This window comes from Chondrus crispus, genomic scaffold (assembly GCF_000350225.1).
Source record: "Chondrus crispus Stackhouse genomic scaffold, scaffold_19, whole genome shotgun sequence".
NCBI classification, from domain to species: domain Eukaryota; phylum Rhodophyta; class Florideophyceae; order Gigartinales; family Gigartinaceae; genus Chondrus; species Chondrus crispus.
The window spans coordinates 407,490-476,668 of record NW_005179080.1 but is presented as its reverse complement, the minus strand read 5'-3'; the positions used below and the strand labels follow the sequence as shown (position 1 = coordinate 476,668).

At 52.9% G+C, this 69,179-nt stretch overlaps 10 protein-coding genes; 5 read left to right on the top strand and 5 right to left on the bottom strand.

The window, feature by feature from the left end:
- Positions 1-10,956: 10,956 nt before the first annotated feature.
- On the bottom strand, positions 10,957-15,791 carry CHC_T00003443001 (hypothetical protein). XM_005715153.1 is given in 4 exon segments: positions 10,957-11,045; positions 11,046-11,059; positions 15,729-15,780; positions 15,781-15,791. The coding sequence occupies 2 exon segments, from the start codon at positions 15,778-15,780 to the stop codon at positions 11,046-11,048; spliced, it is 66 nt and encodes a 21-aa protein (XP_005715210.1). The 5' UTR covers positions 15,781-15,791; the 3' UTR covers positions 10,957-11,045.
- An 11,016-nt stretch (positions 15,792-26,807) lies between these two features.
- CHC_T00003442001 (hypothetical protein) lies at positions 26,808-27,464 on the top strand. The gene has a single exon (XM_005715152.1). The coding sequence runs from the start codon at positions 26,808-26,810 to the stop codon at positions 27,462-27,464; it is 657 nt and encodes a 218-aa protein (XP_005715209.1).
- An 879-nt stretch (positions 27,465-28,343) lies between these two features.
- CHC_T00003441001 (hypothetical protein) lies at positions 28,344-32,812 on the top strand. XM_005715151.1 is given in 2 exon segments: positions 28,344-32,741; positions 32,742-32,812. 1 exon segment carries the CDS (start codon positions 28,344-28,346, stop codon positions 32,739-32,741), a length of 4,398 nt encoding a protein of 1,465 aa, XP_005715208.1. The 3' UTR covers positions 32,742-32,812.
- A 20-nt stretch (positions 32,813-32,832) lies between these two features.
- Positions 32,833-35,757, bottom strand: CHC_T00003440001 (hypothetical protein). Its single transcript, XM_005715150.1, has one exon. It carries the CDS (start codon positions 35,755-35,757, stop codon positions 32,833-32,835), a length of 2,925 nt encoding a protein of 974 aa, XP_005715207.1.
- A 2,309-nt stretch (positions 35,758-38,066) lies between these two features.
- Positions 38,067-39,224, top strand: CHC_T00009278001 (N-acetyl-gamma-glutamyl-phosphate reductase). Its single transcript, XM_005715149.1, has one exon. The coding sequence runs from the start codon at positions 38,067-38,069 to the stop codon at positions 39,222-39,224; it is 1,158 nt and encodes a 385-aa protein (XP_005715206.1).
- An 89-nt stretch (positions 39,225-39,313) lies between these two features.
- Positions 39,314-40,199, bottom strand: CHC_T00003439001 (hypothetical protein). Its single transcript, XM_005715148.1, has 3 exons — positions 39,950-40,199; positions 39,629-39,861; positions 39,314-39,520 (listed from the first exon to the last, which is right to left on the bottom strand). Exons 1-3 carry the CDS (start codon positions 40,197-40,199, stop codon positions 39,314-39,316), a joined length of 690 nt encoding a protein of 229 aa, XP_005715205.1.
- A 312-nt stretch (positions 40,200-40,511) lies between these two features.
- Positions 40,512-41,362, top strand: CHC_T00003438001 (hypothetical protein). XM_005715147.1 is given in 4 exon segments: positions 40,512-40,710; positions 40,711-40,716; positions 40,802-41,293; positions 41,294-41,362. 2 exon segments carry the CDS (start codon positions 40,711-40,713, stop codon positions 41,291-41,293), a joined length of 498 nt encoding a protein of 165 aa, XP_005715204.1. The 5' UTR covers positions 40,512-40,710; the 3' UTR covers positions 41,294-41,362.
- Positions 41,363-41,402: 40 nt separating this feature from the next.
- On the bottom strand, positions 41,403-42,483 carry CHC_T00003437001 (hypothetical protein). XM_005715146.1 is given in 2 exon segments: positions 41,403-41,472; positions 41,473-42,483. 1 exon segment carries the CDS (start codon positions 42,481-42,483, stop codon positions 41,473-41,475), a length of 1,011 nt encoding a protein of 336 aa, XP_005715203.1. The 3' UTR covers positions 41,403-41,472.
- Positions 42,484-43,082: 599 nt separating this feature from the next.
- CHC_T00003436001 (hypothetical protein) lies at positions 43,083-44,243 on the top strand. Its single transcript, XM_005715145.1, has one exon. It carries the CDS (start codon positions 43,083-43,085, stop codon positions 44,241-44,243), a length of 1,161 nt encoding a protein of 386 aa, XP_005715202.1.
- A 172-nt stretch (positions 44,244-44,415) lies between these two features.
- On the bottom strand, positions 44,416-47,091 carry CHC_T00003435001 (hypothetical protein). Its single transcript, XM_005715144.1, has one exon. It carries the CDS (start codon positions 47,089-47,091, stop codon positions 44,416-44,418), a length of 2,676 nt encoding a protein of 891 aa, XP_005715201.1.
- Positions 47,092-69,179: the final 22,088 nt, after the last annotated feature.

Below are 69,179 nucleotides of genomic sequence, written 5' to 3'. Positions count from 1 at the left end.
AAAAGGGGTTATTTCCCCCCCCCCCCCCGGGGCCCCGGGGCAGCGGTGGAGCCGCGGTCGGCCATGGCGTTGGGTTTTGTGGCTCAAGAGGGAGGAAGCGGCTCTTAGTGGGTGGTTCGGGTAGTAGATTTGTGTGAGATTTGAGACTGGGGCGGAGAGCTGGCGGAGGGTGCAACGGGGGGTGGACGTACCATGGTGTCTAGATCGCTCTGGGCTTGGTGCTTGAGGTCTTACATCGAGAAGAGATAGATGTTGCCCGCTGCGGTGATGAGGAGGATGCCCATGCGGGCGTTCCGACTGAGCACGGCGGGATGTTTTGTAGGCACCGGTAGGCTGCACACGGCCCTGAAGCGGCTGCTGTCGGTCAGCGGCGGTTGCGGCAGCGGCAGGCGGCCGGCCAGCTGGTCGTGGAGACGGTAGCCGCGACCGCCGCTGCCATGAGGGAGGAGACGGAGACAACGCCGGCGTGTGGTAGTGCGCGTCACTGGGCAACGATGGCAAGGCCAGGATGGAGGAGAGCGAGCAGCTGGTTAGCGCGGGAGACGGGGGGCGAAGCGAAAGAAGACCGTAGGGGCTGGGAAGAGACGAGAACGGCGAGAAGGGAGCTGATCTCAGCTCTTCTCAAGAAGAGAAACTACCAAGGGTAGGTCTTCGGCGGCGGGCTCCTTCTGTCACGCTTCCGCGCGCGTATCAGGTTCGGGTCCCCAAATATTGAACAAATCAACTGGCACGTTTGGAAAATATTCATAAAAATACTCATTTATGGCCGTCTTAGGTGTAATAGAAAGGTTGGCGTAGAGGGAATCCGTTTCCAAATTCTCTATCATCGTTTTGCACCGGACCAGGCTGAACACAGCCTTAGTCCTGGGTCTTTTTACGCCTCCACCGCCAGCTCTAATGGCCACGGGCAACAGAACATTGACACGACTCGCAATAGAAGGAGCGAAACTATGCACAGTGTGAAGAACAACCAGACTCCATCTTTCGCTCCACTGTCCTATCAGCAAGGAGAAAGGAAAGAATCATCAAGTGCTGGCAATCACGTAGTACCTTCAGGAAAGCGGTCTGCGTCAGCGTCTGGAGATCCAGCTGGGAGTGTCAAGGAGGGAGTAGGATATGAGCGGGGGGAAAATGCCAGCCTTGCATCAAGTGGAAACATCTTATCAAACCTACCGGAGGATGGGCAAGCAGGAGCTGAAGAAGCTGGGAGCAAGCGGGCGTTCTACCCGCCATCCACATCAAAACACTTCACGGCAGGAGAGATCACATCAAAACCTGACGCGTACCGCACGCGCATGTCGTGGCATACGTGGAGAAGGGTACGCGCGACGTGTCACGCAGTACCCGCAACCAACGCAGGCCACCCCCGCTACAGAGTGAAAAACTTGAGATGAAAACATTGAAATGAAAACACAGCACAAATACCAATTGCGACATGGCTTTGCACTTTTCGGGGTGAGATTCTGTGTATCGAATGATGTGCTCTACTTTCTTGCCGTGTGGTTACCGACGTCTTTCAGAGATCAAGAACGGGTTTCTCTGCCGCCAGATCCTTGGTGGGTTACACCTCCTCTCCGCTCTATGTAAAGTGGTTAATCTGTCCTGAAACGCGAACTACACTGGATTCAAGACGCATTTCAATCATTTACCATACGCATTCATAGTTCAGTTCAAGTTACCGGAAGCTGATTGACATTTCGATATCTAAGATCAGCACGACAGAGATCTTTCCCTGTACTTCCCAGGCTGAAGATCTATTTCATTCTCGTTTTAAAGTTCCTCGTCACTCTCGACTATTTCCTCACCACTCTCGAACATTCCCTCATCAGAGTCACTTTCCCCCACAAAAGCTATGTTTTTCTCCCTCTGACTCCTGTAGCAGAAGAGAGGACTTCACATATCTGCCTCTTCCGTCAATGCTGTTTGGACGCTGAGTTATCTTTTTTGCTGGAACTGAAGTTCTCGTTATCCGTCCAGTTTTTGGCTTCCTTAATTGCAACGCATTTGTCCTTCTCGCTCCCCTAGTGAAACGTCCCGCAGTAGGTTTGCTTGCACCACAACCGGACCGATTTTCTGCCTCAACGTTGTTCTCATTCTCACACACGGGCGCCTCTTTCGTTCGTATGGCATTCATGACTCTCCGGTTGCTACCAATGTCATTGCTTCTACTGACCACTCGGCGCTTGGTCACTGTCGCTGTTTGAATCTCTGATCCTTGGCGGTTTCTTCCAGATGGTTTCGCTGCTTGCAATATTTTTGTAACGACAGGTCGACCTCCCTTTCAGAACCCTTTCCTGGATCGCCTGTTTGGCAACGCCTCATGTTCCACATCAGAAGTGGTTGACTGCTGATTCAGTGATACCGCTTCGAGCTCTTCTATTTCTCGCCTCCTCCTTATCTCCACTTCTTTCTTTTTGCATTCCCGAGACAGCGTACGATCGCGCGATGCGCAGCCCACAAACCTTCCGTCATTGCCACATGCTCAAAGCTTTTGGCAATATCCTCCATGATATCGAACATCTCCGATTCAAATACATTGCGACGGATAGAGGCTTTGATTTCCTGAAAGCTTTTATCACCAAAGTATCTGCCTAGTTTGGATTTGGATATCCGTCGTCGAGCAGAGGCGATGACATCGCGCGAGTATTTCACCTGGCTACAATTGGGTATTTCGAGCATCTTCCCCTTGTCTGAAACGGACTCATTGTGAACCTCAGTCGCCTCGAATACATCTTCCCCAAGGCTACTGTAACTGCTCGTTGGCGAGGTGCGCCCGGCTCTGGGATCTACCAGGACGATCTTTCCATTCAACAACATCTTGATACTGGTGCTGCTGAGAGGTTTTGGAGGAACTTCTATCCGAAATTTTGCAATTAAGTTCTGCGAACGAAACGAAACGATTCAACTGAACCGCCCCTTTCGCTTGGCAATTGTGTGTCCGGACTTAAATGGACGAAACTCTCCCACATTATACTGATTAGGGAGATAGAAGCGCACTGCTCGATATTTAGCTTTCAAAAAATCTCTTCTGTCTATAATTCGTTATGCCAGGATCGGTTTCTCCCGTTCCCAACTATGAGAACTACATCTTTTCTACCATCGCTTTCCGTCCACGAAGTCGAATCTGATCCCGTTTTCATGGGAATGACTTCATATGGTTTTTATGTCACTCCTCGTACATGTGAAGGTGTTCAAAAGCAAAAATTTTCTCGAGGGCAACGGCGATGAGACATCGAAATAACGCTCGGGATATTGCCAGAATGACGGGGAGGTTGGCTTTCTTTCCAATGCCGAATAGAGTTCCCCTTCGAGACAGGATTCCTGAAATCGGCAGACACGAAACTCGAGCTCCGGATCGGACGCCAGATACGCTGAATGATTCAACGAACGATGATACAAACTTACCTGATCTGGAAATTTCAACAAGTCAAACTTCGACCCTGCAATATTTGTCCTACGAAACTCTTGATTATGATGGCAACATTTCTGCTACAAATTCTCTTTACACATGAGAAGAGGCTACCAATCGAATTTTACCTGTGACTCTGGCGAATGCCGACTACAAGTTCGACCTGTTCATGAAAAAGCACGGGTGGTTGGTGGGCTTCAGCATACGGCACCATGCAACAGAAGGTATGATGAACGATCTGCTTGTAGTGCAATACCCGTCTCGGGTAGGGGGATGAAAGGAAGTGAAAAAGGAAAAAAATTGGATACTGTAGTCCGGGTTTGGGGGACACACGTGTGCGACGAAGCGCACGATTATTTTAATTATTTAATTTATTTACTAATTAGATCTAGAATCTAGAGCCGGGAGCTACTGTACTCGCCCCGGCGGGGCTCTATATAACTTAGCCCATTGACCGAACAAGTCAATAATCCAACCCGAGTTGCCAGAGTCTGATATCGCCTTGGTTGAAGTCCGTCTTTTACAAGACATTTCCTTTAACTACAGATTACTTTATCCTTTGCGCTCGGGGGTCCCCTTTTTCCTTACCAATTTTCCTTTATTTTCCTATCCTAATTTCCCTTAATCTGGAGTTGGTCCCACCTTGTAGGATTGCGATCCGCAACGTGACGTCAATTGCCATCGGGCTTTTGTGTTGGTCCACCAGTGGTGCTTTTCTCAGTGTTGGTTCCATCGGAATCTGGTTGCGACCGATCCGTTGTTGGTACTTTGCCATCGGGCAGTACGACGGTGTAGCGCTGCTACGTTTTCTTCTTTCCCGACGGGCTACGTTGCGACGTCCCCGTCGAAGACCTTATCAAGGGTATAAGGTGTACAAGGCGCTCTTCGAGCATTGGATTTACGACCCATCGGACCAGGTTTACTCTAACACCCCTCCGAACTCGTCGAGCAGCTGCCTTTACAAGTCTCTACCACCATTTACCGATCCCGGGCTGGGCCCTTCTCTTTGCCCCCCTTATCAGGGATCCGAGCTACTGCGGGCCGCAAACCCGCTTCAAGAGGACAGGGAGCTTCGAACACTCCGTAGCGCTGTGCCGTTGGCAGATGTTGTTTTTGTTGCTGTTGTTTGTGTTGGACCGTCGGACGTTGGTCTCTGCCTGACAGGCGCATTGCACTACACTGCTATTGAGAGAGACTTTGGAGGACCCCAGGAACTTGCGATTCACTTCTTGGAAGGGTGCGAAAGAAGCGCTTTTGCGAACGTCATCAATTTCTTGTTCTCTTCACCGATGTTGTCCACACCGTCACGAAGCACTCGAGGTTCGAGCTGATCATACCGTTCTACCTTGCAGTCACCCTCGTTGCCCTTCAGGGCAGCAAGCGGTTTCTTTCGATACATTTGAGTATATCAGTATTGGCCACAAATACATAACCGGCTTCAGAGCCCGATCTTCGGACCCCTCCTCTACCAGTATTACCACGCTGAAATTAGTCGGGAAGCTGAGCTCAACTATGAAAACGAAGAATGTTATCGGGATTTCTTTTCAGGGTCAACATTTAAGAACGTAATGCAATCTCTCGGAGGACTGCATGCTATCAAATATGACGTTTTCTTGTTTCTCTCGACTGATGGAGTTAATTCTTTTAAATCTACTCAGTACGCTTGCTGGCCTGTTATTCTTTTGATTGTAAATTTCCCACCCAGCGAGCGCTACAAAATGGAACACATCATTCCTGTGATGGTCATTCCTGGTCCGAAGTCTCCATCTGATCTCAATTCTTTTCTTGCTCCGTTGCTCAGTGAGCTGAAGGAGTTGAGCATGAATGGTGTTCGCACTAGAAGAACTTGGGACGGAGTAGAACGGCATGTTCGGGTACATCTCATGTTTTCCCTTCTTGATCTAATTGCAATGGCAAAACTGTGCCTTCTCAGTGGGCCCACTGGAACATACCCATGCTGTTTCTGTCTCATCTCAGGAGTTTGGGTGGCGGAATCAAACCACAACTACCTCCCTAACCGTGTCAAAATTGAAGATAAGAACCGTCATGGAAAGTGAAGAACACGGACGGAAACACTTTGGAATCCAGGAGCTCTACCGTTACGCTCTGACGACGCTGTCAGGTATGCATATAATGAAATTTCGTCTTTCGTAGTCCAAGATCAACGGCATGCCGTAGAGAAGGTGCGAGCTGCAAATGGATTCTCCAGATTGCATGCGTCTCCCATCCTCAGTCTACCCACGGTATTTGACTTTGCAAGCTTTCCGGTTGATATAATGCATTTACTTTATGAAAATGTCGCACCTTACATTCTTTCCCTCTGGGTGTCAGGCGAGGAATATTTGGATGACATCTCTGTCCTATCAGGTAGAACAGTGTTCGAACAGGTCGACAAGACTTTGCTATCCACCAGAAAAGGCCTGTCTTGCACAATTTCACGTCTCCCACGCAGTCTGAAGTATCGAAAATCATGGAAGGAAACAGAATGGAAATGTTTTGTTTTGGTAACAAGCACAGTTGCCTTAGATGAATGGATTCCTCGGCGATTTCTGGATGGGTGGAGGACTTTTGTTCAGCTTTGCCAGCTCGTTTCGCAGTGGGAACTGAGGGGAGACCTTGTGGCTCGTGTCGAAGAGTCTTCTCGCGTTTTTTTGAACACTTCTCCACAACATACTACCGCATCGATCCTACCCGTGTCCGCCTTTGCCGATATGTCCTTCATTTAGTTCTTCATCTCGCAGATGAAATTAGGTCTTGGGGACCGTTGTCCCTTCTCGCTCAATAGACAATGGAAACTTTCACTGGTGTAATGAAAGCGAGATGCAACGCTACGTACAAGTTTGCCGAATCTGCGGCGGAGAACATGAAAGCAGAAGCCGCGGCTCGTATGTATTGTGTTTCGAGAGGAATCAAAATCCCATATATTGACCTCAACGAAACGGAGGAGACCTCTCCAAGATTGCGAGTGGCAAGCAATTTTGTCGAGAATAACGGGTATTCCCTCAGACATCCCCGGGAGTCGCATAAACTATTCCAGTTAGATAATTCACAGTTTCGCGGTTTGCGCAAGATGATGGGGAACTACTACGAGAGATATTATGGTATTGGGGCCGGCGATGCGAACAATCTTGTGTTACCAACGGACCCAGATTTCTTTTGGCGGCGTCTGGCAGACGAAAAGGCCGCCAACGGCTGCCCCGTTACATATCGCTCCTTCTTGTTGAACGATGATGAAACAGAGAGAAGCTCGTGCTACTTCTCTGCTGCGTTTTGCAATGATGGAAAGAAACCCTTGGAAGTTAGTTACGGAAGAGCTCTCGGCTTCATCGAGCATCACGTCAAGCGTGATATTCATCTACTCGTTGTAGCTCGTTGGGTCACGACAGGGCTTCATCTCGGAAAGCAGGGACAGGTGCACGCCAAAAGGTAAAGATCAAGTTCCTGTCTTTTCAGCATGGCAACAGTTGAGGGTGTCAGCTCGATTTCCCATCCCATTAGTCTCTTGGAAGCACAGGTCCCAAATCGGACCAGATCACTTAGCACGAGGACTTACTTTGTCGACGACCTTAGGCAAAAGCAGGGGCTACTGAATGGTGATCCCTGGATCCCGGACGATGCACAGATCACGCTTAGAGGCATTACTCGCAACTGAGACTCAACCTTGGGGCGCTCCACTGAGAGCAGTTGAAAAAAGAGAGTTGTTATAGGAAACGGTAGCTACAATTTCCTCGTAAAGAGCAGAGTCATGAAAATGGTTGGTGAAGATTTCGGGAACCAAATCATGGAAATAGACGTAGAGCGGGTGTGTCTGAGAAATAGACACCAATACACTAAAATCACCAACTCCATACTGTTAAGTATTTCTATACAGTACATCAGTTGACAAATATACACGATCTGCATTTTGCATAGGTTGCTCTACTGTAACAGCTCTCCATGATGAGAGGTCCTGAAAACAACGAAAAACCACCGGCTGCAAAATTTGATTTATTGGACAGCATATGGGACCAGTTGAACGTTCTGGATCTCAATGGCTGTCAAATGGCAACCCAGGCCATACTTCGTCCGCCATACAGTGGGACCCCCCTTCCATACATATCACGAACTTCCCACTATTGGGTCGCCAATCAACGGCAGGGTCGCCATTGAGCCGCTAACTGTTCGCCAGAAATCCGCCTTGATTTCTACTAGGGGCGCCGCAGGCACACCCCGCCCACCAGCCCGCAGAACGTCTCCGCCACGCCCGCGTCCGTCTGCCCCGCCACCACCGCCCATCACGCCCGTCATTCGCCATATCTGGCCGCACACCGCGCTCTTCGTCGCGTCCCGTCCGATCATGTTGCGCAGCAGCCCCACGCAGCTTACCGACACGCGCGCGTCGCCCGTCCGCCGCTCCAGAAGCGTCCCCGCTGTGAGATAACTTCTCTCCGCCCTGGGTTGGGTGAGAGGCGGAGGCTTTAGCGAGGGAGCACGCGGCGCGGACGCGACGCGCTAATTGAACCGATTGGACGAGCTCGCGAGAAGGGAGTGGCTCACTGGCCGGTTACGCGCAGTCGCCCCAGGGTGCGTAAACGGGAGCGACCGGTAACGGGTTAGAAGCCAGCGCGCGCGATAGACAACCGAAACGGACGTATGTAGGCGCGAAAGGGACGGGGGCGAGCTTGCCCCAGTTTACTGGTGGGGACGGGTGTCAGGTCTTAACACCTCAGAGGGACGCCTCGGACACCTGTCCCAGGGCACAGTACCTGCCACCTAGTGCGTACCAGGTACTGTACGCAATTAAAAAACTAGCGACTCAATTCCTAATTACCGCGCGGACGCTGCAGCTACACGTGTGTACTGCTGTACACACGAGCTGCTTACAGACTACCGCACGGATGCCACGTATGCTAGCGTAAACGCGTAATACTACCAGACTACCGCTTGGTCGACATGTGCACTACTGCACACGTACGCCAGATTACGACCGCTCGGCACGCGCGCGCGCTCGCTACACGTGGGCACAACCGCCCACGTGTATACCGTACACGGCCGTCCGATGACCTCCGCGCGCTCGCGCCGGTCATTATACTACACCCGCCGCCGCCGGGAACCGCTTTTCGTGACGCTGCATGCACACCTCGTCGGCAATCGCGCCCGCACGCCTGCCCCACCTGCCGCATTCGCCCACCACGGCGTAAAAGCCCGCCTCCGCTGCTACCCGGCACACCACGTCCGTCATTGTCTCGGCGCCACCCGGTTGACGCCCGCTCGCCGTCCTGCTTCCCCGCCCCCGGCACGTGCGCCCGGTTGAAGCCCCCTGTAGTAATCCACGCCGTCCAGCTCCGGCCTGGTCCGCTCCCCGCCCTCCGCTCTCCCCCGTCCACGCGGACGTGTGGTGCTCCTTGCCGCCCAGCTCCTGCCCGCCCCGCCCCGGCGCCCCAACGTATTCGCCACGAGCGCCGCGCGCCCACCCTCCCACACCGTCCCCATCGCCACCCCGGCCCACACCTCCTCCAAGTCGCCGCCGCACACCCAAAAACGCTCTCCGCACACCCAAAACCGCTCTCCGCACACCATTATCTCGCGGCACACCGTGGCCGTCGCCTCCCCGGCCCGCACTTTCTCGTCGCCACGCATCTACATCCGTTCCCCAATGTCGAAGCACCACGCGCTGCGCATCCCCGCCTTGAAGAATTTCGGTCCCCCCACGCACAGCCGCCGGCGCACCACCGCCTCGCCCACGTCGTAGCAAGCCTTCAGAACCTCCGCCAGCCCCGTGTCTCACGCGTCCGCCCCCCGTTGTACGCGTCCATCTACAACGCCGCCGTCACGTGCTCGCAGTGCTCGCCCCAGTTCCACCCACTATGTAGATCCGCGTGGCGCAGTTTAAACGGATCCGGGCTATAATTTGTAGTGTACTGTAGTGCGGCCTACTCCGCAGTCGGCACAGTAATTTTAATTTTAATTTTTGCAGTTGTCGCCACTTGTTAACCGGTACTGTCGTGGGGCCGCGCCCCGCCGTCCGCACAGTAATTTTAATTTTAAAATTTAGACTTGTCGCCTCTTGTCACCCGGGCGGCCTGGCCGCAGGCCAGGCCCCGCCCGTGGCCGCCACTTGTCACAGTAGCGCCAATAGGTACACGCGAAAGAGCGTGCACACACACATACACAAACAGACACACAGACAAGGAAATTAGTATTAGTGCGGGAAAGAATCCGTCACAATTGATTAGAGGGTTTACGCAAAATCAAATCTCGACCAGAATTTCGTAGCCACGTACGAAACGTACTACCCGTTGAACAAGTGGCATAATCGTACGACATATCGTACGAAATTTGGTCACGAAACTTGCTACGATCGCCTTCCTACACGAACTTAATGTCGTACGTTTTGGTGGGAAATGTTACCCAGGACAGAACAAAACACCTCTGCACCAGGACCATCTAGAGTTGTTTCAGGATATTTCAGGAAGCCATCTATCATGGCAACAGTCATCACTGGCTCTCCTAAACCCGATGAAGTCGCTTGTGCCCCAAAAAACACCACCCCTCCCATCATCGAACTTCCTGACCCTGTAGAGCCTCTTTTGTTCGACACTACATACCCGAAATGCTTCGAATCAAAGTGGCGGCCGGTGGGGGCGTAGCCGCAGGGGCGGCAAAGGCGAATTCGTATTTTCCAGGCTGCGGTGGCGTGCGTGGTCATGGAGCTGCCGTGGCACCCCGGGGACTTGGACCTGCTGGTGACGGAGGCGGACGGAGTCAAGATGGCGGCGCGGACGCCGAGTTCGGAGAGGGCCGTCCCAGAGGCTTCCTATGTATTGCTAATACTCACAATACATACGAAACTTGATTGCGAAATCTCAAATATTGTTCACCGTATGGCCATAATTCGTGAAGTACGTTACATACGTGGCCACGAAATTCTGAACGAAATTTGATTTTGCGTAAACCCTCTATTGTCGAACTTTTGTTCTCTTTTGAGCGTCATACGGTACGTTTACAGGAGTGAGGCTTAGCTTTTCTGAGATGCATAATGTGTCAAAAGTCGTGACAAGTAGTATTGCCCTGCACTATTGACGTTTTGCACTACTCACAACTGCACTATTGAGAAGGTACTCTCTGTACTTGTGTAAACTTCGCTAAAGGAAAATGAGTACTGTAAGCAAATCATTTCCTTTGAAGACCTTTATTCATGTGAACGAGTTGGTTTTTGTTAGAATCGACAAACAAGTGCTTTAACTCTACAAGTGATGGCCATTTTGCAGAAAAGCAAAACGAAGGGAAAACTCTTGTGTCGTTGTCTAGAAAAAATAAAAAGTTATTTTATTTTGTCTAGACAACGTTATTATTATTATTATTATTATTCATATCCTATGAGACAAAAGTTATTTGTCTCATAGGATATGAATAATAACTATCCGCTACTGTCTGAGTGACACATGTACTCATGTTAGGACTTTCGTCTCATATGAGGTCACTTTTCAACTTATTTTTTCTCGACTTGTGCTTGCTGGACAAGAGAAAAAAGATATGCTCGCCACCGCAGTTGACTTCTGCATTGCGGAAGAGTGGAGTTTGGTGAGATCTGCACGTCTTTTCGAGGCATTTTTAGAATGTCTAAAAAAGAAGCCTTTTGACAAACCTCAGAACGTTATGTGTTGATATCTGCGTAATGGATACGCTCGGGAAGGGGCCGGCTGCTCACTGATGCCTGATGACACAATTCTTTAATTAGAGTCGAAGGTTGGAGAGTATAACCGTGTAGATACGTAGATATGTAGACACACTCCACTAGTTGCCTTCTAAAACGACACAGAAAGAAGCCGAAAGGGGCTGCGAGCAGCCGGTGAGACGCGGGATGCGGGAGGGAAAGCGAGAAGCAAAATGACTGCCGAACGCAGCACGTCCCCAATGGGAGTTCGGGGGACTGAAATACAGTATTCCCTCAAGCACCGCCGCGGTCGACGGCGGCGGTGGCGTGACTGCGTGATGTGACGGTCACGTTCAGATTCCCCCTTGCCCGAATGAGCGCTGGGGGATTACATGGTGATTCCACAATACCGTTCCTAAGGGATACGCTCGCGAAGGGGCCGGCTGCTCAGTGATGCCACAAAATGCGAGACTGCACCATGATCGTGGGGCAGCCTGGGTCGGAGAAGCACCGGAGGTCAGAAAGCGCCCGAAGAACAAGCGAGAGGAAGATGTGCGGCGGCATTGCGTATCGACGTAATGCCGCAACACCACCTCTTGGCTCGTGTGGTTCGAGAGCCTCATGAGGAGTGGTAGCGGGAGGCCCACCGGGTACGCTGCCGACATGCCCCCGCTTCGTACGGAGCGGGGGGTGAATTCATCTCAAGAGGGGCGAGGGTCCCGGTGGACGCGAGAAGAGCGGCTACAGCGCGGGCTAAAAATTGCGGAGCAGCGGGAGCGGCGCGTCGGGCGGAGTGGGGGAACACGTGGGCGTCCGAGTGGGTCGCCAGGTGCGCGAGCCGGCGAAGTAAGGTAGCGAATGGGTCCGTGGGCCCAGAGAAGGGTATTCCAAGTGCGATGCGGGGCACAACGCCGGTCTCGGCGTCCTTGAAACGCCGTAAATGCAGTTGTCCTTCGGATGGGGTAAGTCGAATGTCACAGCGTTGCAAGGCAGCCACAGTCGAGGGGCGTGCGCATAACAAAAACGTAAGTGCAACGAGGCCGTGTTGGCGGAGTGTGTGGTTGTCACGCGGGGAGTGAATAGGCCAGGGAACTGCAAGGGCTTCGCGAAGAGCGGTCTCGGCGACCGAGGCCGGGAACGGCGCGGATCGCTCTGGGGGCCCGGTGGCTCTGCATGCATCTTGAGCGCGGTAGCCGCGACGCGCCATCTGAACCATTCTATGATCTGTAGGGTCTCCGTAGCCTTTGCGGATGTGTTGGGCAGCCACTGCAGCCAAATACGAACGGAGAGATCCGCCGCGCACGATGCTTCTCTCAAATAAATATTCGAGGTACGATGAAATGGTGCTGGAGGAGACGGATAGAGCGGCCAACGAATGTGCCGTGCAAAACGTCACGAATCTATCCCAGTGTCGTTGGTAATTCCCTTGCGTCGAACGGACGTAGCCAGAACTCATAATGTGTGCGGCCGTGTCAGCCCCTGCAGCGCGCGGCATCAACGCCTGCGCAGCGCCATAGCCCTCGAGAGTCCATCTGCGCGCGGCGACTTGCAGAACGATAGGGCGACGGTCGGCCAGGGCGGCGTGAAATTCTCGACGTTGAGGACTGTGGCGCCGGCGCCAATTGTGGACTGAAACCAAGCCTGACCTGACGAGTGGGGTGCGACGAGCACGCCACGACCTAATTTCTGTAGGTACCGAGCCCATACTGGAAGCAAGGCGGGCCGAGGCAGCACGACTGGGTTGGTGAAGCGTGGGGTATAGCTGAGGAGGTCGTGTCCGTCGACGATGTCGAGGCGCTGAGCGAAGCGACGTCCCAGCAGGCGCGTGACGGTTGGCGGTAGAGACCAAGCGTGACTGTTTCTGCGTCGGGAAAGGCGATCTGCCCAAGTGTTGACCACTGAGGGGATGTGGCGCGTGGAGAGTGTGACGCCGTGTGCCTGGCATAGTGCCCGCAGCTGTCGTAGTCGTGAGAGTAAGCGAGGCGAGCGGGACGTGAGATTGCGCACGATATGTTCTGTTACCTTGCTGTCGGTGACTATCTCGACTTGCCGGGTACGCGCGTGTCGAACGAAGTGGCGCAGGCCGTACAGTGCCGCCAGAAGCCCCAACTCGTTGATGTGGCTGCCCTCGTGGGAGGCGTCGAAGAAGCCTGACACTGAGACCATGCCGTTCCAAGTCGCTCCCCAGCCACCCATGCTGGCGTCTGTGAAAACCAAGGCGTCTGGGGCTGGCCATAAAATGCAACCGAGGTGCGGGTTTGTGCTGAGTCGAGCCCACCACTGTAGGTCCCGCATGTCCGCGTGTGATAGGCGGGCCCGACCGGTTGCGGACCCAGTTAGGGAGTCGAACAACTCACGCAGGCGCAGGCGGGCGTCGATCACGGCTGCGCTGACGCTGTTTCTGAGGCCAGCGAGGCGACGAATGTCGGTAACCCTTACGAAACGACGGTGCTGTGACGCGTATCGCAGTAGTCGGCGAGCCTGCGTCTCGATCTTGGAAAGTTTTGCGGCGCTTAGAAGAAACAGCGCGCGTGAAGTGTCAACCACGATCGCAAAGATTTCCAGCTGGCGGCGCCCGGTAAAGTGGCATTTGTGGAGATGTAGCTGGAGACCTAGCCCTGAGAATAGTTCCATGAATTCCAGCCCCAATGCTTGCATGTCCAACGGGCTTGCTGCCCCAGCGGTAGAACTCCGAGGCGCGCCATAAAAATCGTCCAGATAACGGAATACGCGGTGCCCTCTCCTGCGTAGAAAGGCGACGACGGGCCGCATGGCCTTTGTGAAAAACCATGGCGCCTCGTACAAGCCACAGTTTGGACAGAGAGGGATGTAGATTGTGTCGTCGACCCTGAATGCCAGCCATTTTTCGTCGCGCCGGCGGAGGCGCAGGTGGTAATACGCGTCGCTGATGTCCGCCTTGAAGAGGGAATCGTTCGGATGGAGAACTGCCGCCAGGTCCCGTAGCTGATCCATCCTGAAAGTTCGCTGCTCCAGGGCGTCGTTGACCGCGGAATGGTCCACCACTAGCCGCAGTTTCCTGGCCGACATGATCACGAATGCAGGGGAGACGCGTCCTTCCCCCTGGAGCCCCTGGGTCTCGACGGGCGTCGCCCTCCTCACAAATCCCAGCGTGAGCCACCTCTGAATTTCCTTCGAAGCGAAGTCGGCGCCATCCGGATCGAGGGAATACGCCGATCGGGATTGTAATCTGGGTTCCGATTTCCACGGGAGCTGAATCCCGAACCTGATCTACCGTAAAAGCCACGGGCTGGCTCCGATCCGCTCCCACTCCGCGTAGGATGCTCCGACGCCAACAAATGGGGCTATCATTACTTAGTTCCCTTGCTACCTCCCCGACGGGCGGAGTGGCTGCCCTGTGCGTTCCCTCTTGCCCACCTACGACCTGCTCTCTAGATGTGAGTGCGTCTGCGGCCGCTGCCTGATCCAGTTCCGCCTGCAGCGCGCGTCGAACCGCTGAGATGGTTCTTGATCCCGACTGTTCGCTTCCCGGCGCGAATGGCCGCCGATTTGACAGCCTGTCGCTGTTGCTGCCGGAATGCCTGCCTTCCAGCGATACTGTACCCGGCAGCCGGGGAGATGAAGGTTGAGAGAAGTTCGGGGTCGGCGACTCCAGCTGCTCCTTGTCGTCCACAGAGGACTTCGTAGCGGGAGGCGTTGAGCTCGTACGTGCCGAATACGGCGATTTGGCCGTCTGAGATCGCCTCGAAAACCTCCGGGACCGGTCCTTGGAGGTCCTCCGCTAGAGCCTCCACAACCCCGATTCTCTGGATGAGCTCCGTGGGGCTTTTCACGACGGTGTTGTTGACGGTAGTTGTGTAAGCTGCTGTACAGTAGAGGTTAGCTGCCTCCTCTTCTCTTCCTGTCCTAGCTGATCCTGATCCAAACGTTTGGTAGTGATCGATCGATTAGGGCTTAAAACCAACCGGGCGTAGAGGATGGAAGCGCTGTGGGACGGAGAATCTCGGGGAGATCCGATTGTGGCGATTCTTCTCGTACCAACGCTTTGAAAAGGCGACAAGGGCTCCTTCTCCAAGATACTCCTGGTCTTCGTCGTCTTCTTCGTCGTCCTGATATTCCTTATCTTCGGATTCACCGTCTGTGTTTCCTGCCGGAGACGGTCCAGCCCCTTCCTGACCCCCTTGGCCGCCCGGTGTGGCTGCACCCTCGTTATTTCTCTGGGCGTCTCCGGTAGCGTCTTCCTCCGGCCGGAGGGCACGAGCTCCCTCGCTGGGGGCGGGGTCGAGAGCCTCTGCGCTTGCGGCTGCCGGAGCGCTACTATCCCTAGCGTCTATCGCTGTGGAGACGCCTGCAGCAATTAGGGATTGTAGCGCTTCGATTTGCGCTTGGATGAAAGCTATTGGTTGTTCTGGAGGCGCGTCCTGATTGTCAGCCATTCCTGTAGGCAGGGCCCTCCAGGAGATTGTGTCAGACCTCCGTGAGTTTCTCACAGGGAAGCTCGCTCTCGAAATAAAGCGAGAAGCAAAATGACTGCCGAACGCAGCACGTCCCGAATGGGAGTTCGGGGGACTGAAATACAGTATTCCCTCAAGCACCGCCGCGGTCGACGGCGGCGGTGGCGTGACTGCGTGATGTGACGGGCACGTTCAGATTCCCCCTTGCCCTAATGAGCGCTGGGGGATTACATGGTGATTCCACAATAACGTTCGAAACCAAAACGCTTGTTTAAAAGGTCAACAGAGCATTGATAATTCATTGTATTCTTAATCTTTCTGTGCATTCACAACTGGTATCCCATTGTTTTGCAAGATGTTACTGCCGATGGCATAAACGTTAAAGAAATGGTGTCCAAACTGACTTTATAAAGTTTCGATTTGACCTCATGTGAGGCAAATTGCATGTCACTCAGACACTAGTGTCTAGCCGACAATCAAAAATCCTCAATTGAGCACACGCGTTTTCCTCATTTGAGCCGCATGTGTCTGAATCCCTTTACGGGCGATGAGAAGACCCTTGCACTAAACGCACCACACACTCTTGATCCGTATGGTATCTTAGTTACTACTAGAGCGATAAATGGCATCATCTAGTGCTCTAATTCAACATGTACAGCAAACAGTCCCTGACTGAGCGTTTGCTGCAAAAGTAACGCATTACCTTGTTCCAGGCATACACTACAAACTTTTATTGCGTTGTGCCTCTTGCAAGACCCACATCTTCCTTGTCATGCATATTTGCTGTAGTTGCCATCAATGTTGCGACGCTTTGACGTCCTAACTAGACACGTGCTCCGCGAAGCTGATTTTGTAGAGTTTGATTGTTCCCCGAACGAGGAACCTGGGCTATGATTGCGGACTGTGGCGGCGTTGTCGTATTTGTTGTCGATTAAGGCCTCTGAAAGAGCGTCGTAGAAGCCACCTTGTAAAAACATGCACTGTTCCGCATGCGCTGATTTGTAAAGCTTCCACGCGTCCAAGATACAGAACCCCAGAATTCCAATATTAAATCTCTTGTCCCACTTCTGGACGCGAATCATACGTTCGAGCTCAAAGTCATCCTGGCGGCAGCTGTTGTGCTGATCAATAATTGCACAAGTATCATAGTAGCGTTCCACGACTTTTGGCTGTCGTATGGAAAGCTGAACTCTGCGTGGACCACTGCTGGTCTGACGCCACCGCCATCGATCGCACGGACTTCCATCGGTGCTGTTGCTGGCAGTGGCGATAAAATATCGTCTATTCCGGTCCACCCATGCCCGTGCTATTAACGATTTCCCTATGTCCTGCATATCACATCGTAGAGTAGTATGCTGTCCCCTTCCGTCTATATCCACTTGACTTATAAAATGCATGGGAAAAGCCCGTGTGGCGGTCTTTACCACCCCTATAAATCTCAATCCAAGCTGTAGAAGCTGAACTGCTGACTGCACAGATGCGAAGTAGGAGTCAGCACATATGAAACGGTCTGAGTAGACCGAAGGGCTCACGAGGCGTTTGAGGACAGCTGTCCCGTGGTTACAGCTTCCCTCGAACGGTTTCTCCTTTTCGTCCGTCGCACCAGTAACTATTTCTATTCTTAGCATAATTCTGCTCTCCCCACAGGCCAGATTTTGAACTTCACAGCCACCTTCAAGCTTGAGCTCGATACTCACGAAGTGTGGTAGGCCAATTTCAATCCAATCACCGCCCAAACCGTACCATCGTATCATAGACTCATCCACGCAAAGGTGGTCGGATGTTGTTACGTTTCTGTACCGGTGGTCGTTAAAAGCTGCAACAAAATCGTTGACAAGAGCCCAGCGATGTTGGGCAGAGCGCCATCCAGCCTCTGTTGGTTGAGAGCTAAACGTCAGTGAGCCGAATAGGGCCTCGAAGCGTCTTCGCCCCATTATCTTCGAAAGCGGAGGACGTGTAAAGTACTTGGAGGCCGATCTTGCTTCCCACAATCTCCGACGATCTCCTCTGGCGTATCGTGATATTAAAATTAAAATCCCAAAAAATCGTAGAACCTCACCAGCTGATGTGCCTCTCTGATGCTTTGACAGCAGGTCATTCGATGTCAGCTGCACTATGCGCCCCAGAAAGTGCATTGGAAACATCGAATAGAAATAGTATTCTATTCCTTTCCCTGCTGGTGCTCCTCTGCCGCGTATGTCGGACCCATCAAAACCGACCACCTTCCAATGCTTGACGGGGACAGGGCCGTTGATGTCTGAAAGTACTGAATCCATGCGCCATAGTTTTTCATGGACCTCAACCGTTCCCTCATCAGAGAGACTGTAATTTTTCGCCGTTGGTACTGTACTCGGAGAAGTGTGGGCGACAGTTCGGTGAGGCATTGAGTTGGACGGGACAGGTGTATCTTCAAACTCTGTAATCAAGTTGTGCTGAGTAGCACTGTCATGTGGGAGCTGCTGGACATTTGGTGAACCTACTGGTACAAAACAGCCTGCTTCGCCGTTGGGGGGAGGTGTTTGAGCAGTCTGAATCGGTGATAAAGGTACAGGTTCACGCCCAATAAAATCTGGCTTTCCGTCCGGTTGGATGGGAATTGGGCAGGAACCAATCATAACAAACCGCAGCTGAAGAGCTTTTCTTATTTTCTGTGATCCTACTGCCCATGCTCTTTCAATAAACGTGACACGATTTTTCTTGCCCTGCTCCTGTCGAGTGTTTTCTACAACACCGGCCACTGTCCTTGTTTTCCATAGGGAACCGTATCGACGCTGACACTCAGCGTCGCTGGTGACGTAGCGGGCTTTCGTGCGCACTTCTGCACCAACACTAAGGCGAGAGTCCTTCCCCATTTTCAATGAACGGCGCTGATCCACCGAAATTTTTGATTGGAGTCGTAAGAGTGGAAGGGTCTGGGGAACAGGTGGGTTTTAGTATTCACGAGACTTCTTCAGTGGAATGGTTGCAAAAAAAGGCGGGGCACTGACCTATACGGTCTCTTGGCTATGTGGTGTTTCGGTATTGCTACAGTCTTCGCGCCAAAACTGTGTATTAAATCATGCAGCTTTTCCTCAATTGAGGAAAATTGTTGGCTAGACACCAGACACTGAACACTACACTAGACAGGACACTACACATAGCTACTTCTGGATAAGGCGGCGTGACGTGGAGCGAGTTCACGTTTAGAGCATCCCTATCGGTTTGGCTAAATTTGGTGGCTAAGAGCATCACCGCCGGTAGGTGATCGAACGACCAAGCAACAACACTTGGCACGTTTTTTCTAGAATTCAATTGACTGGTGGGAATTTGGTGGTTTGGTTATTTGGTAATTTGATATCGCAAAAAGAACAGTGCCACCGCTGAGAACCAAATACTGTATAGTACGCTTCGTCCTGGGGGTTTGGAGGGAAGCCCTTTCGTGTGACCAATGAGCCTTGAACAACTGGATTGTCCAGGGTATCAAACTACGAAGAAACGGAACCAAATTCTTGATATTTGGTTCCGATATTTGGCTCGGAACCAAAAATTTGATGATTTGGTCCGACCAGTGGGGATGTCAATCCACATCAAATCATCAAATTTTGGTTATTTGGTTATTTGATTCTACCGGTGGTGATGCTCTAAATGTGTAAAATTTTGCGTTTGCATATCCCTAATGTAAATAATGTACGGTGTACCGTACATAAATGAGAATGCATATTTTTTGGGAAATTGCTTTATGTACGGTGTACCGTACATATAGGCTCATTTTAGACCTTCTTTGAACCATTCAATCTTATAGACAAGTGTAGTGTTCCTATTTTCAAGTGCATAGGCTGGAAGCGTGGGCTGTGGAGAGCATCCCACCTGTTCACTTTTTGTTCAAGTTCCAATCCGACTGAATGAATCTCTTCGTGCTCCTAACACATACCAACCACCCTTCCCCACTCGAAATCTGTCCGACAGACCTTGAAACCTCAGTCAAAACCCCGCCCCAGCAATCTCAGGATGCCATCGTCGCTGCTAGAGCCACTTGACGGAGGTGACGGCCCAATCTTACAAATCCCCTTGCTTCTGCCACTCCCTCCCCTCACAGGCACCGAAGATGGCTCAATCTTTCAAAACTTCCATCCTCTACCACCTACTTCCCCTCTACCACCCACTCCCGCTCTACCACTCACTCCCCACACAGGCACAACGCATCAACCCGTTGGTGACGGTAACACACACGTGCCCACTCCAAGCGTACAACAGAGCTCACAACCAGGCACTGTCATTGAGCATTGTCAAGGCGGACAGGCGTCTACGCGCGGTCGCCCTCGCGGGAGAAGGAGCAGAGAGGGACGTGGAAGTCGAGCATGGGCACAGAGAAGAACACACGACTACACGGAGGGTTGGAGAATTCAAACGGTTCGAGACCAAGCTGTAAAACTCCAACATGACTTTATTACGGACGTGCTTTCCGAAAGAGCTCGGCTATTTACAAGAGCGACCATCGAAAGAATGAAGACAGAACTACAAGTAAGACAGCTATTGCATTCGCGATCGAGCTACATAGTTGTTTTCTGTGATGAACTAGTGCGAAAATGTAACCTCTGGACAAACGAGCGCATTGTAAGTAACAACTGCGGGCTTGGTCAACTTCACCGTGCAGACATGTATTCTTTCTTAGTAATGTTCTTTTTATCGCAGTGCTCTGGGTTCAGCATCTCTAAGACGCTCGAATTGCTTCATTAGATAGACTGTCCTGTACCACCATTATCTCTAGTTCGCTATTTATCTGGAAATATTCTTGCTTTCTCTTCTACAGGACGTGGCGATACTGGTGAGAGTATTTGGTGCTCCCAAAGAGATGAAACTGTCAGACTCTCAGAGTTTGAGATGGCGGCGTACAGTATGCCATGCAAAGTATTTCTTTCTCCGTCGTATACCTTTGCAACACTTGATGATGACCTCTATGGGACTAGGGCAAGTGACAACCAGGTTAAAACTATTTGCATGAGGAAAGCCGACAAAGAGGGGCACTGCGTATATGCCATTGCAGATGCTTTATTTAGAATGACCTTTATGGTTCGCTTTCGACTTCGCGGAGAGTCACAGACAAACAACGTTGAAAAACTCGTCAACGCAGTGGTTCACGCTCGCGGGGAGGCGTCTTTATCTGGGTTTGTGATAACAGCCGACCGCGGGTATGGGAAAATGAGTATGATACCTAGTCTGCCAAGAGAGGCTTTGGCTTTATGTTTATAAGGCCTGAACATCTGTTAAGGTGTCATCTATTCGTTGGAGCCTCGCAATTCGATCCAGCAAAAGATGACGTGGAACAGAGCGAATTTGACAATGATATCGACCAGGCCCGCCCAGCAGAAAATCGCTTTATCTATGATCATGAGAATGCCTTTGCAATTGACGACAGTCCCTAAACGGGAAGTCTTTGCAAGTACGCCCAGAAAACGCTTAAAGATGATGGTTTGAATGTTCGAGTGACGGCTGTAGTAATACGGGAAAGGGGGACGAAGAACTTTTCAAAGACGCTCCGCTTCGTTTACGCTCTGCCAGGAAGTTTGTCCAATTTAATCAATTGTTGGGTGGCTGTTCCTTGGGCCCTATCGCAGGCTGATGTTCTATTTACGAATACAACAAATGAGGGCAAGCTGATGGTACCGCCGACTAGCTCCAATGACAGTCGAGATACCATTGAACTGTACTGCTTAAACAATGCAGTAATTTTAACCGTGGACCAGAGGTGTGCAGAGTGTTTCGTGCTTAGGCAGTTCCGAATAACTGGGACAGTTGCTGGGATTTTGTTAATGAATAATTCCGAGATCCTCACACGACTTGGTGTCGCAGATGTACAATGCAACGAGAGAACAGTGGCAGAGATTTTTAAACGTTTGGCGGCAAGATGGCTTCGCACTTCGCGTTCTACGGAAGCGATGCTGCGTGGTACGGTTACAAAAAATGCTGCTGTTAATGCCTTAAGAGCCAAACATTTCATTAGGGCTGTTTATCACTGTGGCATGTTTGGTGATAAGGAAAAAGAATGGCTAGCCTGCTCGCCAGATGGCATGGCATTCATCGATGTCAACCAAACTGCGTTCAACACCTCAAATAATCCCGAACCGCCGATACATTTGTGTACAGTAGAAATTAAGACGATCGTTGCAGACTCAACTCTTTCAAAGGCTGTTGCTAACGCTTCAGTAGACCTAATCTGCCTTGAAATGGGCACAAAGGCATTTTTAGAACACATACCTCACTGCTACATTGGGCAGCTGCTACAGCAGCTAATCGTGCTTCCCGTCAGTTACGTCTTGTATGTTTCTTGCTCCGAAGCAGCAGTCCTGTCCTATAAGATCAAAGTGTATACACTTTGATCAAGGCACCTCCAGAATTGATCCAAGAAGCAAGGACTGTTTTAGAGGATAATGGAAATAGGTTACTGAATTGGGCATTTGATACGCTAGAACCATTTCCAGCATTTGTGGCATCGGAAACTAAGAGGGTATTGAAGTCCAGACTACATATATGGAGGGCTATCAACACGAGCGTCCAGAATCTGCAACCTTTTGTTCCTTTGAAACTTTTCAGGCACGGTGTACAGAGCTATTATTCGAAGACGAAGGGAGGCGTAGATGGCGGTGCACAAGCGCGTGCCATGTTACGTAGTCCGTCGGCCACATTCAAGTGGGAACAAAAGGTTGTGGGACAAACACTGAAGACTTTGTTTGTGAATTCATTTATAGCGTACAGGATGAATGAAAGACGTGACCTTATCGCAGACCGTTGTCGCTTCCACAGTATCCATGCTTTCCGACAAGCTCTAAATAATGTGGAATCTCTATCCGATTTTTGTCTGGAAGTGTGTACAGAGTTGTTGAGATTTGCTGACAAATTACAGAGGAATCCGTCCATGGTAGAAGAGACAGTTCCTTCTGCTCTGAATGAAGGTGAGATAAACCGAATGGGGGCGCTCGCCCGCAATCGGAAACGAAACCGTTTACTGTTTTTTAGTAGCCCTGACGGCATTCAGTTCCGGCTGAACGTACCAGGACATGGACAAAGGCAAATTCGTTTGGAAAGGTAGTGTGCTTTATGTGAGATGAACGTGAAGGGAAACAGCAAATATAGAGGACATCGTTCGTCCTTTAAGTGTACGCATTGTGAGACACATTTGTGTGTCAGAACTTATCCCGGTACACGGCGCTCTTGCTGGGACATGTGGCATTCGAAGAAGCGACTAGAGCAGCGCGAAACGGAAGCCAGAATAAGTGTATTTCGAGAAAGGTCTGAATGTTCTTGCCAAGCCTCTGATTGTCTGGAGGAAAATTCCGGGTGTCAGCGTCGCGGTGCAGCACGGAAACGAGCTTCCACTGACTCAGAAAGGCAAAGGACGAGGTCTGCAACAAGGCGGTTGTCATTAGAACTATGAATGAGTAGTTAGAATTGCCCTGTATGTACGGTATACCGTACATAACGCAATTTACTGGCATCATCGTGGTCCGGAAGTAGCAATTTTTCGAGCGACGCAAAAGGGGGTTGTAATTGTTCAACTTCGCTGAAACTTGGTACACGCACTCTCCGGGCCGTTGGGTGTCTCTCTATGTGATTGGTTTGGCACGTGCAAATCAGCGGACGTACTTTCGACGCCCCAAAGTTAATGTACGGTGTACCGTACATTAAAACATCACATTAGGCATATAGCATTTATGCGCGCAACACTATTGGTTTAGGAGTAAATTTGAAATTGAAGTGCCCTGATAGGGCATAGTGTACGAGGGGTGCGGGGCATCGAGTATGAGAGGTACTGTATTGACACTGTTCTATGGTCTTTTGGCCAAGTGGCGCCATGTAATTCGCGTCTCTATATGGTCAAATGAATAAATTTGTCGCCATCCGGCTTCCAATATAGAGATAGATATAGCCAAAAAGGCCAAATTTTTGGAGATAACCAGTCCAATAGGGATGAAAGAGGTTTATGTATCTGGATATGCAAAAAATTTACATACAGTGTGCGAAACACAAATAAATACACCCATCGTCGAAAGGGTTTTCAAGCAACACAGGCCGAAAACATAAAAAACACAATGTATGATGTCGCAAAACACACGGCAGAACCGATTCCGGGCTCGGATTGGCTCTACAATAAAAGCATGGACCGCAATCTTAAAACACCTTTGCGAAACGCAAATAAATGCGCGAAACGCCATAGAGTACAGTACCAAAAAGTGCGGGCAATTGGCGCGTACTCTTCTTTTGAAAACACTAAAGGACATAGTTCTGTAGCCCTCGGCCTGAGCATCGTTCTACATCACTGCGAGCGAGCAGTTAGCATTCATAATGCCAAGAGGACCGCCACTCAGCGACATCGAGAAGGGCCAGATCCTGGCCTTGCACCATCAACTAATGTCCTTACGGGATATATCTAAGGAGTTAGGAAGATCTGTAGGAGCCATACAGCGCTTTTTAAAGAATCCGAGTCGTACCTCTCGTGCTCGTGCGCATGTAACTGGTCAAAAGCTCACCGTCCGCCAAGAGAAAGCCATGATCCGAAAGGCATCTACAGGAAACTATTCAGCTCAAGATCTCAAGAGGGACCTCGGACTACCGGTAGGAGTGCGCAGAATTCAGCAAATTTTAAGCGCAACTCCACACCTGAAGTATAAATAAATGACAACCGCATCCATGATGACTGCTCTACACCGCGAAAATAGAGTGAAATGGGTACGTCGCTTTATTGGCAAAGGAGATCATTTTTGGAACAAGGTAATTTTTAGTGACGAAAAGAAGTTCAACCTCGACGGCCCTGACGGCAACGCATGCTATTGGCATGATCTACGGAAAGATGAAAGGTTTTTTCAAACAGACGAAATGGAGGAGCATCAATCATGGTTTGGGGAGGTATTTCCCCGTACGGGGTGTCCCCGTTGGTCTTTTTAAATGTAAATCAAGACTCTCGCAAGTACTGTGCAACCCTCGACCAAGCCCTCGACCAAGCTTTACTTCCCTTCGCAGCGGAGATGTATGGCGAAATGGCCACTTGGGTTTACCCGCAAGATGGTGCCTCTACCCGTAGGTCTACATATACGCGCTCATGGCTAACTCATAAGGGTGTAAGGACTATAGATTGGCCGGCAAAGTCGCCTGATCTCAATATAATACAGAACATTTGGGGCGTCATGGCGCGCCGCGTTTATCTTCGTCAAAGGCAGTTCGATACTGTAGACCAACTTAAGGAGGTCATTGAGGAGGTATGGGCGACAATTAGTGGAGAACTCCTACAGAGCCTTTATCGTAGCATACCTCGCCGTATGCTTGCAGTGCTGGATGGACAAGGGCGTGCGACAAAGTACTAAAATAAAGACTTTTTGGTACTGTACTCTATGGCGTTTCGCGTATTTATTTGCGTTTCGCAAAGGTTTTTAAAGATTGCGGTCCATGCTTTTATGGTAGAGCCAATTCGAGCCCGGAATCGGTCCCGCCGTGTGTTTTGCGATACAGTGCGCGGAACGCAAATAATACACCCTCCGTCCCGCCCGTATTTCCGTATTGCAACCAGATTTTATAAAAGCACCTCTTCACCCGCCTCAAAAACGTGCTGAAACGAACGATTCTGAAATCGGATTGGGTGTAGCTCAAACAACCGCCCTGTTATTCATAAAAAACCGTGCGAAATGCAAATAAATACACGAAACGCCATGTGATACAGTACCAAAAACACATTTATTCTAGTACTTTGTCGCGCGTCCCTTGCTATCCAGTACTGCAAGCATGCGTCTAGGAATGCTACGATACAGCTTCTGTAAAACTTCACAGCCGATAGTCGCCCAAACCTCTTTAATAACCTCCTTGAGTTCCGCAATTGTATCGAACTGTCTCTGCCGTGCGTAGACGCGGCGAGCCATAATGCCCCATATGTTTTCTATAATATTGAGGTCTGAGGAATTCGCAGGCCAATCTATGGTCTTCAAACTCCTTTCAGTAAGCCAGCTGCGCGTGAATGTAGACCTGTGTATGGATGCACCATCCTGTTGAAACACCCAGGTTGCCATTTCCCCATAATCCTCAGAAGCGATCGGGAGAAGAGCATGCTCCAGAGTCTCACAGTACCTTCTCGAATCTTGCTGTAGTTCCAAAAAAACCAACGGAGACAGTCCATACGGCGACATTCCACCCCAAACCATCACGGAAGCGCCCCCATTTTGCCTTTTTGAAAACATCCGCTCCTCTGTGAAAAGGTCATGCTAATAGCCGGATAATCCATCCGACCCATCAAGGTTAAACTTCTTCTCGTCGCTGAAGATAACCTTATTCCGAAATATGTCTCCCTTTCCAATAAAACGACGCACCCATTTGAGTCTGTTTTTGCGGTGACGTACAGTCATCATTGGGGCGTTAAACATCTTTTTATACGTCAGATGAGGCGTGGAACTTAAAATTTGTTACACGCGCCTTACTCTAATCGGCAAATCCATCTTTTTCTTCAAGTCACGAGCTGAATACTCTCCTGAGCAGGCTTTTCTAATTAAAGCCTTTTCTTGACGCACAGTGATCTTCTGTCCTGTGACGTGTGCACGACGGCGGGAATGACGATTGGGGTTCTTTAAAAACCTTTGCACTGCCCCAACGGAGCGTCCTAAAGTTTGGGCGATGTCTCTTAGAGACAGGAGTTGGTGATGGAGAGCCAGGATTTGCTCTTTTTCATTGTCGGTTGAAGGTGGGCCTCTGGGCATGGTTTTTGTTGCAATGGGCGGGACGGGCTAGTGAACAGACGAGGAAGATGATCTCTTCCTAGTAAGGTTTGTTCTGTTTTGAATAATGGTTTATCGTGGATCTGCCCGCCCTTTTTGGGTACTGTATCATATGGCGTGTCGTGTATTTATTTGCATTTCGCACGGTTTTTTATGAATAGCAGGGCGGTGGTTTGAGCTACACCCAATCCGACTTCAGAATCGTTCGTTTCAGCACGTTGTTGAGGCGGGTGAAGAGGTGCTTTTATAAAATCTGGTTGCGATGCGGAAATACGGGCGGGACGGAGGGTGTATTTATTTGCGTTTCGCGCACTGTATCATACAGTGTGCTTTTTTATGTTTTCGGCCTGTGTTGCTGAAAACCCTTTCGACGATGGGTGTATTTATTTGCGTTTCGCACACTGTATACACAGCACCGATAGGGGTGCTCTTAGGAACTTTCGGTTTTGGCGCGACATGCCCATGCGTTTTACCTGTGCCACAACTCCTGACAATTTACGGTCCCTTAGCCATTGACCTTCGTCGAGAAAGAACTGTGAGAGTCGCGATCAGATCAAAGGGTCTGAGAGTCACTTGCAGGGTAAGGGAATATGAATGGTATGTCAGAACGCAGTAATGCCCGAAGGCATAAGTGGTCCCGTACGCAGGCTCCATGCGCGGAGTGGCGAAAACGCCTTCTGCAAAATTGCGTTGCCCGAGTGAAGGCAGAGAGAGAAGAAACAGTATCATCGGCACGGGCGAGGCGGCTTGCGATTCTCGCTGAAGAAGCCTCTCACCTGCGAAATGCTGGTAACAGAGCACTAGAGTTGTCATCTGACGAAATCAACACCCTTGTCGCAGATCTCGAAGAGGCAATCACCAAAGAGCGTCGTGCTGCTGAAGAGGCTGCCATCCGTGAGCACCGGCAGTCCCTGGCAGAGACAGACGCAGATTTAAGGGAATTAGTTGCATTCCATACCCGTTTTGAAGGAGTCTCAACTTCGTCAGCCGTGTTCTGTCCTCTGTGCACAAGAGATGTTTTGCAGGTGAGGCACGGAGTACTGTTTTGCTCTTGCGGCTTGAGATTAGACGGAGGGACGTACGATAACTTGACACTTGACGTAGTCAGGGCTCGACTTGCTCAGGTACTTGACGAACACTCGAAGCGGATCTGTTGTCAGAAGGGTGCCCCGAGCTTTTCATGTCACGAGAGATTCGGGTTTACTTTCATGCATGCGCGGTGTGATTCATGTCGGATGGACAGCATTGTACTCTAGTTCATTTAGTGTTTCATGTGATTCAAGCTCGAGAAAAGTGCATGTTCTCGTGAAAAAAATGTAAACTGCCTGTAGTCTTATTAATGGTATGTGTATAGAACAATGGAGCAGAGCAAAAGGTTGGGGCTGCACTTTTCGTGCATCCGGTTCGCTCACAAGCGGAGAAACACCACTTAGATGCGCATGCACGAGGACTTTGCCACATTCTGCAGTGCACATCAACTCTCGAACTGCGGCACGTGCGAGAAAAACACTTGCAGCATTAAACAAAAGATATTACAATAGGACTGAAGCACATAAATCTTTTAATAGAAATATTGTCGACAAATGGTAGTATCCATCAACGTCGATGGATGTCGCATAGTCTCCATAGTGAGGAGTTTCTCTAGGTTCGTTTACAGCCAAAAGGAAGGCTTAAAAGTCGTGATTACATTAAGGGGTATCTCGACGCGAAGAAGTAAAGGCATAGGCATCATCGTCCTCTTTCCGGCGACAGCGACTCAAGTGCGTTTCGCCTGGCCTCCACAAGCCTTTCGATGATAGGGGTGGCAGCGGGCTCAGCTACATGACATAAAAGGCAGTCGGGCTCTGCCACACCTGAAAAATTAACCGAATTAATCAATAAATTTGGCGGGTACTACTCTGCAATGTCACAGCGCCCTGACCGCACACAACCCCTCACATGCATTGCGGTTCAAACTCGCTGAACGCGGGAAAGCAAACAGTCGCGGCTCTGACATCAATCTAGAATTCGGTCTCCTTCAACCAAACCATTTCGATGCATCTCGTTCTTGTCCACTAAGTTGAGGAGTGCAATAGTCCTGAATTGCTTCCTGTCAAGGTCGGGCTATTTACCTCACCAGGGGTTCAGGGCGCGCAATGAACCCTTTGCAACAGAGCGACGGGGAAGACGGGGATGATATCTCGGCTCCCGAACGAACGAAAGCTATACTTAGCCATGAGGATGACCAGGACGAAGTCTTGGAGCCCGCAGAGGACGACCTGTTCTCAAAGTTAGCTGCTGCTCCGTCTAGCGTTGCTGGTTTGGTGACCGAATGGCTCGCACTTGTGCAAGTGAACGGACCCGCTGCTGTTGCCGATGTCCTCTCTCTCGTTGTTCGCCTCGCGCGCCCCATCGGCTGCCCACCATTGGCGGCTATCACCCCGCAGATGGTTGTTGCCAATGACCCCTCTTCATCCGTACTGAGAATTAGCCATTTATTACGCGAAGATGTTCCCGGTCCAGTGCCGACTGCGGGCAAGGATTCTGTTTCGAAAAAGTTGCGCCGTGCTTACGAAGACTTTTGGCGGAGACTCACTGCTGAATCAAGCAAAGTTGTTCTTTTTGACACAGACTGCTTCGACACTCTCATCTCCTGGCTGGACGCTATGACTACTGCGAAATCTCGTGCGTTGAGGATGGCAGCCTGTTTGGCAGCGTTTCGACTAGTTGACGGGCTCATTGACTTTGGAGGGCGTCTGCGGAAAGAGCTAAGCAGTATGCAGAGGCAGCTTGCGACCGAGAAAAGGAGATGCGGTATGGCTCCAAAACAGCCCCGTGCTGCGGGTCGTAAGAAGAGATCGAAGAAAGGTGTAGACCTGCCAATCGCTCTGTCCAAAAAAGGCAAGGATCTGACTAGAAAGGTGGATGAAATGACAGCCCACAACAGTGAACTCATTGCTTTGTCAAGCAAGGTTTTCGATTCCATTCTTGTCTTGAAATATCGCGATGTTTCAGCAGAGATCCGGCAGATATCGGTGACTGCACTTGGCTGTTGGATTCTGTCATGTCCTGACCACTTTCTGGACGATAAACATACAAAGTATATTGGCTGGTTACTGTCAGACAAGGAACCTGTGGTTCGCCGCTCCACGTTAGAAGTACTGTCGCGAATGCTACGGAAAAAAGATTTTTATTCCAGCTTGGAAATGTTTCTTCAACGGTTTTGTGATCGTATCACGGAAATGGCTCGTGACAAGGACGACACTGTTGCAGTGGCAGCCATTCGCTTGCTAACTACTCTCTCAGGCTTTGACATATTCGATGAGAATGTCAAGGTTTCGATCTGCCACATTGCTCTAAAGGAATCACAGACCGATGTCCGCAGGGCAGCTGGTGAGTTTCTTTCCCGGATGATCACGTCAACCACCTCGGAGAAGTCATCGAGGAAGTGTGCAGATAGTACAAGACGAGACTTATTGAAGAAGAAACTGAAACCAGCATCGGGAGATGTCCAAAACCCTGCGTTGCTCGAAATTCCGGCATTGGACCGTTCCATGGACGATATCCAGCAGTTGATGGCTAAATGCAGTGGAGTTGTTCGGGACATTCGAGCTGTGGATCAGGTAGTCGACGCTGTGTGGGACCACCTTCCTGCCTTGCGATGCTGGGAAGCATACATGAAGCTTTTCAAGACAGATAGAAATATGACCGGAGAGAGAATACTTTCCACAACTACGCCCCATGCCAAAGGAAAGGAAGGTAGTTCAGGCGGCGAGGATCATGCCCTAACTTGCGAGATTCTTCTTGCTTCCGCACGCGAAGCCAGTGGGCATGGAGATCCTCAGCGTTCGAGCGTCGTGCAGCGCGGCGAGCGAGACAGCATTGAAACACCATGTACCAAGTTCTCAGCAGAATTTCTTCCGGAATTATCTCATCTTCTCGTACAGTTTCAGGCTGATGTGAGAGCTTTGTGCGCATTAGTACAACTGCCGATGTTCTTCGAAATGCAGTACTTGGAAAAAGAAGGAATCGAAGTGCACCTGAATGATATTCTTTCACGGCTTGTGGACCTGATCTCTCGACATACCGGTTCCTTAAGACTGGTGAAAATTTGTGCGGAAACCTTGAAGTTTCTTTCGTCCGATGGAAGTCCCTGCAAGAATCTGGCTCAAACTACACTTCAAAGGGCATGTTCAGCTGCCTCCAAGGATTTGTCAATCCATGTCCGAGCCGATATATCAGCTGCTGAACCACTGAGTATCTCAGCCGGACTCTTGAGAGTCCGAGTGATGAGTGAATTAGCCGAACCAAACGTTTCCGTGTATTCATCGGCGGTGAAGGTGTTACAATATCAGATTCAGAACAGCTCTACGTCTAAATTGACTTCTGATATCACTACAGACGCTGTCCGGACGGGCTGTGCGGTGATTGCATGGTGCCTTGCCAAGATTCGAGCTCGTCTGGAATCCGACAAAAGTGACCATGCCGACTATGGCCTTGTGGATGATGCCGTGAAGGATGCCCGTGATCGTGGTGCGGAACTAATTGACATTCTTGCTCAAATTTGTCACTCGAATTCATTTTCTATTTCGTGCAGAATGCTATGCCTACAAGGGCTGCTAACTGCGTTGACTCTGTGTGCAGGAGTTGAAAGCTTTTACAAATCAAAAGGGTTTTCACGGCCTGACTTTCTTGGTGCTCGAGAAGTATCAAGGGACATCGCGGATGCAGTCAAAGTATGTACACTAGCGATTATCGAATTTGAGCTTGCTGCTGTGGATAGTAATTTGATGAGGGATTCCCATGATGGAAGCAAAGCACATGGTCACCAACCCGAAATGGAAGTCAGGGACTGCTTCGCTTCTCTGGTGCAGGCTTCGCTACAATCTGCATTGTCAGCAAAGATTGCTCACCTGCCAATGCTGGGACTCCTTGTCAGGGCGAAGAAACATCTCTCCTCTGATCCTATACCGTACGAGTGGAGCTGCATTCAACTCTGCAAGCGTTATTGCCAGCAGCGCCAAGTGAAGAAAACTATTCGCATTGAGCAAGAAAGAATGGCATTACGCGAAGTTGCCGACATCAAGACAGAACACCTCTTCCAGCCGGTACGTCGACTTACAGACAATATTCTGGCTTTACGGGAACCTGGAACGGGGAAAGAAGCAGCTGCCAGGGATCTTCTGGAGTGTTTGATTGGATCAGTTGTCGCCTGTTATGGTAAAGCTGAAGATGTCTGTAAAGAAGTTCGAGTGCTCACAGAAGCAGGATTTGCCATACTGCCTCACCTTACTGTCAATGACGCAAGAGTGCTTCTTCCAATGCTACAACCGATAACAGATACAATTCTATCAGATTACGTGAGGGATGCTGGCGAAATGGTTGCCATACTCTCAAACTTTATCAGCTGTTTGAAGTCTAGAGCCGCGAACGAAGTTCCGGACATTCCTAAGTTACACAAACCCTTATCCAGGGACACAAATATTCGGAGAAAGCAGAGCTCAAGGAGGCGGAAGAGAACTGCGGTTGATGGCGCCGCATACCATTCCTCTTCTCACGTAGACCTATCAAATGTCCGGAGGTCGAAGAGAAGCATGAAAAGACTTGACTACGCTCGCCTCTCCGGTTTAGAAGGAGAAGAAGACCTCGCTGATGATAGTGCCTCAGACCAAATGGAAAGTGATGGTGAAGGGAGTCAGATTTCGAGGGAAAATGTTGTTGAATTGCAGAAGGCGTTAGCTAGGGGTGGAAATGATATTCAGTTGTCTCCGCACTCAACGTCTGTAAAGAGCAAGTCTAATCAACAGAAGGCGAAGCAATTACCTTTTGAGGAATCAAGCAGCACAGAGCAGAGAGGCGGTGTTGTCCCCTCGGACGAAACTTGGTCGTGTGTACCACACTCATCACAAGTCCATGCCGCTTCTCATGCGAAGCAGGCGAAGGCCAGTAAGGCAAAACATTGCAAACAACCAGTGGCCTCTCCTTTGAAGCAGCGACGACACAGTTCTCCTCGACAAGCAAAGGAGAGCCCTGGGATTCCACTTGAGGCTGATATTGTTGTGAACGGCTCAAAAGATACGGCGGAAGCGCCGAAGTGCCGCACACCCTCGGTTGCAGATTCCAAATCGGATGCAGGAGCTGAAAGTCACAGGACTATTGAACGCGTGTCGGAGTGTATGTCGGCGCATGAGTCGGAACGGCGTAGTGAGGCTTTCCAAAACGCTGAAGAGGATAACCAGCGAACGTCAGGAGATGCCTCCACCGAGAAAGAAAAGAGTTCATCCTCAAATGTCACCAAACAGATTTCCGCTGCGAGACAGGATTCTTCTACTCGCATGAGGCGAAGCTCCGCCAGGACGCGGTCAAAGATTGACGCACAAGTCTCTACCAAGCAGGTGGCAAAATTGAAGCCTCCCAAACGCGGACTTCAGCAGGAGTGTTCCAGTGAGGACAAAGAGAACATAGAAGACACTCGCACATTGGCTGGCACTGCTAAGAATTCCTCCCCGCGCCAACCCGTGGTGCGTCGTACTAAGCGAAGAAAACGGTGGTAGTCGATTTATTGTGTAGATTCTGAATGAACTCCGTTAAAGCTCTATAGCTCGACTTACACGACCCGTGCGTTCTAGATACTCGTTAATGACACTACTCAGCCGCCGTGGTCTTTCTCTTCTTCTCCTGTACATCTCGTCTTAGCTCAGTGGATACAGGTATGCTTCGTTTCAAACTGTGTGCCACGGTCGGTATTCGGAGTGACTTTAGGAGCCGTGTACGCTCTCTTTGGGGGAGTGCCATCGTCTCTATGCTTGCCTTCAGTTGCGACACAACATCGTCTCTGTCAAAACGCCCAGCCCGAATGGCATTTGCAGCTACCTTAATCATATTGCAATATCCTTCGGAACTCCATTGTTTTCCGATGTGTCGGGTGCATTGCTGCGTGCACTGCTGCAGAAGGCAGGCCTCGACCATTTTCCAAAACTTATCTACCTCGGGTGAAGAGTCGTCAAGCTGAAGAGCCGACACCGACAGACCGAGCAATACTTCACTGGCTGTCTGCCGCGTGCTCTTAGGTGCGTCCCGGGATTGGAGCGTTTTAGCAACAATGGTACTCAACTTCAGAGATAGCAGGGGGGCCTTTTGGATGAAAGAACCCAAAATATCCGGTATCCAGAAGTGAGATCCCGGCTTCATCATGCTGACAAGGATTTCCTCATATGCGGTTAAGTACGATGTATAGCTGCCGTCTGATAACTCTGAGGCTACGTTCATGAGGGATCCAGCCGACCTTGAAATCGTACGAGCTTCAAGCGCAGGTATTTGGCGATCTGTTGGACAGGATCTCAGAATTTTGAAAAAGCGATCTACTATATCCAAGACTGTCTGCTTATCGGAGACGTGTGACACCAACACGGGGGCAGCAATGAGCATTTGCTTTGAAACAACACGGCACACTTGCTTGAGAAATCGAAAGTTCTTATCGTCTCCTAGAACGAATTCGTAGAGGCGAACGTGCAAGTCTAAGAAGACAATTGGAAGTCGTCCACAAGCTTCCTGAGTCTTCTCGAGGCGTATCCGCAACTTGCGAGCGATAGCTTCAAGGGCGTCCAGTACTCGGGCAGCTCGAGCAAATCGGGACTCCCTTTGTAACCGTCGCTGGTTGGCTTCTTTCTTTTCTTCTTTGAGCAAGCGCAAATGCGCACCAATTCTCTTGTCAAAATCCGCCAGAACGGCAGGGTCTTCCCTGTCAATGTCAATATCAACATCAACGACGTCTTCAGAGTCTTCTTCTGAGCCAGTGTCCGCATCGCTCTCCTCATCTGCGCTTTCAGCGGAAGCGGATGCTTGGGAAGTCCCGGGTTCCACGTTATCCATACCTTGATCATACTCCGACCTTACTTTCTCGTCTTCGCTATTTCTCTCCTCCATTTCCTCATCTTCGCCTTTGTTTATGTCCAACACGCTAGATTCTGGATCTCGGGCTGGGCGATGAAGTGCTACCCTAACAACCTTTCCGGAGAGGTAAGAGTCAATTGCATCGAAAAAAACGGAAACGACGGAATCATCTAACTTTTGGTCTAGGGCTTCAATTGCCATGACAGACACGTGACGAAATCTGTTTCCATCTCTCCCACACAAATCTGCAATAAGTTGGGCAATGTACTCTGTGGGCGTCGGCAATGAGTTCTCTCCATCTTCACGTCCATCAGATGGGCTGTCGTTCTCTCTAGGAACTTCCGCTGCGGTTTCCGTCAGGTGATCAGCGAGATTGTCTATCGTCTTGAATAATCCGGACAATTCCTGGGTGCTGTCCTGTATACCCGTTACACTGCGTTTCCCTTCTCTGCACAGCGGATCATATAGACCAATGCAAAGATACGCAGCAATAAGTTTCAGAGATTTCGAAAGACCGCTCGACTCGGAAGTGGAAGAGAGAATTGAAAGTCTCTCCACGACTTTCACTGCAGTGCTTTGTACCTCTAAGGACTTTGTTTCTCCTTCCTCCTCTTCACGTGCACTGCCAAAAGTCCTTCTGAGATTCAGAGAAAGTCCTTGTGAAGAGGATGCTGAGCTCAATAATTTCACGGTGAACAAAAGGAGATCCTCTGTACGATCACCCCGCTGCTGTGACGCTAAAAAGTCTGTCAACCTGCGAAATGCTAAGGCAGCTGTATCCAGCGGTAGGTCGGGGAGCAGTTGGGGAAGCACCGTGCCGTACCCTACACACAAATCTCTGTTTTGAAAATTGTCGAGCCTCATCAGAGGTTGCAGATCTGGCCCAACCGGGCGATTCTGTTCTGCATGAAAAACGGAGTACAGTGCCACAACTCTGACTACGTCTTTCGCCAAGCTGTGGCGTTGGCGGGCGAGCGTGAACAAAAAACGAAGCAAGCTTGCCCTGTTGTGTATTCTCGACTTGCTCTCACCACCGTCTAAACTCTTTTGAGAGCGGTATGGCTGAGCAAATTCCCTGACAATATTAGAAAAAAGAGTTTTCTCGTCGGCTGGAGACAAACTAGCAAGAACTTCTGCAAGTAAAGCCGGTGGCAAGAGCATATTCCAAATTCCTCCTGTCACGGACCATTTCAAAAATTCGCACAACATCGGCTGGCCATTTCTGTCTGTTCCCTCGCTTTCAAAAATCGCTTTCACAAGACGTTTGCCCAGGCTTTTAGCGGAATTCGTTAGGTATGCCAATGCCTCCTCAGAGGTCCTTCCCTTTCGCAAGGGAGCTCGAGTCATACCCATTTTCTGACTGCCAAGAATTGCTGCAACCATGGAAGCGAGTGAACTTTCAAATACGATATTGAAGGACTCCAGATCGTGCACTTCTGCAAATACCAGGGGAATCAGTTCTAATGCTAGTAATTTCTTCTCACCACTACGAGAACCTCGCACAAGTTTGCCCAGAACGACTGATTTCCAGAAGTGAGATATGCTACCCAAATGCTCTGACCCTTCTGATGTGATGATGTATCGCACAGCTGATCGCCACACACTTGGTATAACATATTTGTTGTCGCCGTTCGCAGAAGACCCCAATGAGGAGAAGCCCCCCTCGAATGTATCCATTAGAGCTTGTTCGAAACCATCTCCAAGACTGGGATACAGCTTTTCAAATGCCTTAATGTCTATAAGACTGTGACTGTGTAATAAGAATGCTATCTGCAATCCATCCTCTTTCTCACGCCTCTCCTGACACCATCTCCAAAGGACTGTGACAATCATGCCCCTCTCATCAAGCTTCACTGCTGTAAGCGCCTTGCCAACGATGTGCGCCGCTGCTCGACCCAGGCGCCATTTCGCAGCCTCACGCTCAACGCTACTTCGTAACAATGTGATGAGACTCCGGCAGGCAGCAGCAGACAGAGAACGAGTATTGACTGCGACGAACACAGCGCTTACTGCCGCCAAGGCACCTAGAGCGCGCTCACGCTCCGCACCTGCGTATCCGAGATTGAATGTTCCTTTTTGCCCGTAAGTATCAACCAGGCGACTGATGAGTTGATTCACAGGAACTGATCCAAGAGCTGCGGAGAGGCGTCGAATCAGACCGACGAGGACGATGGAAAAATTCAGACGTGAGGCACCTGAGGAAACGGAAACTCCAATGAGAAGACGGTGTGTGACGTATTGAAGTGATGCAGAGGCCTCAGAGTGGCCGTCGGTCAGAGCGGCATGAATAATAGTGGCCGCCAGAGCATTATGAGGTTCCGTGGGATGTGGACGGCGACACTGGTCAAGGGCAGAGAGAGCTGAGCGAGGAATCGGTAAGCGTTTTGCAAGCAAGGGTGCAACAACCGCTGGGGATGGGGACATATCTCAGGCTGCGCAAGGGAAACGGGCGTGGCGCCGCACGATAGGAACCTTCTGTTCTGGGATCTCCCAGTCAGAAAAGTTTCGACTATGTGGCTGGAAGAAAATAGCTGAATGGGGCTGCCGAACGCGCAAGGAAGGAACAGATAGCGTTGTCAAGCCTGAATGGTGCGTGTGACGATCAACATGCTCTGGTTAGTGATGGCTCTACGCCGTCGCCTTCGCAAAAGCTGTGCAGCAACGCATAGCAAGGCCAGAGGATGTCGATTGGTGCACGCAGAGCTTATCATATTGCCCTACGGATGGCACGTGTACACGTTGTTGCAGTGCTGTACGCGTCAATGTACCCTGAGTGTGTACACGTGTACACGTTGTTGCAGCGCTGTACGCGACGATGTATTCTTTGCGATGCACGCATCGCGAGTCCTACCGAGGGGGGTACCGAGGGTAGATATTGTAGACATGCTCATGTACTGCTTTGGTTGAGAATGCCGGGCCACGGCGCGTGGTGTTATGATAACCAGTAATTGGCAATTATGCACTTGTCGTAAAATGACTGCGTTTTTGAAGGTTGTTGAATGGAAGCGTGTCTTGCCGTTGATGGTTGAGCTGGAAAGCGGTGGCCTAAACTAGGCGAGTTGCGGTGTTTGGATGGTAGATGGCTTTTGAATGGCTTCGAATGAGCAAGTTCAGCAGTTTTTTCAATTAAAAAGGTCGATTCAGTGCTGAGGAAACGGACATTTTGGCAATTAGGTCGGGAACGGTTACAGTGCCACCAAGAGAGCCATCCTGTACCGTAAGGGTACAGTATGTACAGGATGGCTCTCTACAGGATGGTAGAGAGCACAAGGGTACAGTATGTACAGGATGGCTCTCTACATACTGTACCCTTACGGTACAGGATGGCTCTCTTGGTGATCAAAGAATAGATATTTCGGGAACCAAATGGCCGATTGCGGAAGTTCCAGCACTGCTGGCTTCGTCTGAAGTGCATGAAAGGAAGCGGAGTGCGGCCTGCACCTGTATGGATTATAATTGGCCATAGAAACGCGATGAAAAACGGACTCGGGACCTCGATACGAGCACTGAGCAAGTTGAACAACTTGCCTCAACGTCAAAACGACTCTCAACTGTTCATTTGCAATAGCCAGGGTGTAACATCACATTTCAGACATGAGGTGCGGACTCACACACAATTTTCTGTACTTGCTGGTCGTTTGAGAAGCGAGGGGGAATGTACTTGTTAGTGGTCAAGAGTAGCCGTAGCTTGGAGTACACAGCGGCGGGCAAGCGGACTCGAGAGTAGAGTGGTAAAGAGATCTTGGACGGAACAAGAGGAAATCGGCATACTGTACATGTAGGGGCGAGTAGTAACTTACCGCGAGACGCCATCTGGAGGGACGCGCCCATGAGCGGCAGATTTTATTTGTGTGCCATATTCTCCCGTCTCGGGCAAAATTTGTGTTAATAATCAAAAATTAGGGTACAACATATCCCAGATTTTCGCAAACAACCCCACGACAATCCTCCCTCCCCTCTTCTAGAACTTTTGGGATACATACGTGATGTCGTTGTCCTTTATTCCCTTGGTTGGGTTACCTCGTCGCTCCCGTCGACGATGTCCGCGTCTTCACTCTGTAAAGGCCTCGATGCCATCCGTTGTGAAGGTAGGCATTTTAGGGGCCTCTGGTTATACTGGTGCTGAACTTCTTCGGCTTTTGGCCCAGCATCCACGAGCTGAAGTATCTGTTTTGACGGCTGACCGGTCTGCGGGAAAGGAAATGGGTGCTGTGTATCCGCAATTTGCTTTCGGAGCTTTTGGAAAATCTCTGCCTACACTTGTGAGGAGCGAAGATGTGAACTGGGCATCCGCTGCCGATCTCGTCTTTTGCTGCTTACCACACGCGACCACACAAGATATTATCGCGTCGCTGCCGCTTTCATCGGGGCTGCGGGTCGTAGATCTATCGGCAGACTTTCGCCTCCGCGACCTTTCTTCGTATGAGCGGTGGTATGGAGGGAAGCACCGTGCTCCAGTTTTGCAGAAAGAAGCTGTCTATGGTATCAGTGAGCTTTTTAGAGAGAGCATTCGTGATGCCCGACTTGTCGCGAATCCTGGTTGTTACCCTACTACTGCCCAGCTCCCATTAATCCCTCTACTTGAAAAGCGTTTGATTCTGCCAACCGACATTATCATCGATGCAAAATCCGGTATATCTGGCGCTGGACGGTCTCCTACGCAAGGAACATTGTTTTGTGAAGTGGCGGACGGAATATCTGCCTATGGTGTGGCCAGTCATCGGCATATGCCAGAGATTGAACAGGGCCTGACGGACGCGTACGGAAGCCACGATCCCGTACGGGTGTCATTTACTCCGCATCTTATGCCTATGTCGCGTGGTATCCTCGAGACAATATATGTGAAAACCTCATCCGGAGTGGATGCTGATCAAATGCGCAAGTGCCTTGCAAATCGATATGCAGATGAGCCTTTTGTGCATGTACTGCAAAAGGGTGTGGCTCCTCCGCAAACTCGTCACGTGCGCGGTTCTAACAACTGCGTCATTCAGGTCATGAATGATGCAATCTCAGGACGGGCCATCATAATTTCAGCTCTTGACAATGTTGTCAAAGGGGCATCAGGACAAGCAATTCAGAACATGAACATAATGTTTGGTTTTCCAGAGACAATGGGATTGGAGTGCCAACCAACGTTTCCCTGAGACGATGCAAGTGCTCAGATTGCGATGTTTCGGTGGTTTAGATGTTTCCTTGGTACATCACCCTGTTTCTTTTACGTCACATCAATCGATCAGGGTGCGTTTATGGATTTGACCTTTTCTTCTAGAGATTTGTTAATCACGGCAATATACTTACTTGACATCTGCTGCACAGAATTCTCCATGCGCCTCAAATCCTCCTTGCCCACATCATCTTTTAAATCTTTGACGGCGTCCATGGCTTTTCTGCGAACCATTCGGGTGGCTACTTTCGCAGACTCTGCATCCTGGAGTGCCACCTGACAGTTGCCAAACAGACAGGATGAAAAAGTAGACGTTTAGAGGAGGTTAGACTCGTGCATCCGTCAAATAACCCACAAGACATAGAGCCGTTCTTCCGCACTTACTTTGGCATAACCCTCGCGGGCCTTCTCCGTCGGCTTGGGAATAGGCACTTTAAGCTTTGACGGGCCATCGCATATGGGGTTCAAGTTGAGACCAGCTGCCCTAATTGCGCGTTCCACTGCATTTGAGGTCCCCTCATCAAAGACGCTTACGAGCAGTGTCCTTCCATCCCGCACAGATACTTGTGCAAGCTTTTTCAGTGCCGTTGAGGCGCCGTACGCGTCGACTCTAATGTCTGGAGGGAGCTCGTAAACACAGTGAAAATATTAGATATCGAATGACATGCACAAATTTGCCCGATTTGAATTGCCACCAAGACGTACCATCTAGAATTCCAGGAGAAGCCCCGCTCGCTCGTATCCTAGCATATCTAGCCCGCAATGCATCCACAGCTTTCTGCATATTGGCCTCAAACGTTGACAAATTGATTAGTGAGGCAACTTCAGGGTCTAGATCTGTTGGTGCGGAGTTTCTTTTGTTCGTCTTTTTTTTCTTCCCCCGGCACGGAGCGAAGGGATACCATCGCGGTGCCGGGGTAAGAAGTTGCGAAGTTCGAGCAGCGACGCGGAACATCGCAGATGTGAAACAACGAAACGAACTGATTTATTGCTCTTAAGCAGCAATTTCAATAAGTTGTGACGGAAGATTCAGAGGTCTGCTTGCAGTTTCATGCGGAACAAACCCAGTACGTCCAGTTCGAACGCCAGATTTGCCCCCATTTCTGGCACTCAAACTACTGAACCCCGTGAGCACGTCATGGCAGCACTACTAGAGTGCAGAAATTTATTTCTTTTTATTATTTTGGCAGAGGAGGGCTGTGCTCTGCAATTTAATCTTCTTGATATCGTCTTGCTCGCCACTTCACACGGGAATACGAGCGTTTCACACGGACCGACACATGGTCTCTCAGAGTCTTCCCACTTACTCAGTCTTTCGCGAACTGGGCTGCCAGCATTGATTATCTGAAAGTGCAGTGTCCGGTTCCAACCTCCAACAAACATCCTGACCTCCAGATCTCTCGACTTACTGCGGCCGAGCATATCCAGGGATAGATCTGCTATTTATCCTCATTTCGATAGTGGACATGAAGGTATGTGTCTACCCTCTTTCTGCTTCTGCTGCGCGTCCATGGCATTTGATTCTTTGAGTACTGATATTATCATGATACATCGCAGAGCCGCGCCGAATCCGCTGTTGAGACCCCCGGTGGTACAGTGGCTTTGGGTAGTTTGCCACCCGAGCAACTGGACCGCTTACAAGGGGAACTACAACGGGAAGTGCAAATGATATCTGCTTCTCTTTCGCAACTTTCTAACGCAGTGTCGCGTCTGACGGCTAGCAAGGAGAATGCCGCTCAGATCGCGGAGATGTCGAACGATCAGGAAATATTGGTGCCATTGACAAGTTCAATATACGTTCCTGGGCGATTAGCAGATACGAAAATGGTACTGATTGATATCGGCACTGGGTTTTTCGTGGAAAAGTCGCCGGCAGCTGCCGAGATACATTTTGCAAAACGCGCCACTTTGCTGAAAGAGGAAGCCGATAAGGCGACGCAGGTCCACACGCAGAAGAGACAACAGCTTGAGGCAGTGAGTGCTGTTCTACAGCGGAAAACAGCCGAGCTAGCTAGTCAGAACAGGGAAACGAAAAAGGAGGAAACGTAAGTTGGGTTAACGAATAAATTGACAAAAGGAAAGCCCCGCGGCCTACCAAATAATGGCTTGCTTTCTGAACAAATTCTTTGCCATAGACGCAGCCCGAGAAAAGAGTTTGACCGTCGAAACACAGGCGGATTGGCCATAAGGTTTATACAAGAAACTACAAGACACATCCGCACTAACTCTCAATCATTGGCATCCACAATACCCCCTTCACTGATTGAAAATGTAGCCTCAGCTTCGGGCAAGTTTGGAGAATCGTAAACCTTACAGATCCTGTTTTCCCCTCTGGATTTTCTAAGCGATAGTCGAGTCTGGCTTGCGTGGGCAATTATGTTTCCTCCAATGGGTTTCTTAGGGTCAATCGCAAACATGGCACCTCCATCGACCTGTGCGACGACCTGATTTGTGATGACAACTGCACAGCCGAACTCATCAGCTATCCGCTGCAAGGCTCTCAAGAACTGCCCTAAGTGTTGCTGCCTTGCAGCGAGCTCGCCTCGACCGGTGAAGTCTGTGCGATACAAGGCGGTGGCGGAATCGACAACTATAAGAGCATATCGAGTTTCAGTCATGAGTGCACAGGCCTGCTGCAAAAGCTGGGTCTGATGGTCTGAGTTGAAAGCTCTCGCAAAGGAAACGTTCTCCAGCGCCTCGTCAGGGTCCAGGCCAAAACGTTCCGCGATAGCCTTGCATCGTTCGGGTCGAAACGTGCCTTCAGAGTCAATGTAGAGGGCCTTCCCCTCAGCACCGCCTTGGTCCATGGGCATTTGGCAAGTAACCGCAAGTGTGTGACACAATTGGGTTTTACCAGTTCTAAACTCGCCGAAAAGCTCTGTAATGGAACCCGTTTCGATTCCACCAGCAAGCAAAGCATCGAGTTCTGTTGAGCCCGTAGTAAGTGAGAGCTGAGCTTCCCGAACGGCATGATATTCCGCAGCTGTACAAAACCCAAGCGGGACTAGCTTTGCAGCTTCGGCGATGAGCTTGTCGGCCTTTGTTTCAGAGATTCCCTTGACTGCCATGATACGCTTTTTTGTCGAATAGGCGACAGACTCAACGGTGGTGAGACCGGCTTCACGCAGTTTCTTTGTGTCAGTGGCTGATACACCGAGCTCCTCGAGACGCTCCACGAGCAGTGGTCCCGAGGCTTCGGCATGGTCATCTTGCTGATACTGTTCCGCGACCTGAGCCATGGCTAGTGGAGGTTTACAAGCGAGGCGGGGGTGGAGAGACTGGGGGTGTAGCGTCGGGAGCGGTGGGCTCAAGGCACGAAAGCGGTGCACGGCCGTTCTGATTTGGCGCCATGCACAAGTTTTCGATATTTGGTAAGGTCCTTGCATGCATGGTGCAATTACAGAGAAATTGGGATATGCATGTAGTAATTAATTAGACAGATAGAATGAGAAGATGTACAGCGATGTCGATGCACAAAACGTGCAACATAATTGGTGCAGGCTGGGCATCCACAGCAGCCAATGAAAATGTGACTTTTGAGGCGAGTAGCCTTTCAAACCTCGACAGGATCCCCGTTTTCAGATCAACAGGTTGATGGCAGTTCAACGGCAAATCATGTCGCACGACTCTATCTTGTAGATAGAGTCGTGCGACATGATTTGCGATTTGCTTGTACTTGGCCAACAACAAATTCGCAGGCCCGACTATCAAAATGGCGACCGCTGTGACCACCGCTGTGACCAGTGTCCTCGTCGCCCTGCTGACTACTTTTTCATTGAAGTCATCTACTGTACTTGTACCCTTAGGGTAATGTCGCTTCTTTATCACACGGGGAATAATGAATGACGGACGTCTCCATGCTTCAAAGCTTCCACAATGCACAAACCCTACAGGGCCGCACTTGTTTACAATCTCTCCAATCACCTTCATGAGCCGGTCCTCACCATGTATGGCTGCTGCTTTCCTGTTTGTATTTATCCACAGGCAACTCCCCTCGACACAAAGCTGCAAGCCCCACTTCACCATCCCACACCATCCCACACCATCCCACACCATCCCACACCATCCCACACCATCCCGCAACGCACGGCCAGCCCCCTCCCTAGCCATCAACAACTGTAGCATGCGTTTCCATTCACACCCTAAGCATTCCCGGGCCTTGTCTGCACTCCCATCCCCACCAACTCAGAATGAAACTTCCCTTGTTTCCCACCTCTTGCAGACCTTCCACGCCCTTGCAGGACCTCTCACACCCGCGGAGATCGCCCGATTAACACCCAAACAAACGCTGCTCCGTTATCTACGCGCTCGTTCCCACTCGGTCCCAGACGCAGCCTCCATGCTGCACAAGTCTCTCCTCTTTCACCGCAACTCCCCGTCCCCACAAGTGTGCCCCACCTGCGTGCGCAATCCCTCGTCCCACTCTTTCTTCCCACTCGGACCACTTGACACCCCTCAAGCCCGTGTCGAGAGTCATCTAGACGCTAATCCTGTCATGTATTCAAATTTCCATGTCACGGATCGTAACCCAGGGCACGTTGTTTTACACATGCGGGCTGCTATGGAGGCCACATTTCATCCGGATTCCATTCATCGTATGGTTTGGGTCATGGATTTCGCGGGTTTCACCCGCGCAGACATGTCCCCTGGAAGTGCAAAGAGGGTGCTTTCCTTATTCGCCGACCACTACCCAGAGCGTTTGGGATGCGCAGTTATCTATGACGCTCCAAGGGCCTTCTCTGCACTTTGGGCGACCGTCAAGCTTTTTGCGGCACCTGAAACGGTTGCCAAAGTTGTCTTTATCAACCACGGCGAGACACGTCAACAAGCTTTTCAACAGATTGGCATCGAAGGGAAAGTGTACAAGAGAGTTTGCCAAGAGATTAACTTGGCCAGACGAGAGGGTGCGACTGGTACATGGTGGACCCGGAGCCCGTTGCCGCCACTAGTAGATTACGGCAAAGACATCTTGAAAGCAGCAGAGTCACCGAACTACTGATACTGATCAAACCTATCGGTACAAAGCTCGCTTTGCTCGAAGTAAATCATCTTCTCTCCACACAGGATTGATGTGACGCAAATGTGAGCGTTTCGCTGTAGGTGTGTTGTTAACGCATAGATGCTGTACAGAGCCTTGACATGGACATCTAATAATAAATAAGATTGTCCCCCTACTCGAACCATCGCGTGTGCTGTGATGTAGACTCTTGATTCGGTCCGGTCTTTCCCGAACTCCCAGGAGCTGTTCCTTTCGCAATTTTGCGTTTGTACGCATCCACCAGTGAGTCTAGTTTCGCATTTTTCTCCACCTCAGCAGTGTTCCTTTTGCGTCGCGGCTTCTTCGGTCTGGGGTCTGGTTGCGACGCATGGTCGGTTCCTTCACGGCCTCGTTTTAGTCCCGAGCCCACATTGCCTGCGTTATCGCGTTCTGACAAGACTGACGGTTTCCGCACCGCATGGACCTTCTCTCCGATATTGGTTGCATTCCCCCGATCTCGTTTGGTCTTAGCCGCACCTCGCTCAGCAGCTGCAGCTCGCTTCTGCTTTATCATAGATTTCCTGTCTCCTTTTGATGATTTCTTCTCGATTTGTGAGGAAACTCGCTTTTCGCTTCGTCCCTTTCGGCTGGCCATTTTCATTGAACCCCCGACTTCTTTCGCAGCTTTGGCTTTCTTTTCCTTGTGAGCCTTGGAGAGGGCCTTGCCCTTTTTCTTTACCTCCTCGAGAACCTGCACAATTCTTCGATCTTCAACTGCAAAATCCGCCTGTAGGCGTCCATCTCCCCATTGTTTCCTAAGAAGCCGCTCTCTATGTTCGTCAATCTTCATTTGACTCGGAGCATGCTTGATAAGCATGTCAATGACTTTTGGATTATTGTTGACGCACCGTAGCGCTGTAAGAGCATCTGTATGTTTCTCGAACTGTACAAAACCGTACCCTTTCGACTTGTCCTTTCTCGCCTCATCCCGAATGATCTTGCAGTAAGTAATTCGAGGCTGTCGTTTGTATCCAGGACGATCCCCGCCCGTCTTAAAATCCTCGGCGCTCTCTCCTGTACCTCTTGACTTTCGCGCGACCGTCGCTTCCGTCCCTGCTCCATTTTTTGCCCCTAGCAAAAAGATTTGTTTCAGGACTTGATCCTCTAAATCTTTCGGAATGTTTCGCACGCAAAGCCGCACATCAGAAATAAAAGCGTTTGGATTGCGCGAAAGTTTTGTCTTCTTCTCTTTGTCTGATTTCGCCCTGCGCGTCAGATCGACTTCCGTTAAGCCTCTAGCCTCAGGTGTCCCAGGCTTTATCTGACCAATCCAGGCAAGCCGCAGATTTCTGGGATCATCCTTTTTCGTACCCTGACTCTCAATCTCTGATAAAACTTTGGCTTTCGATCGATCTACAGCTTTTGCAATTAACAGTGATCTTCCTTGAAGCACAAATCCACCTGCCTGTGGCCCTCGGAGAGCGGATTTGCTGTGGCTCTTGTCTCCCTCACCAGCTTGGTGTACGGCTTTGTCGGCACCGGACTCCATCACGAAACGCACAAATGCTGTTCCACGAGGCCGTCCGGTTACGCGGTCTTTGACCAAGACAGCCTGCTCGACTGGGCCAAACTCCGTCGACATCGCTTTCCACAGCTCTGAAGCAGAAGTTTCGAACAAAAGGTTTCGGACAAACACAGTCCGGGTGAGTTCAGTTTCAGAGCTCACAGCGGGTTTTGCGGCAACGGTAATCTTCTCTTTCTCGACGTTGTGGCTTTTGCTCTTTTGATTTTTCTGATGTGCTATGGTTGTATGCAGGGTGACGTCAGGGCCGTCAGAGTCGCTTCCGGAGCTACTGCTCTCGCTATCAGATTCAAGAACGTCGCTGTCTTGCTCCTCTGTTCCCTGTAATTTAGTTCCAGCCTCCTTGCGTTTTTCCTCGTCACTATGATCGTTATCGAGTCTCTTTATGTAATCCGACTTTCCAAGAGCCAAATCAACGGCAATGATTCGTCCACCAACCTTGGCGCCGTTGAGCTTTGACAGAGCAAACTTCGAATCAGCAACCAGAAAATATTCTACGAAGCCAAATCCCGCACAATCTACTACAGTCTTGTCTGGTTCGTCTTGGGCTGCTGGTGCGATATCCTTGTCCTTGAATGACTTGAGCGCACGAGGGGGCTCAAGGCGGAGTTCCCGCACAGGAGCATACTTTGAAAAGGCGTTGCGTATCTCATGAAGGTTCACTCGGAATGGAAGATTCCTGACGATGAGCCTCGTGCCTTTACCTCCCTTCATAGCCTCAATGCAAGCATCCAAGGTGTTGCTATGGGCGACGGCAGCGGCCTTGCCTGCCTCAGCCCAGGATGTGAAGGTGCAGCGCGCCTCTTTACCATCTGCCACCAAGAGTACACTGTCAGGCTTCCTATTACTCGCGAATGCCCCCCGGGCCTCTTCTTCTGAAATTTCCGTACCGTCTCTCCGTTTCAACAACACTGTGCGCATAGGAAGGGTTCCTTTTAGCTTTCCCGCTTGCTTTCCTGGCTTATCCTTCGGACAAGGGAGACGTGGTACTAAGCCACCATCCTCGTCTGCTTTCCCACGCTGACGAGGTCGAGCGAAATGTAGGGCGATGCGGCGGCCATGGAGCATGGAGCCGTTGAGGGAAGAAAGTGCGGTATTTGCGTCATCGGCAAGCGCGTAATGAACGAAACCAAAGCCCTTGCAAAGGCCATTGGAATGATCTGTGACAATCAAAGTACGGCGGAGCGGGCCCACGCCGCCAAAATGGCTGTCCAAGTCAGCCTTAGTGGTTACAGGTTTAAGGTTCCGAACGAATAAGGTGGTTGGATGCGCCTCTGGAGTCGACATGACGACCGTGGTCGGGAGCGCGAAGGGAAAGAAATTTCGTAACTGGTGGAGGCACAAAAGATGTTCAATGCATTTTACGCCGCCGCCGATGCCAGAGGTGTGTCTCTGAAGCAATTAGAGGGATCACACCACAACGTGTACCCTTGTACTGTACTTGAGAATTGCGCTGAAGGATTCCGAAATACACGCAGGTATTTGTCGAACATATCACTGTCAACAAACATTACAGAACTTAGTCGGAATTTCATCAAACTTTTCAGTATTTGCGAGAAAAGCCAATTTGTCTCCCCCTTGCAACAAGTATTGTTTTTGAGAATTTTTCTATCGTACCCCTTTTATTTTGGAATTTTTCTTGCGTACTGTACAATAGTACAGTACTGTTGCGATTAGCCCAATCGCATGGCACGAGCAACCAGCTGGATGAGGGTATCCACCCAATTCTTTACTTCCTACTGTACTCCGTTGCTGCCCCCCCTTCCCTATCGTCCCGGGGTGGCAAGTATTCTCTCTTCCGTAAGGGAAGCTCTCTATCCCTGTTTCCCTCGCCTACTCCCCCTTCGTCCCTGTACCCCTCTGCCCCGACCAGCACTACCGGGCGTAGCCATCCTTTCCCTTCGCCACGCTCCGGCGGCGTCGACTACGCCCCCTTGGCCGTCACCTCCGTAGGACTCCCGCGCTTTTGGTTCACAACTGGTGGGCGCGCATGCAGCCTTCGGTTCGAAGTCCATCGGTACACGTTGCCACGTTCTTTTCCTCAACACTCGTCCCTTTTCCTACGCCTCTGTCGGAAAGTGGCTCCATCCAGCAGGGGAGGGGATATCAATTCTTATTGCGAGTTGAAAAAGTTGTGCGACGGGACGGGCGGGTCAGGGTCTTGATCGAACAGCTTCACGATGACGGCAGGTATGTCTCCTTCTCCCGTCCATTTCGGAGACTTTCTCCTCACGATTTGCAGCTTGAACCACCTTTCTTGCTGCCTGGTGCGCGCATCAATTTCCATTCTCGACTCTCGCATGCGCCTCAAAAGCCGTAGTCCATCAGGGAACACCCGTCCCTTGCATTGCAGGTCTGTACAGCCCCAACCGGTATTTTCTTCATTCGGTTGGGGTGTACCCGCGCGACCTTCTCACCCATTTCTGATTTGAGAACATAGCTGACGGGAGACAAAACTTGATCGATGCGATAAGGTCCGAGCCAAGGGCGAACGATCTTGTTCCCTTCCTTACTGGCGAGCTCGGGCGACCATACCAATACCCGATGGCCCTTCTCCATCTCTACATGCCTCACGTCTTCGTCGTATACATCAGATGCACACTCCCTTGCTTTCCTACCCTTAGACAGCAGGCGGTCGTGCAGTCCGCGAAGGTGTTCACCCAGGTCATAAGGCTCCCCTCGCACTCTGTGCCCCTCTTCGGACCCCCATGACATGAATGCCGGAATGCCGAACATTGCCTCGTACGGCGTGACTTTTGTTGCGTCGTGCACACCCGTGTCGTACCGAGAACAAGCCAGAGCCACATGGAAGTCCCAATCTTCGGTCACTGTACTGAAAAAGCACGCCAAATCTTGTACCAGAGTTCTGTTCCAGCGTTTCAAACACTCATTGGACTGAGGATGAAGCGGTGATGTGATAACGCGGCGAACCCCGATCTGCTTCGCCATTTCCTTCACGATCGCGCCGATGAGGTTCGGTCCTCGGCCGGACAGCATGGACTCCATTGGTCCGACAATGGCCACCCATTCATCAAGAATGACTCTAGCTACAGTACCAGCCCGCTCGTCTGGTATCGACAAAGCGCGCGCGAACCGAGTGAAGGTGTCGATCATCACAATGACTTTGATACTCCCAACTGCCGTTGTTTGGGGTGACAGTTTGTATGTCGACTGCCACCTGCTCAAAACGCCTACGCGGGTGGTATACCACCATTTTTGCGTGCTTTCCGGGCTTGGTGGTTTTCGCTTCAGTGCAGGCCACACAGCATTCAACCCGGCGCTTCACGTCCAGTCTCCACCCTGGCCCCAAAAACGTGTTGCTCAGACGTTCTGTAGTGCGTCGGATGCCATAGTGGCCGCTCAGTTTGGCTCCGTGACCCCCATCGAGCACTGCATCAATTAGTTTGGTAGGGACAACAATCAATTCCCTTCCAGCTCTCATCCTCCGCAAGAGCCCCTGATCATCTACAGCATATCCAGTACCTTGTCTCTTTCGAGCGTAGTCTGCCACATCGCCAAACTCGGCTTGTTGCTCAACGCGGAAGTCCTCTGGCGCAGGTCCACCGCCTAGGCCCCCGATGCCTAGGAGAGCTGGCACGGCCTCGGTGTCTTCATCAGCGGGTCCCAGATCGTCCATCTGTCTGAAACAGCGCGCACACAAGGGCTTCTCGACTGAGTCCCTACTGAGCGTATCGGGAACGACGAGGTCTCCCCGGGAGCGTATCGGACGGTGAAGTCAAAATCTTGGATGTCCACCATCCAACGTGCCAACCTCCCCCGAGGGTGTCGCAGGCTCATGAGCCACTTGTCAGAACCATGGTCCGTGACCACAACAACGTACTTCTCGCCACGTACGTAGAACCTCCACTTTCGTAACCCATGCACGACGGCCAGACATTCTCGCTCAGTGACCGTGAACTTTTTCTCCGCGTCTGAAAGCTTGCGACTTGTAAAGGCGATGGGGCACCATTTGTCGTCCTCCCCTCTCTGAAGCAAGACCCCCCGATGCCGTATGCGCTGGCATCGGCCATCAGCCTTTTGCTCGCGCCTTGTTTGGGCGCTGTCAAAAAATCAGGGTCGCTGAGAACCCCCTTGAGGTCCTTCCATGCTCTTTTCTGTGACGCTCCCCACCGCCGGTCCGAATCTGGAATTAGGAGTCGCTGCCCCCTCTTCTTTTTTTGTTGAAGCCTGTACCCACGAGAACCTCATGAAGGGGCCTGGCAATTTCCGAGAAGTGGTCAATGAAATCAGAAAAAAGTTCATCAACCCAAAGAAGCGCATGAGCTCTTCTCCTCCTCCGGGCTCAACGAGGCGTCTGATTGCCCCGACATGCGCGTGTGAGGGCTTGATCCCGTTTTGGTCTATCTGATGTCCCAAAATTTCGGCCTTTCGCACATCGAACTGGCATTTGGACAACTTCAACCGGGCACCCGCATCGTAGAACGTCTTCAACGCTAAGTCCACAGGTTGAAGGTGCTCATCAGCAGTAGCAGTGCCCAAACTCACATCGTCCATAAAGGCCCAAATGTCCATCCCCTTCCTGTTTCCGAGAATAAAATTGACAACTCGCTGAAACGCTGCCGGAGAGTTTTTCATCCCCTGGGGAAGACGAAGGTAGCGAAGTAGCCCGCTAACCGTGTGAATAGCAGAAAGGTCTCGTGAACCCTCCTCAAGTTCGATCTGGAAAACCCCATCTTTGAGGTCGAAGGTTGAAAAAATGGCTTCCGTACCCATCCAATCCAGGGTGGCGCAGACGTCTTCCATCGAGTATGTGTCCGTAACAGTCATGGAATTAAGCGCACGGAAGTCGGATGTGACGCGCAGTGTCCCGTCCTTTTTTTCACGAAAACGTTGCATGCTGCCCAGGGCGACGTTGCTGGCTCCACGACACCCATCTTGAGCAAGTTTTCCATCTCCGTGCGCTCAACCTCTTCCTCTCGAGGCGAGCGTCTTCTGACAGGACAGCAAGAGAGTTTAGCGCCCTGCACCAGTTGTATCTGGTGCTGCACTCCCTTTATCTTGCCATGTCCTTTGAACACTGCGCGGCGACGCCAAAGGACATTGTAGCATAAACACCCCCAGACGACTGAGGGTGTATGCGCAGTCCGACGTGGACCCCGTTCGAACGGGAAGACGGGTGAAGCATCAGCTAAAGAGGCAGGGAAGCGGGCCCTGGTAGCGGTGTGGTAGAGCGGGACGGTCGGGGACGACGCGTACGCGCGGGCCGATCTACGCCTCGACGCCCCGGAGCAGCGCTGGGTAACGTACCAGCGCTGACGGGCGGAGGCGCATCTAGGCTCGCTCGCGCACGCGTGTGTACCCTACCCGCTCCCTTCCTCCTAACGCACGCGAAGGCGAAGGCGCGTAGTTAGAATAAGCTGGGTGGACTGACATTGGCGGTCGGTTGAGGACCAGTCCGTGCTTGTCCCCCTCCTGCCGCCGTCGGTCCGCTCCCTATTTATTATACAAAACAATCTATCATAACACTACAGTACCGAGGTACTGTAGTGGGCTACTGTAGTGCAGGTCGGCCAGCACTGTAATACTGTCAGCTATGTCGAAGCTGACAGTACACGTATTACTCGTGGTGCGTGCGCGCTTCGTTCGCGCACTGTACACGTGTGCACGTGTATGGGCGTGTCCCTTGTCCCCGTGGTGTACACGTGGACACGCGCGGTTGTACTGTAGAGCTCGACGCTCTACAGTAGCTGATCTAGTTCTTGATCTAATCTAATTTAAAGCCCCATGGGGGGGTTATACTACACGGCCCCCCCCTCAAGACTGAACGTCCGCGTTCAGCATTCTGGGGCTTGTAGAGGCGACCATGTCGGATCCCCTCCCTGTAGTCCTGGACTTGACCCAGATTCCAACCGTCGTGCCTCGCTCCTCGCACACCGCCCGGTTTCCAAGCGTCCGCTCCTCCGCGCTCTCCCTCGAAGTCCCCTTTCCCCTTCGGCGCACCGTGTTCTTACGGGTGGTCGGCGTCCGCTCGTTGCGGTACGCTCGTCGCTTCACCGCCACTACCCCCCTTTTTGTGAGGCGCCTCAAGTCCGTGGTGACCATGTCGTCTCCCTTGGAGGGTCGACCCTCCCCGCCTGCCGTTGCTTCCTCCTTGCCAGCAGAGTCGGTGCCCCCGCGTTCCGCACCCTTACCTTCCTTCTCGGGAACCCCCGGACGTTCCGTACCCATGGTCGCCGGGTTCGTGCCCCCGGCGCGTACTGTGGCGGTCGCGCGCCAATGGTCCCCGATCCCTCCCTTCTAGAAGGTCCGGGGGTCGCGCGATTCGACATCCTCCGTTGAGCTCGTGACGCGCGAGCCCCTTCCTTCCAACACGTTGGCGGGGCAGCAGGCCGTCCCGCGGCCACGTTAAGATTTGGGAGGACCCTCAACGCAATCCCTTCGTACTGTGGGGCAGGGCAGAGACGCGGTCAACGCTCGGTCCGAGTGGTTTGGGGTCCCGCTCGAGCGGTCGTCTCCGCTCCCCCTTGACCGATTACAGTTCGCTTGGTGTCAGTATGCCCGCTCTGGCATTACTGTAGGTGAACTGTTGGCGCGCGAGTCGCTTCGACCGGACTTGTTGCGCGTCCGTAAGGTGTATGAGGCAGGGAGAGAGGAGGAGGCTTCCCTCGTGTTGGGGCGCCGCCTCTCCGAAGGCGGCGGGGCGGCGTATCAAATTCCCGTAGCGGTCGTCGGCGATCGCACGTTCGCCTATAGCTTGGACGAGGTGGAGTATGTGGATCGAAGGGCCACCTATCTACTCCACCGCGGGCCGTCGACCCCTCGCAAGTTCGTCCTATCCAAGATCCCGGGGCTATACGTGAGCCCTCGGCCATTTGCCTATTCGAAGGAACGGGTCGCCTTACAGAAATCGGCCTGTTCTCTGATGCGGCTTCACGACGTCACCATTGCTCCCCATGACTGGTCGGCGTATCGCCACTCCGGGGAGGCGGACGGGCATGTATTTCGTTCGGCCTCCTTCGAGGGAGGCCTGTCCCGAAGCGATTTTCCGCGACTCCCCGAAGTGCTGAGGGAGGCCCTCCCTTCGTTGGGAGTCCATCCCCTACTACCGTATGTCCTGAAGCACTTCGGGGTGGCTTGCGCAGACCCGAGGCATCCTGCGCGTGACGATCTGATACATAACGTTGAGAGGGAGTGGGCCTGGGCCCTTGGAAATGCTTTCATGAACGAAGTATCCATACACGGGCGGGTGTTCGTACAACCGGTCGGAGTGTTGGCCCATTTGGGAAGGGTCGCGTGGGATCTTCCGAGCGTACCCCTGCATCTCCTTGAAAGAAGTACCCAACATGTGCCCTGGACGTACGCATTCGCCCTCGAATTAATGCTTCGAGCGGGCGACGCCGGAGAGCGTCATCTCCGCCATTGGACTGACTTTACCACCGGAATACATTCTTCCTTCCTCTCGTATGACCATCGATCAGACGCCTTTGTGGCGCGGCCGGGGCCCCCGGCGTCCTCCTCGAGGCCCTCTGGGGGCGGAGGCGGAGTCGGCTCCGCCTCACGATTGGCAAGGAAAAAGCGTTACCGAGATTTGGACGGTGAGTCCCCGGTGTATCCGTTCGCGGGGACGAACCCGCGACCCGAATTATCGGGACCCGTGTGCGATCCTCTCCAGGCGGTGAGCTCGCAGGTCCCTCCAATACCTCCTCTCAATTCCGCACCGAGCCGTGTCGTTACGAGCTGGACCACGGTACGTCGCTCGACGCTCGGGCGGGACGACCTTCGCGACATACCGGTATTAATTCGCGCCCTCGAGGACTCGAGCGACTGGTCGTGGCAAATACACAGACTGCTTGGCACTCTCGCCAGTTGGTACTTAGCGCGAGGTGAGGAGGCTCGCGGCAACGCCGCCCAGCGTGATTCGCACATGTCCGAACTGTGCGACGTACGCAGCGAGTTAGCGAGGGTGCGAGAGGCCATGGCCACACAGACCGGGGTCCTTGAGCGAACGACCGCCGATTGGGACCGGTACCGGGCCGAGAGGGACGCGCTACGTGGTCTCCGCGAGGCGCCTCCGGCCACGTCGCGTCCGGCTTTGCAAGACCCTGACGAAAATCGGGGACGTGAGGCTGCGGTGGCCGATCATGCCACTGCCCTCGAGGGCGGTGAGCTGAGCTGGAGCCGCAACAACGAGGTAGCAATGCCTCCTCTCGAGGGGTTGGGCTCAGGGTTACCCCATCACCCCAGTTACTGTCCCCCAAGCCTCTATGGACCGAGTACTCCTTGAGCCGCCCAGCGGCCCGGGCCATTGAACGGCCCTTCCCGTCGTCCTCGCAGGAGCCCGCTCGACCGTTCGCCCGGATCCCCAATCCACGTAAAGCCCTTAGAGCATTCTTTCCATCACCCCTCGTCGTTGTCGAAGTTGGTCGCTCCCTGTCCACACCGACGTTCTTCTCGTCGATCCTTGCGCGGGTGTACGTCGTCGCCGCCACGCGCAGTCCTTCACCGACGTTCTTCTCGTCGGTCCTTGCACGGGCGTACGTCGTCGCCGCCACGCGCAGTCGGAAGCCTTGCTCCATACCTAATCGAAGGCACTCAGCGGGATGCGTGCGTCCCGCCGTGCGGCTTCTGCTTCAGCTTCCCCTGGCCCGTGTCAAGAGGGCGAGGGTGCAAAGGGGCCCCAGGGGTCGCTCCTCGGGCGGTCCTTGAGCAAATTTTCGCCGCTCGTAGCGGCTGGTTCCAACTCAGCGGCCGGCCACTGTGGTACTGTAGACGTCCCGGAGGCCCACTTGCACGAGTATGCGCGACAACGTCAGTTGTGTTCTTAGCATGGGTCGGCGGCAAGAGGCTCGCGGGGTGCTAGGGAAACCTTGTTCCCTCTTGACGCTCCGTGGCTCTTGGTAGGTGCAGTTTCCTCAGCCCCCACACGCGGCGAACGGTGCATTCCGGCATGCTTCCCCGTGCTCAGACATGGGGGGGGGGTTGATGTCGAGGTCCGAACCACTCCAGAGGGGGGCGAGGAGGACCGAGTTGTTACCTTCGTCGTCGTTACCTTCGCGCCTTCCCCGCCTCGTGTGTATCCCGGGGAGGGTTCGGGTCCCTCCCTCGCGCTTTGCGGGGCATCTCGTGTCGTTGCGAGGTGCGGCGGTGTGCCATCTTTCGTCCAGATCGTTCCCGTCGGGTATGTCGCCGACGGGAGCCGACGCCGTTCGACTCGGCAGGGGCGTCGGTGGAGTCTTCTTCCGGCGCCCCCGTCCCGTACGGAGGGGTCTTGGCGCGCTGTCGCGTGTTGCGGTCTTCTCGGGGGAGGTCGCCTGCTTTGGTCCTCCATCGTGGTTCGCTCCCCCGCGCGGTTGTCGGTACGCGCGGAGGTCCTTCTCACTCTCATCCGGGCCAGGAGGCCGTTGCCGGCCGCCTCTTTTGCGTGGCCTTGCCGCCGACCGGGCCTTATTCCCCGCAGCGTCCGTCTCGCCGACGGTTCGCCGTCCCCTTCTCGTTCCGAGGGCCTCGTGGTAAGGGCGTCAGTCTATTTTTGACCGGCTGATGGGGCTGAAGGGGGTGACTACGGCCGTACCACCTTGGTCGATGTCCGGTTGCGTGTCCCAGTCGGCTGGTACCCTCTGTAACCTCAATACGCGGTGCCGTACAGGCGTCCTCTGCGCGTTGTGCGTGGAGCGTGCGTCGGGACGTCACGCACGTGCACTGTACCCCGGTGTAATTTCCCCCTATTGCCATTTTTTCTTTCTTTTCAGTGTAAGCGGGCGGCGGTCTGTTGGAGCTCTGGCCTAACGTGTATAAGCCGGCGGCGGCCTTTCCTGTCTCTTTCCCCTCGCCGGATCCGGTGCGTACTTGTCCCTTCTACCTCGTGCGGGACAACGTCCTCGCGCCGTCGCGAGGAATTCGGGGAGGCAAGTTGCTTCTCCCCGGCGCCTACGACCGCCCGCTGTGGGGCGACCGGCCTTACTGCGGAGCGGCGGTGTGGACAAATCTAGCGCGTGTTTATGACACGAATAACGGCGTACCAGGCTGCTGTCCGTAGTTCGGTGGAGCTGAGGCCGTTCGGGAGTGGACGGTGCGTGGCTTCCGTGCTCCGAAGTGGGAGCCTCCTTGCCGGGGCCAGGTACACGAATACCAAGCCTGTGAGTCGTGTGGTTCCAGGAGGTAATCATCTTGCCCGAGGGCTTAATATGCCCTGGCTGGCTGCTCCTCGGTGACTGTCCCTTCCGAGCAGCTCGTGCTGCTCGGCCCTTGTGTATCGCGTACTTAGATTTTGTCAATACGGCTTGACGTCCGTTGCGCAGTACGAGCCGGGCAATGCGTTCGCGGATCTTATTTAGAACATTTTCGCGTCCGTTAAGGGTCCGTGTTCCCTTTCCCGTCACCCACCCCGGTTCAGGGCTGGTCTACGTAAGATAGTACGTACTGTCCTCTGCTCTGCTTTTTGTCGATGGTGGCTGGTCGTGTGTAATGGGCTTCGAAGTCCATACGTCTTGGCGTCCCGAGACCGGTTTTATAGCTGCCCGCTATGGACACTTGTCCTTCGGCACGTCCCCCCTCTTTCTCTATTATGCCCACAGGGTGAATTTAATCCGTCCCAGCGAATGAGGGCCCCCCCGCCAGAGTGAACGTCCGTGTTCACTTCTGAGGTGAGGTCTCTCCCTGTACGCGCCCGGAGTCTTTGTGCGTAGCGAGACACCAACTCCTCGGGAACGTGGGTACGTGCCGTCCATGTGGGAGAATCGTAGTCTGCCCATTTAATGAGGAACTCCGTAGTTCCATTCTCCATGACGCGATGCTTGAGTAGCCGTTCGACGGCATACTGTGTGCCTTCATTGATCTTGTCGGCAAGGTCCTCGGGGGTAGTCGTGCTAGCCCTTGGTGCGTTCGCTGGCGGGGGTGCGTAGACGCAGCGGTCTGCGGAGACGCGCTCTGTACCTCCATCACGATCGATCTTGATGGTGCGTTGGTCGTTCGCGAGAATTCGGTACGGTCCTACAGCCGGGGAGGCGAGCTTGTTTGATGTCTTCCCCCCATCGGTGGGGTTCAGATATACATAGTCACCTGCCTTGAGGCGCGAGTTGATGCGCCGAATACGCTTGTCTAAGTCGCGTTTATAGCGAGCTTTCGTTCATCGAAGGCTTCCGTAGGCCCTCTGGATCGTGTCGTCTAAGGTGTTGAGAAAGGCCGCTCGCTGAGTTCCACTATCCGAAGGGGGCGCGTCCCCTTCGGCTCTTCGGAGAGAGAACTCCGGCGGGGGTCTGCTGAGCACGAGCTCAAACGGAGTCGTGCGTGTGGTGCGATGTACGTGGGAGTTGTACGCATACGTAAGCGGCCCCACGTACACATCCCAGTCGTCCTGGTGTTCACCCAGGTAGTTCTTCAGCATCGAGGCGATTGTTCGGTTATATCGCTCGACTTGCCCGTTCGTCTGGGGATGGTACGCCGAAGTGTACAAATTCGCTATCCCCAGAACACGGCACGTGCTGTGGAAGAACTTGGCATTAGACTGAGGGCCGTTGTCCGAAAGCAACGTGCGAGGGACGCAATACTTGAACACCCACGAGTCGCAGAACGCAACTGCGACGGTGTACGCTGTTATCGTGCGGAGCGCAACGACTTGCGTCAGCTTACTGAAGCGGTCCGTAATCACGAGCAGGAATCGATTTTCTGTCTTCGTCTTGGGGAGCGGCCCCAAGATGTCGATCGCGAGGCTCTCGAGCGGCCTCATAGCTGGGAACAATCTCAATCGATTGAGATGTTTCCTCAGCTTGACCCGGTCCATCGCGCAGGTCTGACACCCTCGCACCGTGGCTGCAACGTCTGCAGCCAGGTGGGGCCAGTAGTACTCGCGTCGAAGTGCGTAGTACATACGGTTCTGGCCCGGGTGCCCCGCGATGGCCGGGTTGTGGCACAGGCGAAGGAGCCTGGCGCGGAGCGTCCGAGGCACCACCACCTCTACGATATCAGGGTCGAAGGGGTGTCTCCGTTTCAGCACCTCTTGGTGGTCCTCGAAGAACGCGGAGTCTCCAGACTTGGACTGTCGTGCCAAAACGGTTTGGCAGAAGTCATCCACGCGTTGCTCCTCGGCTATCTCCTCTATCGTTAGAGGGGCCGGAAGGTCGTCCTGCGGTGGGGCGACCAGGGAGTCGAGCGCGCCAGCCTCGGGGTCTTCGGCGCGTTGGATGTCGGCGGCGTTGAACTCGTCGTTCTCCTCCCAAAACGAATTGTGTCCTTGGAGAGCGGGGGCTTCGTCGTCGCCTCGCGGTTCGTCGCGCGTCCGTACGCGCGATCTTGTTCGGGCTTCGGCTTGGTTCCGTGTCGTTACAAAGACATGGACGGCCTGATGATCACAGCTCGCGGTACAGGCGTGGTCCGCGAGCTCAGTCGATACGTCTCGAACGGTCGTACCCCCGTCGAAGGCGGGAATGTCGTCATCACCTCGACGGTGGGGCGAGGGTCATCGGAGACACGAGGCGACACGAGGCGTGACAGGGTATCGGGCACCTGATGCACGCGCCCGGGGCGGTACTGAATGGTGAAATCGTACTCAACCAGACGTAGCCGCCACTGGGTGAGTCTTCCGGAACTCTCGATGAGGGACATGAGCCACCTCAGGGCGTCGTGATCCGTCCGGACGGTGAACTTCGTTCCTTCTACGTATGGCCGTACTGTGCGGACGGCCCACACTACGGCGAAGCACTCGCGCTCCGTAGGGCTGTAGTTGCGCTCACTATCGGACAGTGAGTACGACCAATACCGCACCGGTCGCCAGTCGTTCGGCTCTTCGTGCTCCTGTAGTAAGGTGCAGCCGAGCTGATAGGCACTGGCGTCGGTGTATATCGTGTATGGTCGACCATGCCGGCGCAACGCGAGTATTGGCGGAGCGATCATGCACTTCTTCAGGTTTTCGAACGCCTGAAGTTGCGCCTCGGTGGGGTTGTAGAAGACAGGATCCGAATCCTTGCGCGTCATGTCGGTCAGAGGACGCGCTATCTTCGCGAACCCCTTAACGAATCGGCGGTATACGTTACATGCCCCGAGGAACGAGCGCACCTGCGTCAGCGTCCTGGGGAACTTGAACGTCTTGAAGGCGTCGTTTGCCGTATCAGCCACGCTCAACTTACCTGGGGATATAACGTGCCCCAGATAGTGCACCTTCGGTCGGAAGAAGCTGCACTTCTTGAGCTAGAGGGAGATGCCGGCACTCCGCAACAAGCTCAAGACGGTATCGAGATGCCTTGCGTGTTCCGCGTTCGTACGCCAGAACACGATAACGTCATGGAGATAGACGAGGCATATTTGCCAGCGGAATCCGGAGAGTATGATGTCGAGAGCGCGTTGGAAGGTGGCCGGTGCCCCTTTTAGTCCAAACGGCATGCGCAAATGGCGGTACGTACCCATATGTGTCGTGAAGGTAGTCTTATCCCGGTCCTCCGGAGCGACCGGGATCTGCCAATGACCGTAATTGCAGTCCAAGGTCGTAAAGACGGCTGCATCTCCTAACGAGTCGATGCAGTCGTCCATACGGGGAAGCGGATACGAATCTCCTGCAGTCTTCGCGTTGAAGCGCCGGTAGTCCACGCAGAACCGAAAAGAGCCGTCTTTCTTCGGTACGAGCACCACCGGGGACGCCCACTCGGTGCTCGCGGGTTCGATAACCCCTGCGTTCAACATCTTGTTGACCTCCCTCGCGACCATTTCGCGCATGGCCGGGCCCTTCTGATAGGGCATAGAACGAATCGGTTTCGTTCCCGGTTAGAGGGGAATGCGGTGCTCCGTGGCTTGGATCGTTCCGAGCGCACCGCTCCACAGACTCGAGTGCTTACGGAACATCTCGAGCACGTGGCCACGGAGCTTGTCATCGTCGACGTATGACAAGTCAATCTCTTTTTCACAATCCATCGGTGGATTTTCGGGATCTTTCTGCCGGGGGGGTACAGTACCCTCCGCCGTCGGTTGCGATATAGGTGACCGTTCATCCGGGTCAACCCCTTCATTCCCAGCGGTTGCCTTCTCGTCGGAGCTGGATCGGCCAGCTCCTGTCTCTCCGACTTGATCGGTCAAGTCGGTCAGGTGCAATGCGTGCGCGATCCCCTCAACGACTCCACGTTCGGGCGTGAGGATCGCGAGGGGGTTGCGCTTCGCGTATCCCACGACGGTGTGCTTCAGAAGCCGCCTCTCCGGTCGCGAGAAGTTCGCGACGATGACTTCGAATGTTTGGTTCGGCAGGACTTCCGCGATGCCATTCGTCATCCTCACTCCATGCCGGTGTTGGAGTGAGGGCTTGGGCTCCAGGAACACGAGACCCCTCTCCGCGGTTGTCATACGCACACGGCCTTGTGACATCGCGGGGATGATAACCCAGCGGGCGATTCGGATCGCGTGCGGGGCCTCCTTCCGTACCTCCGGCCGACTCGTTTGGCGACCGTGTCGCCTGGTAGGGGGAGTCGGTTCCCCCTTTCCATCGACGATGGCTACCGAGCCACCGTGACGAAGTTCGAGCTTCTGTCCGTCGATTTCGATGCTGCGTACGTGAGCATCGATGAACGCGGTCCCAAGTAGGACGGGAACAGCGAGTTGTTCGGCCACTACGAAAGGTATGCGGAACGTCGTGTTCCGCAACCGGACCGCGAGGCGGACGACCTCCGTAAGTCGAAGAGGGTTGCTGTTCGCGGCAGCCAGTCGTGGTAATAGCGCGTCCCGTATTACGTAGCGGATCCAGTAGGGGGGGAGGGCGGCCTTCCTCACCAAGTTGTAGCCCGAGCACGTGTCGACGGCGATCGTGTAGGTCTTAAAAGCGTTGTCTCCGGTGTCCACGGAGCCCAAGACGTTGTATATTTTGGACGTCATGAGGCATACGAGGCCATCGACCGCCTTGGGCGAGACCTTATCGGTGAGTTCGTTCCGCCGGGGCCTTCGACTTCGGCGTTGGCCCCTCTTGCGTTTCCTTCGGCTCGAGTCGGGGGACGTTCGCGTCCCAGTGACGCCCGTCCCGGTGCTGGGGTCCGTAAGAGGCGGACACTTCGCCGGCGACCTTGGGTTCTCGGGGGTCAGGAGGTCGACCGACTCGTGTCGGTCGTTGTTACCACCGTCTCGCTCGTTGCGCGTCACTGGGATGCCGGGTGTCCCGGTGATGCCTTCTTCCAACATCGGGTCTACGTGGGCCTCGGTGTTGGGTTTCTCCGGCGATGTCGACATTGCTGGGGTCCCCGTGCTCGACTCCGATAGCAGGGGATGTATTATCGGACAATACCCCCCGTGTCCTTGGCGAGCACGCGGGGACCGGTCTAGTTCATAAGGAGAAGACGGCTCACGGGACCGCGTGTACGTAACCGTCTTTACCCTTTTTTCGAACTACCGGTGCTATCGGAGCTACCCCCCTGGCTATCGGTGGCCAGGTCTCCTTCGGGTCCTTGGCCGCGTGGGTCGGGACGATCCCTCCACTGCCGCCGCGCGTCATCGGCGAAGTACCCGGGTACTTCCTGACCTTGAGCTGCGACGTCCGGACGTCACAGGATCTGAGGGACGGGTAGAACCGGTTCTCCTTCTTGTCCCTCCGCGGGTAGGGGATACGGACCCTCTACCCAATCTTGCAGGTACATGATGGCGTTCTGTAGCTGTTGGGGTAACCGAGAACGGTCTCGGTCCCCTCTCCCTCCTTGGCGGGGGTACCTTGTATCGGCCTGGCGGTAGTCGGGCCGATCCCGACGATCGAGTTCGGTACGACGATACCTGCCTCCACGGGGGGCGAAGCGAGCGCCCCCACCAGACCGATTCGGGTAACCTTGACGCGGGGGACGACCTTCGCCGACCACCTGCCGGAGGAGGTTGCGCGCTCCGGGGCGCGTCTCCATCTGGTAGCGGTAGTTCCTGTACGCTGTGAACATCCGTTGTTCCGGCGACAGGAACGGGCAGGCGTACATGGCGTGTCCGTACGTACGCCATAGCCAGCACACGTACGCGCTGCCGTCCGTTGAGGCAAAGGTCGCCGCGTGACGCGCCTGCTCATCGGTGAGGAGGGGCACGCGAGGGGCTTCACCTCCGGTATCTCGGTTTGAGATGTCGAGCTCTGCGACCCGGGGGTCCGTACCCCTGGCCACTCTTGGAGTGGCCGCGAATGCGGTCGCGTAACTACATGTCGTTCCGGTCAACATCGGTGAGGGAGTTCGTGCCCCCACCGGCCCTGCTCCTCCCGTAATGAGGACAGGGTCGGCCTGCCACTCATCCTCCCCGACATGCAGGGTACAGGCGGGCGAACTTGTTGCGGCGGACTTCGTAGTCCTGCCAGCCCTCCCTGCCGGTTTCGAATCCGGCAGAGGCAAACCGCGTCGAGCGCGGTAAGTGGTTCCTTCCGCCGTTGCGATACGGCGGATGGTCGGAAGATCGGTCTTCTGGCGGCTCGGCAGCCGCTGTACTGTCTCGGAGACTGCGGCACGGGTCGCCGGTGCCAGTCCCTGCACGAAGTAGTGCGCGAGGGACTGTTCGGAGAACACCGCCGTGTATCGGAACGCTGCCGTTTCGAGCCGGTCCGCGAACGTGTTCTCCGTTTCGTGAGATTGTTGTCGCGCCGTAGCGACAGCGTCGTACGCTTCACCTAACACGTCGTCGGTTAGGTAGCGTTTCAAGAATTGATTCACGAGCCCCGGCCAGCTCACGTCGTCTTGTAGTTGGCCGGCACGGAGGCCAGGTATCGTATAACTGGTATACAGGCACTCCGCGTCGCGCTCTAAGAAGTGCGCGAGGACTCTCACCGCAACACCTTCGGTCAGGTGTTGCGAGTTGAAGGTTATCCGAATATCCTTCAAGAACGGTAGTAGCTGGATCGGGTCCGTACCGTCAAAGCTCCTCATCGTGGGACGGATCCCACGGCAGCGTTGGACATACTTCGCGATCCGTCCCGCGTCACCCGAGGTAACGAGCCTCGAGGGGTTATCCAAGCGGTACATACGATAGTTAGCGACGGCGCTGAACTCTTGAATCATCGTATGCACCGGCTCGAGCCCGGTTTCAGCGGGACCCAGCGTTCTGAAGGGGGTGACGGGTAGCGTACGAACGTCTACCGGACCTGGATGCTCGGTGTAGTTCGCCGGCGGGTAGCCGCCCCAGCGGGGATCGACGGAGAACATCGGTTCTCCGGATCCGCGGGCGGCTCCTCCACGGTCAGGGTCGTCGCGATACGGTACTCGCTCGGTCTGCCACCTGCTTCCGGGGGCAGGGGGCAGAGCTTGGGTTTCGGACGCCACGTTGGCGCCCGTTGGGGATCTTCTCTCCTCTGCGCCGCGACTGGGGTAGACCCCAGTCGGCCGCCATCCTTGTGGCGCGGCTGCAACCGTAGGTACGGCACCACCGGGCCCCCTAGAGGGGGCACCGGGTAGCCTTTCGGCCATGGTACGTTCCATGTCACGGGCACGCCGTCGGGTGGCGTTGAGCTCGGCGGAGAGGTGCGCGAACGCACCCAACTGTTCCGCGGATGGGGAGGTTCGATCCTCAGGTCGCCTCGCAGCGGTCGACCTCTCGGGGCGACCTTGTCCGGACTGTCCGGGCGATGCGAGACGGGAATCTTCGACGAGCACTAACCGCGAGTGTAGCTCGTCGATTAGCGCTGGGAGATTCTCGAGGGACTGCGTTACTCTATCGAACCTTCCTTCACGTAGGGAGCGGAGTTCGGCCATACATGGAGTGTATACGGCATCCGATACATCTACACGGGGAGAAGTGCGTACTTCCTCGATGTATTCGGCTATGCGATCGAACATCGCCGCCGCCTTTTCTTCGGAGGACCCGGGCGACGGTTCGCGGTCTCGAGGACCAGCGTCGCCGTCGCCCAACGGGGCGGATGGGGACTGCATAGCGGCCGGACTCGGATCCGCCGCTTCGGAGCGGATCGAGGGCTCGTAGTCTTGGCTCATCTCAACGCGATCGGACGCGGAGGGAAACGGAAGTCTTCTCGGAGTTCGAACTCCGGGGTCTTCTAGGTCGGGAGACCACTGTAGCATAAACACCCCAGACGACTGAGGGTGTATGCGCAATCCGACGTGGACCCCGTTCGAACGGGAAGACGGTTGAAGCATCAGCTAAAGAGGCAGGGAAGCGGGCCCTGGTAGCAGTGTGGTAGAGCGGGACAGTCGGGGACGACGCGTACGCGCGGGCCGATCTACGCCTCGACGCCCCGGAGCAGCGCTGGGTAACGTACCAGCGCTGACGGGCGGAGGCGCATCTAGGCTCGCTCGCGCACGCGTGTGTCCCCTGCCCGCTCCCTTCCTCCTATCGTGCGCGAAGGCGCGTAGTTAGAATAAGCTGGGTTGACTGACCTCGGCGGTCGGTTGAGGACAAGTCCGTGCTTGTCCCCCTCCTGCCGCCGTCGGTCCGCTCCCTATTTATTATACAAAACAATCTATCATAACACTACAGTACCGAGGTACTGTAGTGGGCTACTGTAGTGCAGGTCGGCCAGCACTGTAATACTGTCAGCTATGTCGAAGCTGACAGTACACGTATTACTCGTGGTGCGTGCGCGCTTCGTTCGCGCACTGTACACGTGTGCACGTGTATGGGCGTGTCCCTTGTCCCCGTGGTGTACACGTGGACACGCGCGGTTGTACTGTAGAGCTCGACGCTCTACAGTAGCTGATCTAGTTCTTGATCTACTCTAATTTAAAGCCCCAGGAGGGGGTTATACTACAGACATCACGTAGCCTTTCTTGCACGTCTCTCTCTCCATGAAACTGAGACAAATCCATGTCTCTTATGGCATCATCGACATCTGCATCGCTGATTGCGGCCATTTGTTCCGTTTCTGCGGAGTCCGTCGCCTTCTTCGCCACCTTTCCTTCTACGCGCTCCCCTTGAACCCAGATTTTTCCGGGCAGTGTACCCAAGTTTACGACAAGTCCATATCGTCGCCAAAATTGGCTTCCCATCAGGATTTTGCTGGGAATATTCTCAGCCACCCGCACCGGTTTCAGAAATGTGGTGCCCCAGAGCTCAAATTTGAGCTCGCCCGTCCCGCAGACGGCAATCTCATGCCTGTCTGCCGCGGTAGCAGTTTCCTCTGCTGACACCCAACGCCTGTAGTGCAATGCACTGTGCACTGTTGCCACGTGTCCAATATTTTGGCACATTTTATTTGTGCGCTCTGTTGAGCGATAATAGGTCTATTTAATTAACGTAGAAATAGTTAGATCCGTTTAGATCGGCTCATGAGCAATAGGCTCACCGGCCGTCCCCGGCGGACTGTACAGTATTTAGTTAGAGAGTCCATCCTTCCCCTTGGGAATTGTAAAGTAACCGGGCTTGGATTTGAGAGTAGACCTTTTGGTTGAGACCCTCTCTAAGTTAAGACCCTCCCTCTTCTATTTGCTCATCGCTCCACGGCCATCCCGGTGCCCCTTTTCCCTTTTTTGTTGGTTCCGTTAGCGGTTCTGTGCGCAGGCCCTAGCGTTGACGCTTGCCATCGGGCAGTGTGTTGGTTTACGTCGCTGCCGTATCTATCCATCGCTGGATCGGACTGCGCCTAGTCGCGACTACGCAGTGCCGTCAACGGTCATCGGGCCGCCGATCGTGTAGGAAGGACAGCTACTTCTACTATTTGGTATTTACACAAGACTTACTGTCCCTGCCAAGCACCGCATAAGGCGTCGAGTTGCCTCGGCCTTCGAAGGTTTAGCCCCGCTGCTATAGCCTCCAGAGACCGCCTTAAGGCATTCGGCGTTACAACCCGAGCGTCGTCGCTAACCAGTATATCGGTATATCGACTCCGCACCTCAAGGCAACCGTCTCTACAAGACTCTACCACCACCATCCCTTGAGGGTTGCTCTCCGTTTACCTCAAGAGGCTGAGCTACTGGAGCTCGCAAGGCTCCACAAGGGGAAAGGAGGACCCGAACACCTCGTGGTGTGTTTTCTACTGTACTGGTTTCGTTTTGCTCTTTGCTCCCCTTCTGGGATCTCGTACAGGAGAGGCGCATTGCACCACAAAAATTGGTCCCCCCGACCTAGAAAGCTTGTCAAGGTTAAGGATCAAGAAGATCAAGGTTCGAACCTAACCGTAAGGTTAAGAATAAGAAGAATAAATTCGAGGCTCCGCAGCCCAAGTTAGCACTTGTCAAGTCAATGTCGACTTTACAGACCGGCAACCGGGGTCCAAGATCGGACAAGAGTGGATCGGGAAGGGTTTCTAACCTTCCACCAGCCCCGCGCACGCGTAGTCGCGCCGGCTCGGCTGGCGATCCACAAGGATCTGCAGTCCGGGATGAGACTGCACAAAAGGGGTTATCCCCTGAAGAACTAGTGAACAAGATGTTCCAAAAAATCCGCGAGGAAAACCGTAAGGTCCTCGAAAACGAGATTGTCACGCTTAGCAGTCAGCTCAAGCTTCAAGCTGAGGAGTTTGCTGCTGCGATGGAAAACTTATCCGCTCGTATCGAGACCCTTGAAGGTAAAGCTAACGCTTGGAGTGACCCTGAGATGCTTAAGTCACTTCAGGATTCAGCGAAAGAGGCCAGACATGATGCCAATCAGGCACTCGAGTCTCTCGCTAAATCGCGTGACGAGGCTGACGAACGCTTTGGACGCGTCGCCATTCGCCTCAAAGCACTGGAACAAGCCAGAGATGCGATTCCTCAACAGAATGTCGAAGACGACATGGTACAAGATGACCATGGACAAGATGGTGCCCCGCACCAAGAAAAATTGAATCAACGATTCACGAGGACCTCCAAGTCTAAGAAGATGGGAAAGACCCTGAAGGACAAGTCCAAATGGATCAAGAAGAATCGCAACCAACCCGAAGACCCAGAGGGAAGTTCTTCATCGAGCGACTCAGAGTCCGCTGATAGCAACAGCGATGAGGGAACTACATCTTCCGAGAAGTCGGATCGTAAGACTACGAAGTCCTACAATCGGACCAAAGGGAATGGTGTTACCTCTAAAAGGGGCGGAATCGATTCCTCCGTGAGTCGACGAGATGTCAAAGGCGAACCTGAAGATATTGCCACAAGGCGTGGACCCAGATGGGAACACCTTAAAGAACTTCAACCCACGAACTATTTGTTCAAACATTTGCTTTCCTACAGGACTTACCGTCTACGAAACCCTCAGACTCACCTGACGAAGTCCAGGCGCAGCGCTGTGCGCAAGATCCGCAGGGACATACCCCCGAAGGTCAAGAAGGAGATAACCTTCACAGGTGATGACGCAATCATGGTCTTGGACTTTTGTTGCGAAGATAGTCCACGAATTTGACACGCAAGAAATGAACGAGGCTCAGGCCATAAGGTTACTTCCGGAGTTCCTGGGAGGATTGGCGTTAAGGCAATTTACATCGGTCTCACAGACCACGGGTACCCACCATGGAAAGGTTGTGGTTTGGCCCGAGGCCGTACACTGGCTCCTTAGGAGTTTCGCCACCGACGAAGACATAAGACAGGCCGTTTTGGCCCCTTCGGGATGTCTCTCAGCGCCCTAACGAGGACGAGCTGGAGTATTACATACGATTAGCCGATGCGAGTAGTCGCCGTGGAAACGTCTACTCGGCTGACGAACAAATGACGATGTATATCGAAGGCCTGGACCCAGCTATGAAGCCTATAGTTTCACAGTATCGCCAAGATAATCGCGATATCGCGTTTCTAAGGCTGGTGAACTACGCCAAGGCTCAGGGGGCCGCAATCCGCGCGAGAGAAAGGAGAAGTAAGAAGGTAACCCTTCAACCGCCACAGACGAAGAAGACGACGAAAGTGATGCATCCGAGTTGGAAACCCCGAGGCTCTGCACATGTTGTCGATTCGGTTATCGAGTCCTCAGGGCCGAGTGATTATTCCCCAGAAGGAAGCCGTTTGGCTGACGTACTGGTACTCGAAGATGCTACCGAGGAATATTCCGAGGAACAGTCCTACGGAACAACCGATCCGACGGAGTCCGAGATGCAAGACATTACACCGTCTCAGAGCGAGACCACGGAACCCGTGCTAACATTCCGTAACGGAAGGGCGTATACCCCAGCCCCCAGACTTCCTCAAGAGGATCGCAATACAAGAGTCTCTCGTCCCGGATGGGTTAATCAACGCCAAAGCAGGAGTGGGCAAAAGCCCGCGCTACCGCCGAGAAGGCATGGCCTTATCTGTTTCTCTTGCTATGAGAAAGGGCACGCAACACCCACGTGCCTACTTGCCCTCAAGGACCTTCACAAGTTCATCACAAACTACGAGGCGTTGTCGCCAATGGAACGCTTAGGCATACCTTCTACAAGCTACCTCAAGGTCAAGAGATACTTTGAAGCCCAAGAGGGAAGCTCACCAAGCGTGTCCACGACGGATCGTGTCCCGACGACACCTCTCTCTGTTCCAGATCAAGTCCGAGTTGATTGGAATAGGAAGCCTGATAGGCATCCTGCGGAGCAGGGAAACTAGAAAGGGGAACCTCCTCAGATACGAGGGGAGCGACGCTGTTAGCACAGCGGCAGGCGGAGGCAGAAAAGCCTTGTTCCCCACCGAAGATTGATAAGGATGTCCTCATCCTTCAGGAAATGGTTGAAAATGAACCTAAAAATGTCGTATCGCAACGACGACAGCAAGTCAAGAAAGTCTTGAGGCGAAGTGATGTTTGTTTTTTAAATTGCATCCGTCGCCCATGGCATCGTGTCACGAGAAATGAAATCCCTGGAAGGATACTGGTGTTAACGGGCAAGAACTACAAAGTCTATGCCGACATTGGGCCAACCGTGGGATTGATGCAACGATCACTCGCAGTGTTAGACACCGTGGCTGGTCCCAATTTGATTCGCAAGACCGAACTCCCGAGAGGGATGGAGGCGCTGATCGCCCACGGTCCATCAATGGACATCGGCGACGCGAACAATCGTCCGCTTCGTACCATCGGTTCATTGAAGATGCCGGTTCGACTTGGTCGATTCGTAGCGCTAGTTGACTTCATAGTCTGCGCTAAGCTTGCTGTAACCATCATATTGGGAGCAGACTACTGTGACAAGTTTGTCGAGGCTATATACCCTCGCAGGAGAATAGTGGAACTGACCGATAGTTCGGAGGTTTCCATAGTCAGGAAAGTCGTATCTAAGAAGATGAAACCGAAGCTCGTTCCAGGGGAACCTGGAGAAGACCCAACCGACGGTCGCGTATCGCCCAAGGTGAAGGTCTCAAGACCAGTGACAGTCGAACCTGGCACGCGGCGTGTTGTGCAATGCACGGCGCAGAGAACAGGTCTAGTGGTCATTCAACCCTACGCCCCTCTTTACAATCGTCATGGATTGGTAGTCACAAATGGCGTGATACAAGTTGAGCCTAACAAGGCATTTCACATTTTGGTAGCCAATTTTGGCAAGTACGCAGTGAAGCTGCAAAAGAATCAAGTGGTCGCAGAACTTCTGCCACACCCCCCGGCAGCCGTGAACAGCTCACTAA

Coding starts and splice junctions, on each gene's coding strand:
- CHC_T00003437001 (XM_005715146.1), bottom strand. CDS start 42,483: ATGGCTCAGGTCGCGGAACAGTATCAGCAAGATGACCATGCCGAAGCC.
- CHC_T00003435001 (XM_005715144.1), bottom strand. CDS start 47,091: ATGTCGACTCCAGAGGCGCATCCAACCACCTTATTCGTTCGGAACCTT.
- CHC_T00003441001 (XM_005715151.1), top strand. CDS start 28,344: ATGAACCCTTTGCAACAGAGCGACGGGGAAGACGGGGATGATATCTCG.
- CHC_T00003439001 (XM_005715148.1), bottom strand. CDS start 40,199: ATGTTCCGCGTCGCTGCTCGAACTTCGCAACTTCTTACCCCGGCACCG. Junction 39,862..39,949: donor TTCTCCTGGAATTCTAGATG/GTACGTCTTGGT, acceptor AGCTCCCTCCAG/ACATTAGAGTCGACGCGTAC. Junction 39,521..39,628: donor CCCGCGAGGGTTATGCCAAA/GTAAGTGCGGAA, acceptor GGCAACTGTCAG/GTGGCACTCCAGGATGCAGA.
- CHC_T00003442001 (XM_005715152.1), top strand. CDS start 26,808: ATGTCAGAACGCAGTAATGCCCGAAGGCATAAGTGGTCCCGTACGCAG.
- CHC_T00009278001 (XM_005715149.1), top strand. CDS start 38,067: ATGTCGTTGTCCTTTATTCCCTTGGTTGGGTTACCTCGTCGCTCCCGT.
- CHC_T00003440001 (XM_005715150.1), bottom strand. CDS start 35,757: ATGGATACATTCGAGGGGGGCTTCTCCTCATTGGGGTCTTCTGCGAAC.
- CHC_T00003436001 (XM_005715145.1), top strand. CDS start 43,083: ATGAATGACGGACGTCTCCATGCTTCAAAGCTTCCACAATGCACAAAC.